This window comes from Gallinula chloropus, assembly GCF_964237585.1.
Source record: "Gallinula chloropus genome assembly, chromosome: 15".
NCBI lineage: Eukaryota > Metazoa > Chordata > Aves > Gruiformes > Rallidae > Gallinula > Gallinula chloropus.
The window spans coordinates 2052872-2124960 of record NC_140100.1 but is presented as its reverse complement, the minus strand read 5'-3'; the positions used below and the strand labels follow the sequence as shown (position 1 = coordinate 2124960).

At 41.3% G+C, this 72089-nt stretch overlaps 1 protein-coding gene and 1 long non-coding RNA gene across 2 annotated transcripts; one reads left to right on the top strand and one right to left on the bottom strand.

Annotated features, from left to right (window-relative positions):
• The first annotated feature begins 36963 nt into the window (after positions 1-36963).
• On the top strand, positions 36964-40148 carry LOC311197253. Its single transcript, XR_014617622.1, has 3 exons — positions 36964-37025; positions 38025-38138; positions 39915-40148. It is a non-coding gene; the product is annotated as an uncharacterized lncRNA (long non-coding RNA).
• A 22384-nt stretch (positions 40149-62532) lies between these two features.
• Positions 62533-64245, bottom strand: RMI2 (RecQ mediated genome instability 2; the record flags this gene model as incomplete). The annotated part of the gene is made up of 2 exons (XM_084270862.1): positions 62533-62809; positions 63975-64245. The coding sequence occupies 2 exons, from the start codon at positions 64243-64245 to the stop codon at positions 62661-62663; spliced, it is 420 nt and encodes a 139-aa protein (XP_084126988.1). The 3' UTR covers positions 62533-62660.
• Positions 64246-72089: the final 7844 nt, after the last annotated feature.

Sequence of the window (72089 nt, the reverse complement as noted above, 5' to 3'; positions counted from 1 at the left end):
TAATGTGAAGCATTTTTTCCCACATTCAGATGTACTCAAAACCTTTGAGTTGCTTCCGGTGTTAAGTCAGCAGAGATCATGGTTGACTTGCGGTCTTTGACCCGTTATGTGGATAGGTAGTCATTAGGTTTTTCAGACCTGTATTCTGACCATGTGCAAAGGCTCTCAGGAAGACCAGGCTGATTTCTTCACTTCTGTGGGAAATAAGCAAGAGAATACCAGTGTTGGAACTTAGAAATGAAAAAGCAAACAAAAAAAATGCATGTGGGAGTTTATCACTGAAACTCAACTGACATTTTTGTTTATGTCCAGGACTTGAATTGTTTTTTCATTATGCAAGTGATATCCACAGCAAGATGCCATGTCTTGCGTGGGCCTCAAATCCAGGTGGTTTCAAATACTCTGCATTTTCCTACAGTGAGCACATTATTTAATGGATTTTTTTTTTTTCCTGGAGTAATATTTCAGTAAAGACTTTTTGGACATTTCTCACAAACCCAAATACTAATTAGTGTTGCAGGTTGTTGCATTTGCATCTAGACCAACCTAAATCTAGTCACCTGCTGTGAGACTGGCAGTATTTTCAGTAACACCATATAATTTTTTGGCCCAGAATTATAACATTCTTAGTTATTTCAGTCACTATTGAAGACAGTGGGAGGTGGAGGAAATAGCATCTCCCACCCCTATGGACTTTGTATAACTGGAAAAACAAATCTATCCTTCTTACCCATTATCTAGCAAAGGCATGTTTTATGGGTTGGGGAATGAAAGTGGGGTTGTTGGTTGTATAGAAAAACATCTATTCTCTTCCTCCACTCATTGCATTTCTCAAATGCTCAAGTCTATTGCTATTCCTTTCTCAAAACTTAATCTGTACTGCTGAGTGACTTGGGGTTTGGTTTTGCTTTTTTGTTTGTTTGTTCTAGGGGATGACAGATTTGCAGACACTGAGTGGAGAGCAGAGATACATGACCCAACTGGAGGTAAAGCTGATAAAGCAAAGCAGTCCTATCATTCTGTCAGGAAACATCACTAAACAACTTGGCAAGAAGATAGCTTTTTCAGTGTCCCTGAATAATTTATTGAAGGATGCTGCGTTTCTTTCAGGTTAGAGGACAGTAAGTATTTGCCATATATCTGTAAGTTCTGGAGCCCTTGTATACTAGGGTTGCCTGCTTTTGGACATGCATTTCTAAAGTTTCTTTCAAATCAGTAAGACTGCTTTTAAAAATTATTATCTTTCATAAATTAGTACTAATATATATTTCAGAGTAGTAGGAATTAATAAAAAATTGGGGGCTACATCTGTTTTTAATCACTGTTGAAGAGGGCAGAGGAAATAAGGTGTAGGGAGTCACTTAAGGGGAAAAAAAAAGAAAACAGTAACAGCTCAGAATATTTTCTGGTTTTCACTTTTTTGCTTTTCAGAAAACAGTGCAGAGGCACTTACATGTAGCTCAAAGTCTCTTAAGACCTGTTCTAAAAATCTTGAAAATTTTTTTCTCAGAAACACACTAAGAGAAAAATAAGAGGAGATATCAGAAGGAGGGCTTTACTATTTGTGTATCATCAATTCGTTAAAAAGTAAATTAAGACAATGGAACAAATCAGTAATTTCATGCTCTCCTTTTTTCCTTAGGCTTTCTTACTGTAGTCTTCATGTGGCAAAGACATTGGAATGTCGTAGGACTATGGTTATTTTCAGATAAACCTAACATTTAAGGAATGCAGAATGCCAGTTTAGTTTTTGGGAGGTCATCTTTTGATGAAATCCTGATCCTTACCTTTCACATATATTGCCAGTGACTGCATTTAAAGATGTTTCTGGTCTGATTTCAAACCCTTACATCCTGACAACTAGGCTGCACCAGTGCTTCTGTTGCAAATCTACACCCTTGTTCCAACTTAAAGAAGTAGTAAATAATCTACGTGTTCCCATGTTAGGTTTTAATCGGTTAAAAGATCAGTCTGTTAGAATTTACTTCCTTTTAGAAGCAGTTTTGGCTGTATTCATTTCACTAAACTTCACACAGTATCTAAGAAATACAGTCTGCATACAGGCTGTACAGGGAGTTGGGGAAAGAGACCGAACATCCAGCTTTGTCTGTTTCCTACACAAGTAGTACATCATGGGGCTCCTCAGATGGGATGAGATTGAAAGCAGTTTTGTTTTTCCCACTGTAGAATTCATTTAAATAAAGTAACTTCATCTCCTACCACTTCATAATGATTTCTACTTTTTTTTTTCAGCATTTCTGGAGAAAAAGGTTGATGATAAGCTGAGCCAATACTCATTGGAAGGGGAGACTTACCTTCCAGGTGTTCTGGGAGTTCACGTCATCGGTCTTCTCCAGCAACGTGAGGGTTTAAGGTCCCATGTTTTGAGGATAAAATACGGGCTCCTAGGTACAGTGAAAAAGAGGGGAAGTAAAAATATTCTGTTTGTCTCATTTTTCTGCAAGTTATTTGCCTGTATGATTGGGACATTCTCTTAACAAGAAACGTTTCAGTTGATTTCTAAACTGTGATCTGAGACCTTGGGGTGAGTTTCTCTTTTCACTTGGATAAACTTTACTCTTTGAGACTGCCTGTCCAACATTTGATTAAAACTCACTTTTTCAGTGGGAATTGCTCCTAATTAGTTTGTGTTCTCAGGTGTATATACAAAATTAATGGCTGCATACCTACACTTAAAAGGACTGTTTCTAGGAAACAGTTGGCTGTGTTCTCCTCACTGCAGTGTATGACCTGTATGTTAATTTTTTTTTAAAAAAAGCAGGTGAACTTCAGTAAATTATATCAAAGTCCTGAATACTTGTAGTAGCTAATGATGATAACCTTTATAGGATGGTAGTATATGTAAAGGATGTTGTACATTCAGAGGGACTATGTAGCAATATGAATAGTAAAGCTATCTTAAACCTACATAGGTATGACCACATAATTTTTCTAAAAATGGGACCTGATCAGAATGTTTTATAGCCACAAACAAAAACATACCTGAACACTTATAACAGTATTAGAGGATGTCTTGCTATAGCTAGGTAATTATGTTATATACTTAGAGCTAAAGTCATATAAACCCAGTTTGGCAACTCTTCTGCCAGAAGGGGTCAGCAAGTGATTCCTTGTAGAAATCCTGGGTTTAAAAAAAAAAAAAAAAAAAAAAGTAGTCCTGGTCCTTGGAATCCTAGTCCTTGGCTGAAACTTCACGCTCATTATTTGAAACTTTTCCTCAGTGACCGCAAGGGCTAAAAGTCCCTTATTGTGTTTTAAATGTAATATCATGTACTGTCATGATGTTGGAAACTGAGTGGTAACAGAAACATGGTGATGCCACAAGAAAGCTGCAGAGGCTGATCGTGATTAGTTTGCAGTGTTTTTACTTCACCCACGTAAAATTCCGTTTTAATGAAGTTAGTGCATTTATTCATTTATTTATTGTTTCTGAAGGAAGAGTGGAAGACCATGGAGATATGATGAACATCTAAATTGAGCTTTTGCTTTTCATAAACAGAATTGGCCTTATTCCATTCTTAACACAAATCAGCTGTTTCAAATTTCCTGAACTTAGAAACATTTTAATGGAGTATAAAATAAACAAAAGCCCAAACTTTCACATGTAAAGTCTGTAACATGGCTGTTCCTAGGATTTTCATTTGTACTATAGTTTGTGGGAAAAACTCAAAAATTTTCATGCCTAATGCATTTTTTCCAAAGTTTTACAGTTAGTTTTACATAAACAGTATGTCTGTAGTAATTAAAGCTATTGATTGTTGTTAGGTTGGACGTATGTGTAGCAGGAAAATAATTCCATGTGTCAGAAACAGTGTTTTGACAACACTGTAGTCTGTAAAATGCATCTGGATCTTGAGCAGATAGTGAAGATAATTCTTGAGCTGAACTTCACAGTAATTCAGTTACACCAATATTGGTACCAATCTTCACAAACTTTGGTCAGTACCTTTAGACTGCAGAATGTACTGCCAGACCTTTTATATGAATTAAATATCTACTTGTCTTTTACCTTTTACTGTGCTAGTGTTCTCATTTTCGTTGATGTGTATCACTCAGCCAGCAAATGCAAACTCACTGTTGTAAAATGCAGGTTCATGGAGTGTGTCCTTTCCTTTGGGTTTTTAAGATAAATCAACAAGTGTATATCTGTAAAAATAGACAAATTTCCCTTTAATGTTTTTGAAAAGTAGAAAACCTTGAAGCCAGCACTAGATTTATACGATTAACATTTTGAAAGCTTAATTCTGATCTATTTGAATAGGTAACTTTGTGATTTAACTTGAACAGGAGAGGCGAAAAGTCTCCGTCATGAATGCAGCGTACGGCAGAAGATTAAAGTGCAGACAGGTGCACAGGGCCTGTACAGCCTTGACATGGGACATGAATTTCACTGTGTGCAGACTCCCACCTATAATCACAAGGTAGAGAAACTGACCAAAGCACTTGTGTGCTGAGTGCCCTTGTGTCGCTCACATACTGAGGGGCTGCTGAGTGCCCTTGTGTCGCTCACATACTGAGGGGCTTAAACAGAGCAACGCCCAAGCTGTCATTTTTGAATCAGTCTTTTTCTTCTCACCTTATTTCTGTTTGCTTTCTGACAAAGATATCTAGTCAAGTTTCTAATTTGTGCAGTCTGTTATAACTGATGTCACTTCAATGTTTATTTCACATAACTTCTGCAGAACACTTGTGAAAAACACCAGTATTTGTAAATTAACAATTTATCTTGTTCAATCCTCCTTGTAACTAAAAGCTGGGAAATCTGCTTATTCATCAGAAGCTGCATGTCTGGAAAATAAGGCATTTTACAGTGTTTTGTATTTATTTTTTTGGTTGAGATTCATAAGCTTTCTTAGACATTCCAGTGAGTGTGACCCTTTCACCCAGAAAAGCAGATCTGTTTAAAAAAATCTTCCTTTGCATACAGCACAAGGACAAAGGTTAATTTAAAGGCAAATCACCATTAATACTGGCTATTTGCTACAGAACAGTGAGCTGGATGAAAAATAAGCTTCTGAAGTAAAGATAAATTTTGTATTCTTTCAGATTTACTTTTGGTGTAGGTCAGACCGAGACGTGTTATGATTTCCCATGAAATAAGGTCTTGCCAGGCTTTGCAGATGCACAGTGAATCCATGTGAGGCAGTCAGGAGTACCTGTATCCAGTTTCCTTAGCTTTTGAGAAAAGCAATTTGACTGACAGTGCATAGACTAAAAGTTTTGGCCTTTGTACACTGAATTTGTATCTTCTAATGGAACATGTTTCACCAGAAGGGTTGTCAGTCATTACAACAGGCTGCCCAAGGAAGTGGTGGAGTCACCATCACTGGAGGTATTTATTTAAGAGATGTGTGGTTGTGGTGCTTAGAGACATGGTTAGTGGTTTGGGGGTGGACTTGGCAGTGTTATATTAACAGTTGGACTCAATGATCTTAAAGGCTTTTTCCAAACTACATGATTTTGTGATTCTGTGTTTTTTCCTTTGGAAAATTTGCAACCCTTTCTGCTTAAGTCTTGCTTGTTATGTGAGCATATTTCTGTGTGTATTTCACAAAAGCAAATGAAGAGAAAGTGTGGTTTACAGGAAAAAGGTATTTTTTGCATTCTTCAGGTTCACCTGAAACATGAATCGAGTGCATCTTGGCTTTCATCCCAGTTGGAAGTGAACTATGGAAAACACTGGGATGAAATAAACAACAAGAAGAAACTGCTGATCAGCCAAGCATATAAGAACAGTTCCAGTTCATCTCTAGTCAGCTATTTCATGGAGGTAATAATGATTGTTGACCTTCACTTCAAATATTTAACAAACCAACTAAGAAAAATCTGGGATTAATTTATTTAAGACCTTTTTTCCCTGTGTTATGTATTAATAATATAAGTTAGATATCCAGACCTAATAAATTTGAGTTAGGTAAGGTCTTAACCCTTGAACATAGAGATCACTGACATTTAAAATGAATGGGGGAGGCCACTAAATGGATTTTTCAAAGGCTAAAGAAGTTTGCGTGCAATGTGGTCTGAGTTTTTTCCAGAGTTTGTGCATATAAAATGATTGCAGACATTTATGAAGCTACAGAAACTATTCCTGTAATGTTTTGTGTTATTTCTTAGCAGTTACAGATCTTCTCTGTACCTGTAAGCACAAAATTTATCTGTGATTTATCCCAGCATAGAGACCTAGAATTAGTCTTCTTTCTATTTTTTCTCCAACAATGTAAGTGGTCTAAAAATTAGTGAAAATTTTCCTTTTTGAATTTCCAGTAGATAGGAGAAATGCATATTGAAAAAATCCCAAACTGTAACTGGTCAGCATGCATAAAAAGCTACGAAGTGAATGGCAAATGTGCAGAGCAAAGGCACTACCTATGACCTTCCCACTACTCTGTGTGTGTGCGCGTGTGTTAGCTTAGACAGCCCTTAAGATGGGATCCTCTTTGTATTAAAATTTGCTTTGCTTCTTTTCCAGTTTACCATGCAAGTCCTGGAAAAGCAGGTGAATTACAGAACCCAGCTGCAGCACTCCCACAACACTCAGGTTTATTTGCAGAGCAGCACCAACTTTGAGGTGCAGTATAACGACCACGTGCCATTTGTGGCCGGGCTGCAGTGGAAAGATGCATCCAGAAACGGCCTGAAGAAGTGGGAAGGTAAAGTACCACAAACCATTTCCAGCCTGTGATTAGGAAAGCAGGCATCCAAAGTTGCTGCCAGGATTTGTGAGGTAGTTTTGCTTGGGTGTAACAGGATCATAGAAATGTTGGTTGGAAGAGACAGACCCTGGAGGTTTTCTAGACAACCATTCAGCTTGAATCAGGACTGTTCCCAGTGTAGATCTGTGGCTTTGTCTAGCTGAATTTTTGAAATCTCTTAACTTTTCAAGGTGTAGCTGCCTACCCTCTGCTAACAGTTTCTTAGCTTCTCGAAGTGTGATTTGTGGCCATTGTCACTTACATTGTCTGCTTCTTTTGAAGTGTTTGTGTTTATCATCTCTGTAATTTACTTTGAAGTTAGCTGTAGGTAGCTACTAGGTTCCCCTATTCCTGTGCCAAATTAAGTAAGCACAGCTCCTCTCTTCGTCTCACAGGTCTCGTTATAAAGATCCTTTATCATCATTGCAGCTCTCTGCTCCAAAATCAGATCCATCACATAAGCTCTCCTGTGCTGTGCAAATTGGGCTGACTTTGTCTGATGGCAACACTCTCAATGTAGACAAGTAATGCCCTGTTAGCTTTTGGCTGAGGTAACTGACTAGGAAGTGAACCATGTTTTTAAGAAAATCTTTAGAAAGTGAACAAGGTTTTTTTAAGAACGTTAGAAAAGGAGACATTCATTTCATCATACACCATCCAGAGATCTTGGCAGTTACCACAGGTCCTTTTAGCCTTATTCTAAAAACCCTGCATCTTACTAGCTTTCCTGTGGAGTTAGAATCCAGGCAGCTTGAAATCTCACTTTTCTTACAGCTTTAATGTATGTTCCTTCCAGGTGGATTGAATATGGATACCCCATGGCTTTATCTGTATGCAGATCTCAAACTTCATGAGCCTCAGCGTTCTGCGTATTTATTGACTACGGAGCTGACAACTGGAAAAGCTCTCTCCATTAGGAATCTCATAGTGGAACTATTCTATGAAGATCAAGGCAATGAGAAGGAAGGGAAAATTCATATCTACACGCCAGCTGCCACATACCTGCAGGTTAGTAACATTATGCTTCCTGTAGAGTATGGATTGGATGATAGAGCCCCGGTAGAACTGCCATAATACTGAAATAACACCTGTTCAGCATGCTTGTTGCAGAAACTGATGCTCCGTTGTGCCAGCTTGAAAGAGAGGCTCTTGAAATGCCTCCATTCAGCTGTTTTCTGTGCTTGAATGATGAGCTAGTCTTCCTGCTGGGCCACCAAATCAGCACAGCCAAGGTCTCTTTATTACTTTGAACAAAACGGTAGGATACCAGTGGGTGTAATCAGGGTGCCCCCATCTGACGATTGACTCTAAGCTTCCTCCTAGTAATTTATTTTGAACTGTGCTATGGAATAGAGGTTTAAAATTGATTTCATCACTGTTGCTGTGTATTAAGCAATATGATAAACCTCTATCACTTTCCATGCTGTACCTTAACTTTTTATTTGCCTCTATAGTTAAAATGAGAGCCAGAAATTTTTGTCTTCTCTTTTTAGTATCCACTGCAATTATTTAAATCTTGAATTTAGGTTTTTGTTTTAGGATGCTCCTTTATTCTGAACTGCAGTTTAGCCTTGTTAGATTACTGCTGTTTCAGTCACAGTGTGAAGGATTGTGAGAAACACTCTTGAATGAATTTTTTTAAATATTCATCAGCTAATTTCTTTTCAAGTACTTAGTTTTTTCTCTCTCCCTTCATTGGAGAGGATAAAATTTGAGATCTTTATGGAAATACGGAATATTTTGATAATAGATAAACTGGCACATTATTTCTAACAGTTCTTGTAATGATGGACTCCGAGAAAACACATACTTTTCACCTCTGTCCTGTGCTGCTGGCACAATAGGATTATCTCTGTGGTAACTCAGCCTGACTAATGTGTTCACCTTTGTTTTTCAGGCATCCACATTTAATTACGTTGGGAGGAATGTTCTGCATAGCTATAGTGAAATGCGCTCTCTGTGGAATCAGCTTGTGAAGAATGAGATTCATTTGGAGAATAATGAACGAGCCAAATTTCTCTGCTTTAAGATAAAGAGTACAAAACAGGAATTCAACTTCACAGCCAGCTATCAGAGTCTGCCAGTGGTAAGAAATGCAAATGTGATTTCTTTGACTCAGCACTGTGTTTTTCAGGTCTGGCACCTTCCTGAGAGATGTTATTGTTAGTGTTGAAACGTAAACACTTCTAGTGTTGCTTCTATTTCTGTTTGTTTTGACAGCCTGCAATATAAAACTAGGTTCAAAACGAAAACAAATGAAAACTTGTGTGGTGTAGTTTTGAGTACTTCTCACCTATTTAGGAGGCCAACAACAGACATAAAGTCGGGGCTGGAGAGGACAAAGAGACTACATGGCTAGAAAGAGAGCTGCAGATGTGTTTACATTTTGATGCATATGTATGTCAAGTGTGGAAGATTCTACTGTCTTGGGGAATCAAAATACCTTGCCTGCTAGTGACAATAGTAGGAGTCTTGGATTTTATGCTACTTTAGCCCCTACATCACTTCCAATCTTAAAATCATTTTTGCATTGCTCTGTATCTGCAGCACAAGAAGGGTTATCAGTAGTTTGTCCTCCAAAGAGATACTTTGATTAGTTACTTTGGTCAGTTTCTTGCAGGACATCTTAAAACAAAAAGCCTTTTTCTAATCATAGCATTCCATGCTTTGAAAATCCAATCGGGTTTTGTATCTAAATGTACTGGTAACAGAGCTAAAGCTTGCTCGAGCTCTAGATAGATTGTACTCAAGTGATGTATTATAGGGCATTTATCTTCTGTTTAAGTCTATTTTCTACTAATATCACTTTTAATCCTATGTAAACAGATCAGGAACTGAACTGAAACAGAAAGGGGTTGATTTGTGAAATGTTGATTTGTGACAGTCTTGCTGCAGCCTGTAAACAATGTAGTTTGTATATTGACATTCCTGAATATGGATGCAGTAAATCTGATGCAGTTGTCCTTTCCTCTTCTGGTCTCATGATTTGAGTTCAGCCTAGGAAGACAAACTTTTCTATGAAGACTGTGTGGAGAGATTACAGAAATCTGCCTGTCATGCTGCAGATTGAAGCTCAGATAGAAGAGCTGAAGAAGGAGAAGATGCTCTATCAAAAACATGGAACCCTCCATTTCAGGTTCAATAGTCTTATTTCTATCTCTGAAGAATGCTTTGGCCTAAATTTAATGTGTTGGAATGTGTTTCCAATTCCTGATGAGAATGAGTGTCCTGCTTCTAGATATTGGCTCTCTCTGAAATTTCTCTCTTCATTACCCTTTACCAAAAACGCAGCTGGAAGACCTTGGTAAAAATGTATGCTCAGAATTGAGACATCTGAATTGTCCCTGGGGAGATCTCAGCTTTCTTAAGGCATGGCAGGGTCAACAGGAGTGCACAAGCTCCCATAGGAGCCACTGCACATCTTGGAGATAGCTAAAAAAACTGCAAGATGCCTTTTCAGTAATTGAAAAAATATGTACATGAAGATCAAAGAGCTGTACCAGATATTGTATTGTGTATACAGGCAGTCCAGTGTCATTTTTTCCAAGATACCCAGCCAAGTAAATATGCAGAAATATTTAATAAAGTCCATTAAAAAATTACACTGAAGTAGTAAACTACTCTGAGAATTGAACATCTGTTGTATTAGATTCTTGGAGTGAGATACTGTTTCCACAGAAAACATAAAATGTGGTTGATAGGTGAGATTTTCAAAGCTGCCATAAGCTTTTGGACACTGTCCCTTTTTGAAATGAAGTCTTGGCCTTGAAGGTTTATAAAGGTATGTACTGGTTGTCAGAATTTTAGAGCATCACCCTCTCCCATGCTCTTCTAAGCCTTTGTTGAATCCAGGATGGAAAGTCTTTATCAGAAATTCTGGTAAATGTGTGTAGTTTGTATGAAGTTGCAGTTATGCTCTAGTAATTTCTTACAGGTCCTGGTCCTATGTGTTTTGCTTATATAGAAATACCTTGATGGCGTTTGCAGATGAAATTTTGGAGTTCAGGTTGATCTTTTACACTTATTCCTAATTTTGTTTTCTTCCAGGCATCCTTTTAAAGGGCTCATTCTGCAGAGCTTTCTTCTGGAGGAGACATTTACTGTTGACAAAAAGCAAAAGCATTATTCCTTGGAATCAAAAATGTTGATAAATGATGTGGATGAAACAGTTCATACTCTTACACTTGGTTACCAACATGAAAAGCCCTCTGTGAGTTGCACAAGAATTTCCTTTAATCTGGTATACCAAAAAAAGCCAGCAAATGAGTGATTTACTGTGTATTATCTTACGTTCCTTGCATTTCTTTTAAAATGTTTTTTAGATTTGTGCTGGCTTAACTCATCCTTACAACTACAGCTGGTTCCCCAAAGATGTTGAAGTATGTGTTTTAACTCAGAGTCACCAAAATGTGAGTAAATTTCCCATTAAATTCAGTTAGGAGGAGAGATTAATTACCTGTTTATTTGCAGTTTATTGCCTTTTCAGACCTACCTTGCAAGAGGCCTTTAGTTTCTCACCATATAAATGCTGCAACCAAAAAGTTCAGAGGCAATGATATGGTTGGTACCTCCCTAATACAATATTTTGTATAATAATATGTTCTGTAGCAATATATTATAATAGTAAGGAACATACTGGTTTGAAATACTGTTATATATGAATATTACTACTAGTAAGTACTGGGAAGGAATGGATTCAGGGTTCTCATACTTACCTAGGTGTAGCCATTTTTTTTTCCAAATGCAGCTGTGTTTTCCTGCTTTGCTCATTTTTCATGCTGAGCCACAGCTCTCTGGTTTTTAATAACATGTAGGGATGATTTATCTTTCATAACATGAAGAGTTAATAGGTGATGCAATTTGCTTATTAACATTCTTAACGCACAGGTGAAGCATGAGCTGGAGACTACCTTGAAGGTCAATAAGGAAGATGTGCTCAGCTTTCTAGGAAGACACCAGGACAAATCCAGTGAAGCAGATTTTAGACATCTTTTACATATGGATGTCACACATTCATTCCAGGTATTGGTGGTTTTCATTTATGGCATATTATGTTTTGTTGGCTGTTTTACTGCATTGTCTTTACAATTATAGTTGGTTTATGCTTGTAAACTTTCTAGTTCAACAATGTCTTTGCCCTGAAAAAGACCCTAGTTATCTCAGCAGATCAAATCATAATCTGTATCAATAATGTCTTGTAAGAAACTCACCAACCTTTTGGTTTCATGCTTTTTTTTTTTAACTGCATTTGTTTTATTTTCAGTGTCTTTGTATAAAATTGTATACACACATTTGCTTGTGCCCATCCTCTACTTCAAATCACATGAGGCAGTAGATGGGAATGCAGTGTTGATGTTTACATTTTACTTTCTCAAATAGCTGGAGTTTCCACAAGCAGTGGGCCTACATGGGGAGCTGCTTTCCAGGCAGACTACACTGGAACACTTTGACTACAGTGCGATTGTAAAAGCCATCATCAACAAGAACATGTCTTCACAGGTCAGTTCCTTGATTGTTACAACCTTGTTGCTTGAACTTCTTGTGGTTTTTTCAATTCAAACACTCAAACCTGTGTTGAGTGTCTTACTTTTCACATGTGTTTGGAATATCTGTCAACCTGGGAGCTGTTCAACTTTATGTTCTAAGCTGCTTTGCAGGTGCTTTCAGGCATGGGAACACAATGCATGTGTACACTGTGAAGTTGGACAACTCATGGAATTCAACATAGTGGAGAGGTGTAAATTGTTAGGGAAGCCATTCACTTTTTGTGGTTATTTTGGCTAAATGTCTACATGCAATTGGAATAGTTTGCTTGTGTTTTTGGCCAAAATTCAAAAAACTGAAAGTCAAGTTAAATTGTACTTAAAAGTCAGCATAATTGTCTTTGTTGTTGAAAGCTGTAGCATGGTGACAGGCTTATATGCAAAAATGAGGCGTCATCTGTAGCTTTTATTACTAATTCAGAAGGTTCCTTCTCTGGGATTAACTTCATCCTGTGAGGTGGGTTGAGATAAAGGCAAGGAAGATCACTTACCCATTACCTTCGTGGACAAAACAGACTCAACTTGGGCAGATCTAATTTATTACCAAATAAAAGTAGAGTTAGATGGTTAGAAACAGAGGTGAAAACTAAAACAACCTTTCCCCGTCTGCTCCCCTCCCCTTTTTCTCATGCCCAATTTGTTGCCTGCTGTCTTATTCTGATGTTTTGATATTCTGTGCTATGATTTGAGATCCTTAATGTCCTGTTCATAATCTTCTCTATGTGTAGGCCCAGGCAGCGCTAAAGAGTTACGGTGAGAACAATGTCAATGGCTCTCTCTACCTTCATTCCAATGGAAGGGACATGATGATGCTGGAGGTTGATATGAACAATGGAAAAAGGAAGAATACCAGGGTTGTTGAATTGAGGACTTCCCTCCATCAGACAGTCCTGTCAGTCCCAGAGTCAATACAGTTCCAGCTCACGGGCAGAATTTTTCCGTCAAGGTCAGAATTGGTTAACAGAGGAGCTGATGAGTGTTCTGTGATACATATTTACATGTAATTACTTTCAGACAGATGCAGCAGAAGCCATTTCATGCAGCAAATGCCATTTCATGTGTTATCCTTGTTATGGTAACACCTTTGCTCTTTATGTTTCTTAAATTGTTACAATAAATCACGTTAATGTGTTCGAGTTGCTTTCCTAGGACACTGTGTAGTGATAACTTGAATGAACAGTTGGTACTGTTGTATTGTATTTAGATCAGCAGTTGTTCCCCACCCCCATTGTTCATCCTCTCAGAAGTAAGGAATTAATATTTACAAGTTATGCCAGTAGAAGAGGACACTTCTCAGTCTTTATTATAAAGTTTTATCAAGTATTGTGGAAAGCTCTGAAGAGGCAGAGGTGGAAATAGAAATTGGGCCTCCCAGGTTTCAGCTGTCTTCCAGCTGATTTTTCTAACTGCACAAATACAGAAGCCTGCAGTGAAGAAGTTGATGTTTTTGTAGCAGTCCCTGTGTTCAGCAGTTTAGGAGTTCAGTGGGATCAGGAGTGTGAGGGAGCACAGATAAAGAAATCAGAAGTTATTACAAGTCACTTGAAGGTCATTAGAATTATTAGTAAAAGAAAAAACAATGTTAAAGATTGAAGAAAGATATTTCACATGTTTCTGCAGCTTACTTGTAGTTCTGAGCTTCCAGTAGAACATTCATTTGTTTAAATACCAGGGTAGGCTGTAAGTGAGCAATTTATTGCAGCTTACTTCACAGGAAGTAAAATAGAATACAGAGTTTCTGGAATTGCAATTGATTTGGGATTTATTTTACAGGGAGGAAAGAAAAATTTAAAAATTAATATTTCAGGGGAATAGCTAAAAAGATGCAGTCTGTACAGACTTCAGTCACTGACAGATGAAATGAATCTTACTTCCCTGAATTATGTAGATCAGGTCTTCCCATCAAGTGAATTTTGACTGAGGCTTTATTCATTATTAGTCTTTCAAGAGGGTTCCAGTTTCTAGGAGGGATATCTGGCAATATATAAATATAATTTCCATCACTTCTAAGTGCTTTGTGTGGTATACCTGAATCTAGAAAGTCAGACATTTCAGTGGACAGTTTGTTGAAGGCAGTGTGAAATTGTGTCTCAGGATTGCACTAGAAACACTGAAAATTGAGTTCCTTATTTTTCCATCAGGTTTCCCTGAAAAGCCACACTGCATTTCTCTGACAATGTTCCACTTGGGGCCAAGATACATTTGTTGGTTCTTTTACCAAACTCAAAATGTGGTTGCATTTAAAATTATCCTTTAATTCTGCTTTTGAATCAACACCAAAGAAATTTCATACTGTGACAGAGAGGATTTAGTTTCCATGACCAACTCTGTCCAGCTCTCTCTCTTTCTTTTATTAGATATCATAACACAAACATCTAAGAAATTTGAAGAAAAATCAGCCTGACAGTCTGTGAGGCTTTACTGGGTAGTTTTGCTGAGTAGTTCTACAAATATCTGGAGAATAGTATGTGCTTATTTCAAGGCATCTGATTCTCAGATTTGGACTGAACAAGTGCCCAGAATGTCTGTGGAGTCTCCATACTTGGAAATATTGGGAACCTGATGAAACGCAGTCCTGAGCACCCTGCTCTCATTGATCCTGCTTTAAGTGAGAGTGGGGTTGTCTTGACAATCATGACTTGAGCATCATAATAATATCTTACTGTCTATTTTGTCTTTTTAGACTTTTGATATCTTCTGAGATGAAGCTAAATGAAAACAGGTTTCACATGGATTTCATGGGGGCCAGGGAGCAGAAAGCTGGTTTTGCTTTGTCCCTACATGGAAAAGTCCAACACACATTTGCTGCATTAAAGGCCATACCTCATCTTCTTTCTCTGAATGGCTTGCTGAAGTGCAGAAACAACATTCATGATGGTACTTTCTTTGTGTTCTGTTGCTAAGCCTGCAGCTATCTAAGGAAGCATCTTAATTTTAATGTATTCCTTACTGAACTGCATATAATGCTGAAGGGAGTAGTTAGCATGCAAAAGGAACCATTGGTCATTGGGTGAAACTATTTTTTTTGTGAACTACCATAGTTTGATAATTTTCAACTTTTCATTGATTGAAGGAAATGGTGTGTGGCTCCTTTCCTGTGCTGTGGTGTGGGGGGTGTCTGACTTGGGACTCCTACTCTTCTGAATGTCTCCATGGCTGGAGCAGGTCACTGCACAGCTCCAGATGGACTCTTCAGAGTGCAGATACAGAAGTAATAGGTCATAGTCCCTCTGTAAACTTTCCTCTAGAAGGCAGTGCAGTGTAGTCCATGGCCTAGAGGCACAAGCAGCTTGGTGAATAACAAGAAACAGCTGCCAGAAATACTATTATGTCATTTGTTTTAAACGCTGGCACTGAAACTCTCTCTAAACACTAAACTGATGCATTCTCTAGATTAGGCTAAATTATCTGTTATAGTATAAGGAAATTGATTTTAAAGTAATGGCTGATATTAAAGTAATAGCTAATTTATGTTTTGCTCATAAAGTTCTGGTTACTTTGTCACAAAGGATTCTCCTCACAGTAGTAATTTCTGCCTGTTACAGGTAACATCAAGGTGATGGTCAACAAAGCGCTGTATGGACTTCACCTCAGGAGCAGGAATGTGTTTGGGAATGCCACTGTACACAATTTCAAATTTGCCATATTTCAGAATGGCAGCCAGGCAATCCCACTGGAGGCAAAACTGACAGGGCACCTGGAGCTGAGTAAAGAGATGAAAAGTGGGCTAGCTAGCTTCCAGGTGGATGAGAAAGCCCTTTCTGTAGATTTTTCCAGTATCATGAGTCATGGACACAGCAAAGTCAGTGGGACTTTCACACATAATATCAGCTTTTTAAAAAATGCAGGTATGAAGAAAACTCATGACTGGATGGGGTGGTGTAGCAGGATGTCAAGGTGAATTTATCTAAATGAGTATAGATGAGTGCAAATAGATGAGTTGCATTTGCTCATGAATAACAAAATGTTATCTGGTCTTAGCAACACTCTTCTAAATGTTGTGGAGAAAATGAATGCAAAACTATTTAAAAACTCTTTGAATTACTTCAGACTAAATTATTTCTCTCTTGTACAAGTGTATTCCTGCATGCTGATCCATTCCTTTAAACATATTTTTGTGCCTCTTTTGATTTAGTCCAGAATTGAAACAAAGTCATTGAATAAATCACATTGAAGACTAAAATATGCCAAGTGTTGTTTCCTAAGGAAAACCTAGGGTCTTCATGAGCTGAAGTTATCAATTATTTTGAATGGGTAAATGACCTTTGTCCCTTTGAACTGAAGAAATCTGGTTTGAAACTTTTTAACAGCTGGCTACTGGAGTTTGACACAAGTGTCCCTTTATTAAGAAAAATACTTGACCTCCAGAGTGAATGCCACGTTTTAATTTAACAATCCTTTTCTAAATGATTTTCATGTGGTAGGTAATGTTCTTTAAGATAAATATCAGTAAGTACTGCCTATCCAGCTAACTGGATGGTTGCACTTAAAAAGAAGGTCTGTCTTAAGAAAAGCTGCAGAGTGCTTCTCTTAATCTGCAGCACATCTTCTCTGTATTTTACAGTGAAGTCCTGTGTTAATTTTGCTTCCTTCCCTGTCCATAGGATTGCCCTTGGATGGCATTCTTACTGCCACGTGTGACCACGGCACAAGAAATCACACCGTTACTGTAGCCCTACAGAGTGGCAGTGAAAGTATTACCGCTGTGTTTGGAGGTCACAGACTGTCTGCAGAGCTTCCTAAATCCCAGCTCTCTGTGAGTTTAAAGCACAACATCTCAAAGATAAAGGAACATGGGATCCCTTTTATTGTGGAAGCTGTTGGCTATTTCAAGGTAAGAAGAGTTCTGCCTGTGATTGTTTGATTGCCGACAGAACAATAAGAACTGCAGGTTATTCCTGAGCACTTTATTCAAAAGGCATCTGCACTTTTGGGATGTACTAAATTACTATGGGAAAGAAATGTGTTTTCTGGCATCTTGTCACTCTGTGTACCTGTCATCTGAAGTCTTGGCACTGAATCCAGGCTAAGTGAGATGCTACATTCAGTTCTCTTGCATGTAGTGCTTTGCTACATAGGAACAAGGAGTCTTGTCTAACTTGAATTTTCCCCTATAAAAGGGAAGTGGACAGGCAAGCCTGTAGCCATCAGATAAGTGTCAGACTATGGACTGCACTGCAACTGGGACTAGATTTAACTAGTCCTGATGTCATCCTTTGGATGTCTGCTACAGAGCAGAAGGGTGTTCGGCATGGCTTTCCATTTGGAAATCTCTACCCACAGAACTGTCCTGTTTATTGACACAGTGTTGCTTGCCCACCCTTGTCTCTGTATTTCTGCTATAGATCTATGAACAACATGCAACTCTTTGGCATCTCAAATTGTCCTTCCATAAAAGAAGGGTTCAAATATTTAGGTTGTTCTAACATACGCTAGAAGGCTCAAGTCACTAACATACTAATACTTGTGGTGGGTTCAGCCACTGCAGTACAGTAAGACAGAGAGTTAGAACTCTGTACAGTTCCCCTTGCCCAGCTTACTAGTAGTTTCACTGGTTTAATGGTGTATACTGTAGGACTGAAATCCTCCAGGGTACTGAAAGCTCTCAACAGGTTTTGGAGCCATTAGGAATATTGGTACAGCATTCAGGAGGTCTACAATAACAGGAAAATCTCACTTTGAAATGAAGCCCCCTTGGTGAATTTGCACTTTTACCTGAGCTGCTGCCCTGACACAGGCTGTGATGTTTAATCATGGTGAAATGGATTCTGCCTTTGCCAGTTGTTGCTGAGATGTTGCTTTTTGTTTCTTTCCTTGACTTTGTGTCTTTTGTACATAGAATTTCACCAGAGAGACTGCTGCAGGGATAACCACCACAGTGGAGATGGAACAGCTCAGAATTGAAATAGAGAAGAAAACCACTGGCAGTGCTATGGAAATTTCTCTTTCACTTCACCATGATGCAGAAGGACTAGTTGGCATTGTTCCATGTGTACTAGAGGTTAGCAGAAATCCTACTCTGTGGTGTATTTGCTGTAGCTTTCTGCTGTGCATTATCAACTGTTTAAATTTTCCTCTTAAGACCAAGCTAGCAGGTCAGAAGAGAGATTTTTGGCAAACAAGACCAGTACAGAAAGCCTAAAATTGTTGTCTTAGCAATAAGGAGCAGATTTTGAAGATGTGCAGGGTAACCAAACGTGTGCCATGAAACTGGACTGGATTCTTGCCCAGGCACATTAACATGCAATCCCAGATTTTCCATCTTGCTAAAGCAGGGTTTGCAGGTGGATCACATGGCTGTGGTGCAGTGATATTAACAGCAGAGTGAATAATAACAGCAGTGATTTTTATACAGCCAACAGCACTCCCCAGGGACTTCACTTTCTGCAACCAAGGACACAGCTGATGGCATTTGAAATACTAAATGTCTATTTGTGACTGTGGTATTTTCTATGCTGAACATAAGTAATACCACTATCTTCTGTTGAAATCAAAATCCAGCTTATCAAAAATAGTTGTCTAGTCAGTAATGGCTTCCTACTCTTTGAAGATATTCTTCTGCCTTTATCTATGCTGATAATATTTTGGCATGGTAATGCAAGATTAGAGAGATAATTTAGCCTCAGATCCACTAAACTTTATCTTTTTGAAACAGATCTTTAACCTTTAATCTTAAAGCTATGATTTAGTATCTTCATGCTTTTTATCCTGAAAGCAGCCTTTTAGCTTGCTGCTTTTTGTATTTTAGTCCTCTCTGCTTTTCTTCATGCTCTGAATGTGCATTGTTGATAATGCCAACAGGTCACTTGCAGTGGACAATCTTCTAACAAACAACTTTCTGGCCTTTGCAATGGAGCAGTTACATTTCATCATTTTGAGGTACTGACTTAATTTATAAACTCTCTTAACTGCCTCTAAGGGAATCCAAGTGCTGGAAGTTTTCAGAGATGTAGAAATATATTTGAGTTAGCTGAAAGTTTTGCACACACTTTCGGGTACTTTTGTTCCTTAATATTCACAGATTCAGACAGATTGGGTTACTTTTCCATCAAAAACCGTACAAATCCATGGGGAGGGTTGCACTCAGTTTCACCATCATACACTGGATTGGTTATTGTGAATCAGAGTTGTCAACAAACTTGAATGCAAGTGATATAAATGTACACCATTAGTGCACAGCTGTGCACTGAGTGCAGAATATAAAGTAGAGGTAAAGGATGTTTAAGGGCCCCACAGATGCAATTTTCAAGGCAATATTCCTGACTCCTACAGCAAACAGTCAAGTTGTGCTGCTTCAGAGTTCAGTGCAAGAGCTTGCACCTCACAGAAAAGTCATATTGTGAGAGAAGAGGTGTGCACCAGGCAAGAGGCAAGAGTCACATGTATGTTTCTGGCTGACAGCTCTGAACAGGATCTGCTGCCATTGAGAACTGAACTCTCAGTGTAAAGGTTCTTGGTTTAGTGTTGAGCAGCCGACGTGATAGGAACTGGACAGGAGAACATAGGAGGCACCAGCAGAGAATTTCATGGTTTATTCTATTTTCTGCTGTTTCTAGCTAACCATTTGTTTGTGAAAGTCCCTGTGGCTCTTGAACTGTTCGACAAAGATTTACCTTATAATCTGACATATTACTCAGGGTGTATGAAAAGCGTCTCCCCTGAATGACATTACAGAAGATTTGTCTCCAGAAAGAGAGTAATCACTGTGAGACTGATGCCCATGAATGTTCTAATGCCTGAAATACCAAATACATTTCAGTTCCTTCCTTGTTTAATGTGGGTTCAGTCTTCACAGCACTGGTCACTCCTGCTGAGGTCTGAGGGCAATGGAACTCATTCTTACATTACAGGAGCTCTGTTTACTTACAGTTAAACCAGAAGTGAGGATAGAACAAGCACTACCAGTTGATTTTTCTGGTATTCTTAATAGTTTTAATAGAGTTGTGGAGCTGTTTGTTTTTTTTTTTTACCTATTATTTTTATTATGGAACTCCAAAATACAGATTTTAGGCTATCTCTCTGTTTGTTTAGGCATTTATAAATATGTAGAATGAATACAAAGTGGTGTCAGGGAAAAAGTTCTCTTTTAGTAACATGAGCATTTAAAAACAGTATATGGCCTGACAGGAAAGCAAACTTGACAACAGTTTTTCCTGTGATTTTTTCCAGACTCCAGCAAGAGTTTCACTGAATGGGTCAATATTTACCAGCAATTTTACTGTCATCTTCTTTGGACATGCTTCTTTTCATGACGTGTTTGCTGGCCTGCAACTCCATGCCACCACTAGTGACCAGCCTCATTTGGAAATTGACTTCCAGCATTCTTGGCCCTTGCTGCAGTCTCTGGGAATTGCCAGAGAGAACCAAGTGACAGTGTCTGCCATGAGAAGTGACAAATATAAGGGCACGCTTGGTATTGTCCTTGGGCCTTGCAGTTTAAAAGCTGATGGGGAAGTGAGGCTGGCAAGCAATGAAACAGATACAGAGTGGGTACTCACCTTCAGAAACAAGTGTGGCATTCTAGAGGTAAGCCTAGATTGTTTTCTGTATGGCATTACAGTCCATGTATTTCAGATCATTATAAGTCAGAACTATCTGCTGACACTATTAGTTATGGAAATAACAGGTTTGGTCAGTAAAGTTGTTCTGGTAGAGCAGTGGGTCAGAGCACTTGCAGAGGGAGTGTGTTTGAAGATGAGAATTTGGAGTAATACAATGGTAGATGATACTAGTGTTGCCATAAGAGTTGCTTAAAAATATTAATTCAAATCAAATTAGGAGGACAGTTGCTTTACTTTATGTGCTTTAAATACTATAATCTTTTCTGTTGCAGAAGATGGGATTGCCTCATGCTGTAGCCTTTGGGGGCTCATTTCATTGGAGCATCTGCAACATTGACTTGTTAGTGAACCTCCACTCTGATGGCAGAACAGTTGATGTGCAGATACACACCTCCTGTGAACACGAATATTCGCTCCAAGGGACGCTCAGACATTCAGTTCACTGGCTGAGTCAGCTTGGGCTGCCTTTTGAAAACTCTGTCCTACTGTCAGCAGCCACCGACTCCACCACTGAGGGTGTTTTGTTGCTGCAGGCTGGCAAATGCAAACTGAAGGCTAGAGGAGATCTCCATGTTCAGAATAAAGCTGAATGGACACTGGAAACAGAAACAGAATGTCAGCTTCTGCAGGTAGCTCTGGGAGGCTTTTGAAGAGAATTGGGATCAAATGCCAGACAGGGGTTTTGCTAAAGGAACAATGCTTGAGTGTTGGAAAATCACTCTATAGACACATCTGACTTACAGCCTTATGCATAGAAAGCTTCTAATGTATCTGTTCATAGGTGTTCTCTGTAGACTGAGATTAGTTTAGTCTTTGCTGCTCGTTGTTTTTGCATGCTGAGGCTGTCCTCTAAGGCTGAAAAGCTGGTTTAGTTTGAATTGTTTGTCAAAAAATACATTTTCTGGTATGTCTCTTTGATAAAAGGAGAAGTTGTGAAATGTTCCTGTTTTTTTTCATCTAGACTCACTGACTACATTTAGAAAGACAGATTAGGGATTTTTCCCAGATGTTCCTAGGTATTTATGTTTTGCTTTTAACTACTGCATTTTAACTCCTTCAACTACAAAGCAGCAATATAAAACCAAAAGCGCCAGGAAAGTGTGTGTCATCAATAACAGAGGGAATGAAAGCCACTTAAAATGTTAAACGTGTAGAATTGTCATTAATTTTACAAATACTTGGAAAGAATGAGCAGAAACATTTGTCGTTGCACAAGACAAGCTTGAATAGTTTGGTTTTAAAAAAACCCTAACAAACTATTAAAACCAGATAAAGAATGTTTGTTAGGCCTGATATTTTTTTGTGGTTTAATTTGTTTGAAAATTGAGATTGGTCTTGTCTGACAAAGCAGGGGATGGTCAGTAAACTTTGCCACTCTGAAGTAATAGATGGTTTGTTTTTTTGTAAGTGTAAAACTTCAAACAGATACAGAAGTTGTAAAGTCAGCAGGGGCATCCTAAAATCTTCCCTCAGACCTTAGTGAGGCAAAAGTGCCACTTTAACCCACTGTGGGGGGTAGGAATGCAGTGCAGAGAGTGTATATTTTGTCTCTGGTATTGTAGCATAACATGTCCCTGTCTGCTAAAGGGAAAAGAAAAAAGACTCAACACTGACTTGTGCTGAGGTATATGTGTAATCCAAAAGATTTTTTTTCTCTCTATCTATAGGATCTCAATATTCCAACTCAGTCACGGCTCACAGGATCTGTTCAGAAAGACAAGTGCCAAGCAGAACTTCTCTGTGTCCTTGAAACAGAAGGCAAGACTGCTCATCTTGAGGTGACAGCAGAGTGCAAGCCAAAGATCACACTGGAAATTCAACTGAGGCATGACTTCCCTCAACTGAAGGAAATCCCATGGGAAAATAAGCTGTCCATCACTGCACAAAACCAGTTAAAATATCATATTGGAATAGGAATGAAATCAGGTGCTTGTGAGATTCAGATGAATGGGGACTTCGAGCCTGAAAGGAAGCTTCAGTGGCAAATATTTATAGAAAACAAATGCCAAACAATTCAGGTATTGGGAAGAATTTTCTTTGAGGTACTCTCAAATTTATACATATAAACTGGGATCTTTGCACCAGCTAAAGTCAAAAAAAGACTCTGAAAGAGTACACAGTGTTGTTGCCTGGGAGGAAGTGTCTGAGCTGGGGAGCCAGGCAGCTTTCAGAGTTTTCCAAGAAAAGCAAAGGACTGTGCTGTGACCTCTCTCAGCTAGTTGGCGTGACGTGCTGAGCTCCTCTTGCCTTTTGATGTAGGACTGAGAAACAGGCACTTTTCCCCTCAATTATTGCCCAGTATTTTGCTTTCCCAGGCCAGACTGTTGCTGGGAGGTGGAGGGGCAGGAATTTTGCAGCAAATTTAGCTGGATTGCACAGACTTTTTGTACTGAAAATTTGTATTGCTCCTGGAAATCCTGGTGGTGTGGTGCTTGGCCTCTCACAGGTCCCACCAGTCAGGGCTGTGTAGACAGGAACAGAAAGGACAGAAGTGTAATCACAGCACAATCTGTTGCTTCAATATGCAAGTCAGGGTAAATATACAAAGACAAGATTCACCTGCCCCCTACCAAAACCAGAGCTGCCATAATAAACCCATGTTTGCTGTCTGGTTTAACCGGATTTATGGATGCATTGGGCTACTGGAGCAATGCCAAGCATAGAAAATTAATTGAATTTAGCTGAGGCAGGAAGAGCTGCCACTTTGTCCTGTGTTCTGTTTATGCTGGCTTACTCCTCAAAAATGTCAGACATCTTCAAAATAAAGACAAAGTGTATGTAGTGTAATAAAAAGTTGTCAGGATTTCTGAAACATCCTATGGATAGATATGCTGCCTGACATACTGGATTTATAGCTAGATGCTATTAAAGCTACATATTAGAAATAAAAAGTTTCAGGTGTATAGTGTATCTGCAGGTAAGTGTAAAAGTGGTGACATTGTAATATTTTTTTTTCCTGTACAGGATCTTGGAGCACCAGTAAAAATTGATGGTTCAGGCTATGTTTTACTAGATAAAATGAGCCTTGATTCACAGACATTGATCACTGTCGATGAAAGTACATTACAAGGACTCCTTTTACTACAAATCACTAATGTAAGTGTCCTGCAGATTGTTCGACTGTGTGTGCAAAGTACTGGGTGACATACCCTATAAACCCTTTTATTTGGAATAAATACTTGAGCTTTAGTCATAAATGCCAAAATAAAACTAAGATCTTTCAAGACCCAGCACCTGTAAGGTGCAGTAAAATAGAGGTGATCTCACTCCAGAGGTGTAACAGGTGCTCTGATGTACCACTTCACTCATCACTGAGGTATACAGCAGTGCATGAGAAGAAAAGAGATTGTGATTTGTGGAGACATTTACATAGCAAAATAACAGGCAGCTGTTAATGAGACACTGCTGTGTGTTTCCTCAGTGAGACAGCACCATAGAAGGGCTGGGAATCTCTTGCTTTCCTGTTGCCCGTTACAAGTTTGGCTTCTCTTGTTGTCAATGCAGAACTATCATCTTCCTTTTGATCAGTCACTTTCTTGCCATAACTGGTAATTTCTGTGCATTTCTGTGCTGTAGAGAAGCAGATAGTTAGTGGGAGTTTTTTGCCACCAGAGAGAAACCTTCACATTTTTCCCGTCATAGCTGAAATAGGGTTTTTATCCTGTTAGGCTTGATGTTTTTTTCCCCATTTTTTCCTAGCATAACTTCTCTAAGATCAATGCAATTGGTTTTTATTAGTATTAAATGTAGGACAGACAGATTTGCTATATTTCTGTTTTGACCTGTGTATGGTGGCAAGCTTTGCATTCTATATGCTTTGCTCTGTGTGCTGTGAAATATTAACAGGAAAGACAAGATTTGGATGTGGTGCTCACCCATAACATTGAAGAAGCTGCTGGCATTGGCATTCCTATGAGGATCTTGGTTGATGTGGTATCAGAAAAAAGCAGCAACTTCTATAAAAGGTTTATGCACTTTTGTGTGAACAGCAAGCACGTAAGTGTCTCCTCCATATTAGTGAGATGTGAGATAGAGGTTGAAGTGAGCTAATTGTTTTTCCATTTGAAATACCTGTGTATGAGGCCCTTATGGTAATACTCTGCAGGGACTGGTTTGGTTTTAAAGGCCTTAATTAAAGGATGGCATTATCTTTCAACTGCTCCTGTGCAGTCCCTCCTGGAAGAAAATTTGACATCAGCAGTGATCCATGAGTCCCATTTGGAAACCATCAGACCTTTCTTATCAAGTATATTCACTTGGTGTAGCATATTCCCCATTAGAGCATAAAATTGAGACTTCAATACTTCACCATAATTTTTTATTTTTTTTTAGTTTTCAAAATTTTGGTCTGATATGTAATTAGTACAGTAATACTAACACTCCTATCAGAGTAGTCTCAGCATCAGAGATGTGACACAGTTAACTTGTGATATTTTATTTGGACTGAACAGATTAGAGAAGAACTGAGCTTTGTCCAGAAGTTGGATGTCATGTCTTTCAGCTACAAACTTACTCATAACATAGAGGCACTGAAGACTTTGCAAATAGAAGACAGGATGGAGTTACAGGTGAGTTGTTAGGCATTGACAGAGGAGACATGAATCCAGCTTGGGATGAACTCCATGATGGAAGTGGTAGCTATAGAAGTCAGATGACAAAGAACAGAGGGTGTAGGTGTGACTTTGTACGTTTGCTGTTTAGGTGACATTTTCATCTTGCTGTCAAGGAGAGTGGAATTTTACTCACCAAGTTGTTAACTTTGTCATCTTTATCATCTTACCTATTCTGTTATGTCATCTTGCATAAGATCATAGCACATGTTTCACAGATGCTTCATAATGCAATAATAATGCTTCACTTAAAAGTCAGGATTTATACAGGAGGAAAAGTTTATTGCTACAAAAGGCAGCTCATATGCTTTGTCTGTCTGATAGATCTGCAGTGTAGATCTTGTATAGACTAGGCAGAGGTGAGTACTGAAATGATTTTGCGGTTTGCATCCCAAATGGTATTCTCCTCCCAGGCTGATTTCCTGGCAAATTTTTTATCTGAAATACACAAGCCTACAGCACAACAACTACTCTTTATAAATCATACCATTGCTTGAATAGGGTCAAGGCATGGCAATACTGGAGAATGTGTATTAGAATGTTGTACTTAAAAGGGACATCTGTAACTATGTTGTGTTAGAAATTATACAAGATTAAATTTTTGGACGCATTTTTGAGATGAACTGAAGAAAGAACCCTGACTAAAAGGAGCTTTACCTTTTACAAAACTGCTTTTTCATAATTTGCATTTGTTGCCCACAGACTATGTTAAACCTGGCAGTGATCAAGAGCTTGAGTATGAAAGTGGATTATGGTGGTCACCTAATGGTTCTCGAAGGACAAATCCAGGAGTTTGACACAAGTACCAACATAACTGGGAATTTCCATCATACTTGGCCATGGCTGCTACAAGTCAGAGTCCCATCATCTTTACAGGTAGTTTCTTTTGTTCTGGTTTGGTTTTATCCTTAAATTATTGTTCTTTATTGTAATGTTCTTTACATTACAATACAATTACAATAATGTTCTGTATTATAATGTAATTGTAATGTTCATGGTTTGAACAAAAAGTCCTGTTTTGTAATACACAGGATGGAAGCCGAGATTTTCTGACATTGAGAAATGATGGATGGTTAAAACCTGAACTACTGAATTAGAAAATTCTGTTTTGAATGCTTTCTGGACCAGTTTATTCTATTCTGATCAGAGTTAGTACCTTGTGTATTGTTGATGTTGTAACTCTACAGGAGGAGAGTTTCATTGCATTGCACTGGGAATTAAAATATTGCTCCCATGTTCTTTAAGAGGAATTTTATACTTGAAGAAGTACTTCTTTAGGTGCTATTTTCAGGGAAGTATTAGAACACCTACTATCTAGTAAATAGTGAATAAATACTGGCAGTATGCATGGATCAAGAAACCTTTGTATAAAGGTTATTATGGTTTTCTGGGATAAAAGAGAGTCTAATGAGAATTTGACATAAATCATTGAGGCTATTGTGGTTTGAAATTCATGGACTTTGTACTTAAAAGTATTAGGTGATTAATGAAAGGCTAAGATCTTTTTTTTGTTAATGGATAGATTTTCGACTTAAGTATAGACTAGAGAGAACTTTCATTTCCATTTGCCTTCTGTTTTAAAAATAAATAGCATTTTAGTGTTTTTTCAAGAACTTAGATCTACATGCTTGTTTGGATGTTTTTTAGATAGATGTGGTTTTCCAAGGGAAAAACACCACTCAAGAAAGATACATGCACATTGCAGCTGGAAAAACCTCAATCACATACATAATAAATTCCTACTATGTTGATCACCAACTGGATATCTTTTGCCAAAGTGTACATAGTAGCAAGGCACTAGAGGCATCTGGCTACCCTAAGACAATCAACCTGATTCTCAGTTTACAGAAATCAGGTAAGTACCTGTCATTCCTTGCAGCCTTAATATACTTGCTTTATGAGGGTGTTTCAACTATTCCTTCAACAGCTAAAAACTAAGATGTGCTGGTGGTATCTAAAAAGGAGCTTTCTCTTGTATGAAAGTAAAACTGCCACTCTTAAAATGCATCTGTTGTCCCTAGAGGTCAAAACAACTCAGAGCAATTCTCTAGAAGAGGTGGCTGCTACCTGCCAAGTGCTGCAGGTGGCTATATAAACTAGTCAGCTCTAGCTGGAAAAACACATTACCATTGGGAACTGACTTGTCCCTTAACACTTGTATGTGGGTACACAAGCTCTGTTAATTCAAGACTTTGTATGTTTAAGGACACCCAAAAATCTCTGCATTCCTCCAGCCACAGGTTGAAGCTCTTGTCATCCTGTGTGGGTGACTTGGTCATGTTGAATGTCTTCATCCATGCTGGCTGGATTCATTTTTTGCAGGCAGGACTGAAATTTCTTGAAAATGAGCCCTCAAAATGTCACTATTTTGATCTTATTTAGACAGCAAAGCCAAGACTATATGTGAAATCCAGTATGATGACAAAGATATAACTGTGACTATGGATGTTGGTGCAGACTTTCAACTTTATGGTATATTTGAATTCATAGCAGAGGTGAAGCATTCAATATCACTTCTCCATCATCTGGGACTTCCCTTCTTTCTTAAGGTAATAAACCATGGATCATTTGTCGTGCTTTGATTAGAGCTGTCACTAGAATGAATCCAGAGCAGTTCCAGTGGCCTCAGTGAGATTACTCCAGGTTTATACAGGGGCAGATGAGAGATGACTTGGCCCAGTTTATCTGAATCCTTGTTTAACTTACAATACACAACTAATGGTCTGTTTCCAAGGAAACTCAGCAGGTACCTGCAATCCCCAATTTCAGGATTAATCATTTCAGGAAGGCACTCATTCATTGTTACATCCTAGCTGAAACAGCTTACTAAAGTAGAAAGGACTTAGGGTAGAAAACAGCTGTCCTTCATACCTAGAGAGTTCCTTGGCTTGGTTAAGGCATTTGTAGCATAGATACCTAAAGCATATCAGTGTTGAATAAACAGAAATAGATTTGTATTCCAAACTACTTGACAGGGTCAGCAAAGGCTGTACCTGTTCATCCCTTGGGAGAAAGAAGTAATCATTGAAATGTCCACTCCCCTTTTGGAGGGTAAGACACAGAATAGCACATCTGGGTCACCCCCCATCTTCAAAGAAGAAGATAAGTAGCAGTGACAAAAACTCAACTGCATGGTTCAAACAAACAATGTATTTGAACAACACTTGTGGATTCAGTATGACACTATTGCAGATTTTATGGATACAGTGGAGAAATGCAGTGTTGCAGTTTAACAGTGAGACTACAGTGTCACAACCACAAGAGATTCACAACATGCATTATTATAACCAGTGATTATAATAACCATTATTGTAACAGTGATTCACAAAATTCACTGTTACTGCCTGAAGGCAATTAATAACATTGACTGTTACAACACACAGCTGATTCATGGAAAACACTATAACTCACAAGTGCACTAAGTACTACATGTGTGTTTAGTGAACCACCTTCAACTACAGATGTAAAGCATACCAAATATTCACTTACCCCTTCAGGTAAGGGCTCTCAATACAGTTACCTTGGCCAGCCAACATCCTGACCTGCCAGCTGCATAGTTTTAGAAGCACCACCCAGTTCTCAGCCTGAGTATTGGGATTTTTAGTCCCTGATCTACGTGACAGCAGGCAGGAATATGCGGGAAAGCAGCCTGAGTGGATAATACCATCTGGGGTGTTTGTCTTTAGCAGTGTTCCCTCTTATCTTTATTTATTCATGGGTGAGGTTCACTTCTGAATGCTCTATCTTTTGCATATCTTTGTATTGTTTAGGTCTGTTGACACCAAATGGAAAACCTCCAGCTTCACTTTATCTTACTTTTGGGCAACTGAATAGTGGTTTGATTGGGAGTGGGGGCATATTATTTGTTGAGTGAGAGATTGACTCAGGTTTTGAGGCTTTGAATTATGCAACACTGCCCTGTTTAGTCTTGGGTTTACGGGACAACTTGGGTTTGAGCTATCTACATGGCTCCCTCTGGGTCATCTCTGCTGAGATGGTCCCTCAAGGCAATCCAAGTCACTTTTACAACCTGCATGAGTTGCCTGGTGCACTAGACATGATGGAAACCTGTTTACAAGCTATGAGCCAGACAATCCTTAAAAGTACCCAGAATACAGGATTAAAGGTAGACTTTTCTGAAAATAAATATTAGATCAATATTAAACTTTCATGTTCAAGTGAATATTTAATGCCAGCATTTTTTTCAAAGGTATGAGATATATACCCTGCTCCTTTCACTTTAATCTTTAGTGAAATGTCTTTTGTCCTTTAAATGTTTGAGTGGAAAAAAGAATGTCAGAGATGCTAATTCTTTAGGTGCCTTATTCATGTGTAAGGTTGTGCTGTAGTCATAAGACTTCAAAAATGATTGTTCCCACAGAATTTGGCAAAAACAACATGTGTTCATATGTCAGTGTGGGAGCATACCAGAGGTATTCTTTAGCAGTTTCAGGATAAAGCTGTAGAGGAGCCAGCAGCTGTGGAAGAAAATACCCTGAGGTAAAAGATACATGGAGCTCCATCAAAAAAAGAAGGAATGGCAGTTTCTTTACAGTGCATGAAAAGGAAGAGCAGAGAAGACATCAGTAAGGACCAGTAGCTATAGACTTAAATCAGATAAGGGTACAGGTTAATATTTGTCAAGTGAGTAGCTATGGAGACATACAGGGAAAAAAGACATGTGTTGATGCTTTTGGTTTAGGTCTAGAAAGCATCTAGAAGGCGTCTGAAAGATGAACTTCAGTCAGGATGATGGGTTTTAGTCAAGAGGTTGTGCTCAGTTTAGGTGAAATGCTGGGTAGAAGCTATGGTGTATAATTTGTTTGGGTTTTTTTTCTTCTCACAGATGACAGTTCAAGAAGTCTTGACTGAAAATGAAATGGAAGGAGCTCTGAGGCTGACCTATGAACAAAACACAAACTTCTCCTTTACCATCAGTAGGAAAAAAGACCAGCAAGGGTAAAAGGGTCATTCTGAGCACTGTAAAAAGGTCATTAGGCCACTGTGATTCCATTTAAAAAGCAGCTACTTGTTTAGTCACCAAAGCACTGGTAAAATGGATAACAACCCTTTGATAAAGTGCATAGGTCACACCAAACAGTCTGAATTCCTCAAGAAGTTTAGGAAGGGCTGCAGAGAGATTCCCCTCCTCACAGCTTGGGGCACGCTTGTCCTTTTGCCTTCCCCACAGCATTTAGGTAGCATACAGTGAAATAATCCACAAAACTCTAGGTGTGAGTTAGACAAGTACTTTAAAGTATATGTTGATTTGACATAACTGTTTAAATTAAATTGTTCTGTCACAGTTGAACCTTGTAAAATTATGGAGACTCACTTGGTTTTATGAGTTGGTATCAGTATAGCTGTGTCTGCTGTGTTAATTTATCTTTTTCTGTCTTCTAAAAATTTTCAAAGTTCTTTAAAGAAATGAAGAATGAATATAATCATTTTCTACTTCAAAAGGGTTACCTGGTATAGCATATAAACAAACTGTAGTCTTGTGAGGGTGTTTAAGAGGTGTAATATTTTCAGCCTTGGAGTATTTCAGATAATTGTTATGTTTCTACCAAAAGAAATTTCCACTGAAATGCCCTGTAAATTCTGTTAAACTCTCTAATAATCATAAAATCTAAGCCAGGAAACCCTGCTGATGCTTGCAAAGTCACATTCCAAAATATCTTTCTCTTTTTAAAAAAACTGATGCATTTACTATGACTAGTAAATTACCAACCAAAGTAAGTTCTGTTCCAGTGGGCCACCTTCTGTCACTGGGATGCATATGCAGATTTTTCACTGAGGGCAGAGGTGGCACTGCTGACTGGTCTCCTTTGCCTTTGTATGGATGTGAGCTGGGTGAGCATTCAGTGGAAGGTTCTGCTGTTTGTGACTCTGGAAGCTGAGGCAGACTCAGAGTACTCAGTGCACCTGGTGCTGTCAGTGAGAGTGGGCTTTCTGAAATACTGCTGAACAAAAGTACATTTCTTCCCTTTAGTGAAGAGTTGAATATAAAAGCACTCCAGACTCATCCCTCCTTTCTACAGTACTTTCCCAGTGCAGCAGAACTGTCTTCTAAGGTAACTGTCTGCAACTTTTCTGTCACCTGTATCACTACAAGTTACACTTGTCTAATATTTTAGGAGTCAAGCTGCATTCTTTACACTACTAGTATCCCTGACCTTTTTGTTGTTGAAGATGTTTATGTTTTCAAAAATCCCAACCTACCAGAAAGGATTTATTCTGTTTGACTCTACATCTGTGCATCTGCGTTTGGGGGGTTGGACCCGAGGATCTCTCGAGGTCCCTTCCAACCCCTATGGTTCTATGACTTCTAGTAGACTCCTCTCAGGAACGTTTTTACTTATTCTGGCTACTAAGAAAAGGGAGATTGGGCAGAACTTCTGAATATTGGCAATTTCAGTGCAGAAATACATGACAGCGAGGATAAGCAAGGAAGAGGAGAGGGGTCAGTTGTCAGCACAATTACTCTTGCTCACATAAAACCTGATTTCTTAGGTGTGTTTTATGCTGTTTAGTAGCTGTGCCTTCTATGATACAAACATAAGGGAAACAGATCTCTCTTAGGTCCTGAGGAACATGATATAAAATACTGTGTGAAGAATGTGAATGTGATATTTAAGCTTATTTTGTCTTTCTCTCTCTTTTTTCTTTTTTATTTTAATTTAATGGGAACATGAAAAGGTAAATTATGATATGAGTGAAGCAAAAGGCAAACTTTACCTTGGGATGGAGAAAGGGGATTTCAATGCTACAGCTAAGCTAACCTTCACTGGAACCAGCTACACTCATGTCGTTGAAATAATACAGACTGTGTCCCAGGTTAGTATCATCTTGTCACATGGTAAAAGGCAAGCTGTGACTGCCCTGTCTCTAGAGTATGGTGTTCAGGGTGCTGGCTGCCCAACAGGGAAGGTCAAACACAGCTCCAGCTGCTATGAGGTGCTTTGCCCTTGATTTCTGCAGTAGCATGAGCAGATGTTCAACTATAGGTTAGTTGGGTGTCCAGTGGTATAAACTGTTGTTTGATTTTATATGTGTTTGTTGCTACAGACTGAGTACAACCATTGTAGTGGTTCAGCCCCAGCTGGCCCCTAAGCACCATGCAGCCACTCACCCACCCCTGTCCCCTGCACCAAGGGGATGGAGAGGATGGAAGAAACCCTCCTGGGTTGAGATAAAGCTAGTTTAATAGGGTAACAAAGGAAGAGAAAAACAGTAACAGTGATACATAATTGCAATTATTCACCACATGCAGAAGAAAAATAAAATAATCTGATGGCCAGTCTGTTTCTAAGCAGTGATCCTGCCTCCTGGCTGCTTCCCCAGGCTTATCTGGAGCATGGCGTTCTGTGGCAGGGAATATCCCTTTGTCCAGGCTGTCCCGGCTGTGCTCTCCAGCTTCTTGTGCACTTGGCAGGTTCTGGGAAGCTGAAAAAACCCTTGATTTAGTGTAGACAGAGCAACTACTTAGCAACAACTAAAAACATCAGTGTGTTATCAGTCTTATTCTTGTACTAAATCCAAAACACAGCACAATACCAGCTACTGGAAAGAAAATTATCTCGGTCAAAGCCAGGACAATAGGATATATTGGAAATGGAATAAGGTAAATAATATATTACAAAGCAACCAATTTTTATTATGCAGGTACAACACATATTTCTTTTTCTAAATAACAAAGAAAAGATGTCTCAGCTATTACTGATCATGCTATCTGTTGGATTCATTCTGTAATAGTGGGGCTCTTGATGATGCACTAATTACTCAGTGAGATAAAAGATAAATAAATCAAAATAGATGATAAGCAAAGACTGTGGTAAAAGGGGATACTTAGTTTCTTGTGTAAGTTCCATTATGTGAGAAGGTGACTCACTGTAGAAATTAAGTCAAGTAGAAATGGATGGCTGCTTTTAAAAAGTAGCAGGCTGTAGGGTATCGTTGTACTAGACCTTTTATAAACACATTTCTAAAGCTAGATTCCACAGGACTTTAGAGTATCAAAATTACACATGTAGGTTTTTAACTTTTAACTTGGGATTTAATATGTTCCTCCTCTTCTATTTTTAGTTAAAAATTCTGCCAAGGCAGCTTATGTTGATGACAGTTTACCAGAAGGGCAACAGAACACGGATGCTGAGGCACATAGCTGTGTGGGATGGCAAAGAGATAAAAGCAACTGGCACTTACACTGGACCCTTCCCAAAGCTGCTTGGAGGCCATGACGTTCAGGGTAGGTTTCTCATGTCTTCTGCCAATGTTGATAGCACACTATAAAATAAACTAAACCACATAAATCTGAATTCAAAATGCACATTCAAGTAGCTTCAATACAGGCATTTTAAGGTCCTGTTTGCTTCAAATTCATGGCAAGTCTGGCTACCAGAAACATTCACTTCAAAATACTATATCTGCTTTGTGGATGTGGAATGTAAAATATAAATAAACTTCAGTAGTGCCAGGGAAAATTTTTTTGCCAATTTCTGGCCAATTTTTTCCCTGGCCAGAGTGAAAAGCCATCAGCAAGTTAAAATGTTTACTGTTATTTTACAACAGGTTTCAGAAGTGTTCCAGATTAAATGAAATCTCTGGGTTTATTTTTATATTTGCTTTTGAATATTTTAAATATTTAATGACAAGGAAATCTAGAAACTGCTTTTGGACTAGATACCATTTGTAGACAGAGACAAGAGCTAACTATTGTAGTTACTTTCTTTCTAGCCAGGGCACAAGGATACTTAACTGGGAGGTGGTTGACTGGAGTTCACATCTGCATTTGGTTTCATTCAGAGCAGAGATTTGAATGAGAAATTCCAGTGTGGGGAGCTCTCTGATTTCATTTTGGATGTAGTTCCATAGTTCTCTGCCAGTGAATGTTTCATATTTTTCATAAACAACTTTGTGAGAGGGGGGAGAACATGTATGAGCAGTAGTGCACTCTGCAATGCAGATGAGGCTGTGTAATTTTCTGACTTAAAGATACAGTTGGAAAGTCCTGGAAAAGAAACATGTTTCCTTTCAGGATGAGTCAGGGGACCTAGGAGGAGGTTTATAGGAGCTGTAATCTTACCATGCTGCGGGGTTTCCATGTGTGTGAGGTGTACACCTCGACTTGCCAGCCAGAAGTACTCCCTGCTCCACAAGTGCACATGTGGTTTGAGGAAGATTCAGCCTCAAATACCCAGTAATCTAATTTCAGGGTCACTTACTAGGAAGTAGGTACCAAAATCCAAATCTCTCACAGCTGAGAGAAGGAAAGGGTTTTGAGGTGACTCACATCTCAGATTTGTCCTTCAGTTGCTGCACTGGAGGTATAAAGTGATGCATCCCACAGGTACCATTTTTCTGAATGTTGCCCAAATATCCCTTTGAATTTGCAGAGTAAAAGCATTTCATTTTGAGTTAATTTTTATTTATTTTTCTGTTTGCTCCTTTCTTTGTATGTGTTTGTCCCTCATGGATGGATGGATGGATGGATGGATGGATGGATGGATGGATGGAATGTTTGATTTTTGTGGTCACACATTTCTGAGGTTTTTTCAGAAATTGTAGTAAATTCTGTCCCTCTACTGCACCTCATGAGTGCTGCAGGTAGGAACTTGTCATGCTGGCCACTGCCTTGGGGTGTCAAAGTCATATGCTGAGGCTATAATATCTGTTATTTAAGAGTTGGAACCTGTTCCTCTTCCAGTATCAGGCCATCTAAGCTTCATATGGTTAACTTTCCAGGCTATTCTCACTGCAAGTTTTTTGGGTATAGGCATCTGTCTATTGATTACTGCAGGTAATTAATGTTTTGCTGGTAAACAGAGGCCTCCTGTTTGCCCTGACATTTCTTCACATTCAGCAGAGATCAGCACACTGAAGTCATTGTGTCTCTTAGGTAGGGGCACATGTGTATGTAAACAAGACCATGTTTTCTGTTGCCCTGCTACCCATGGGACATTATGTCCTGTGCCTTTTTCTTTATCAGAAGATGAACAGTTATCATTTGTGACGGGGAAAACTTGATTTTTCTTCCTTGTAGTGGAAATTTTCCATCCTCTCTCCATCCCTTTCCCGTGGCACGCCAGGGTCAACTTGTACGTGAAGCATTCGGCGCGCAGTCACCGGGATGATCTTGCTGCCATTTGGAATAAGAAGGACCAGGTACAGCAGCCCAGAGCAATCCAATACTGGGAGAATTACAAGAATATCAAAGTGGGGTTTTTTTAATTATTATTAAATAGCAAAAAGGAATTAATAAAGCCAGCCATTCAGGTAGGAGGCAATGGCTGTGAAAGATGGGCAGGTGATACTCTTGCTGGAAGCGTTTTCCAGGCCATAGTATTCTTTTGTTTGCAGTAACCCCGCAGGTTGTTGCATAACCAGAGGCAATGAAATGCAAATGGTTCAAAGCACTGTATGAAGGCCATTCCCCATGCTCTCAAAGGCTCTAGGTCAGAAAGGGCAGCTCTAGATGGAAAGAATAGCACAAACATCATGGTTAAAGAAATGTAGGGAGGAAGAAATAAAATCTAAAACAAATGAGTACATGTGAGCATTAGTATGAGGTTGAAAAGGATGAAGAACCTATCTGTTACATAGATATATGCTATGTTTACCCACATATAAACATGACACATAGTTGTGCTTTGCATTTTCAGCATTACTGATTCAATTGAAGCTCTTTTGTATTTTGTTCAGCATTATTTCTTTAAAATAGAAATCGTAAAACTGACAGAACTCCACAACTTCAGTTAATTTCCACAAGTGATTAAATGGGGAAGCTTACAGACTTGCACCTGACCTTGCCATCTCTATGTGTGTCTGCCTTGCCTGAGTATTACATTATTGTCCAAATAAAGGAAATATAAAAACCAGTGTTAAAAATAGGTTACCACCCAGAAACATAAATGTGTCTGCAAAAACCCCTTGAAATTCTAGTTTAGAAGTGCTAAAATCCCCCAATTTACTTTAGATTTATAGGATGGATTTTTGTACTGCTACTTAAATTACTACAGCTATTTAAGTGTTACCACTACTCAGATTGTTACAGATGTATTTTGAAGGGGTATGTGATAGCTCCCCAGCAGTATTGCAGAATTTAGTTCCTGATTCTGCACATGGGTTTCTTTATGCTTCAACTTTGCAAGCTGCCTCTAAGCATTCTGTGGCAGTGGAGTCCTGCCTAAAGATGAGACCAGACTTGAGCCTCATCTCTGTTTTTCATGTAAAATACAGAGAATGTTTTTACTTTTATCTCCACCATATAGGAAATGCAGGTAGGAGAATGTCCTCATTTGAATGTTAATTTTCCTCACTACTTTAAAGTAGACTTTATTATGCACATATTTCATCTGAGAGAAAGGTAGAGGGAAATCTTACTGGGTCAGTGTTTGAGGTCATACATGAGAGGTGTTTTAGGTCACAAGTTCCTTTTTGTCCACTGTTACGGATCAGGTATCACTGTCATCTTCTCTGAAGTTTGGAAAAGACAGAATGTACTACAAAGCCATGGTTGCCCACCCATTTAATTACACTCTGAAGCAACTGGAGGTCCATTCCCTGTCAGAAAGAAGAGGCAGAAAGTACAACCAGCAGGTGAGATCATGAGAAAGGGCTGCAAAGCTCAAAGCTGTAATACTGTATTTACTGTTAGTGTACCTTTCATCTCAATTTCAGAACCAGGTATGATCCTGAAAAATGTAAAGATCACGACATGCTATAATTTCCTTGTGTCCAAAGAACCAGCACTGTTTGCTTTTTCCAGGTGTAACTGTTGCTAGCTGACAGCACCTGTCTTTCACTTTTAGCTTTGACCAGTTTTGAATGGTAAGAAGCTGTAAGTGGACAGAAGCCAGTCCAGCAGTGAAAACAAGGCACATTTTGTCCACAAAGTGATGAACAAACTTGTATTAAAAAAAAACCCAACAAAACAAACAAGAACAAACAAACAAAACAAAACTAAAACCCCAAGCCAGTGCAGACTAAGAAAGGCTTTAAAATAGAATTGTGAGGTGCACTTTTGGGGAAAAAGAGGAAGAACTCCACAAATCATCCTTCAGAGTAAAAGGTGACTGAGTATTTTCTATCTGAAAATGCATTGCATGGGCCAGGCCCCTCCAGTTGCTGAAGCTGAAGAATTTCTCCTCAGTGATAAGCTGCACAAGCTGTTCAACGTTCTGTTTATTCATCTGGAGTCTTTGGCACTGCCAGGTGTACCACAGAGTGCTCTCAGGTGGTTTTCACTTTGTGAATAGGTATGTCTCAAGTGTTGTATGCAGAGGACTAGTTCTCTTAGTAGTGTCATTATTCCACTGGTGTCATTAATGTCTATGCATGGTACACCCAGTGCAGCTTCCAGAGAAGAGAATTAACTTCTGTTGCCTCAGTTGTACAAGTGCAGTTTCCTGGTGTGTTTGTCTAAGGCCCTGAGCTTCCAGGCCACATGGATTTAGTAATGTCTAACGTTGTTCTGGGGCATTTTTAATTGTGCTTCTCTTTTTGTCCACTGGGTGGAGATCATTCTGCTAGATCACCCTGCATGTTCTGCTAGTTCTGGTCTTACTTCACTGGACAAATCCTCTCTTCTGGTTTCAGCTGCAGCTCACAGGGAATGGTGGACAGCCTGCTGTCATCCAACTGACCCTGGAGGATAAATCAAAGTTGAACATCACTTCCTGGGATGGCTGTATGACACTCTCTTCAGGTCAGGTATGAGACTTTGAGTCTAAAAAGGGATGGGTGTAGCTAAATTGAGTCTCACAGAATTACTTTCTTCTGCAGTTGTTATCATATAGAATCACAGAATCTCATGAGTTGAGAGGGACCCATAAGGATAATCAAGTCCAACTCCTGGCTCCACACAGGGCCAGCCAAGTCAGAGCATGGGACTGAGCACATCATTCAGATGCTTCTTGAACTCAGTCAAGCTCAGTAGTGCTGTAGCCACTTCTCTGGGTAGTCTGTTCCAGTGCCCAACCACCCTCTCAGTAAAGAGCCTCCTCCTAGCATCCAGCCTGAAGCTCCCCTGTCGCAGCTTCACGCCACTCCCTCAGGTTCTATCCCTGGTCACCCAAGAGGAGAGATCGGCGCCGCCCCTTCGCTCCCCCCATCAGGAAACAACAAATTGCAATGTACAAACCCAGAGACTTCAGCCTCTCCTCATCAGACTTTCCATCTAGACCCTTCACCATCCTCGTTGCCCTCCTCTGGACACTCTCCAGTATTTTTATGTCCCTCTTGTACTATGACGCCCAAATTAGTACTCAAGGTGAGGCCGCACCAGTGCAGTGTAGAGTGGGACAGTCAGCTCCCTGGACCCACTGGCCGTGCCAGGCTTGATGCACCCCAGGGTACAGTTGGCTGTGCTGTGTGCCTGGGCACACTGCTGGCTCATGGTTAACTTGCTGTGAATCAAGATCCCCAAATCCCTCTCAGCATCCGATCCCCCAGTCTGGATGTGCAGCCAGGGTTGCCCCTTCCCAGGTGCAGAATCTGCCTCTTGCCCTCGTTAAACTTCACACTGTTGGTGATTGCCCAGCTCTGATCTGTCCAGGTCTCTCTGTAAGGCTTCTCCACCCTCAACAGAGTCAACAGCTCCTCCCAATTTGGAGTCATATGCAAATTTACTTAAGACACCCTCTAGTCCTGTGTCCAGGTTGTTTATGAAAATATTTAAAAGAACTGGGCCTAAAATGGAACCCTGGGGAACCCCACAAGTGACTGGCCACCAGTCAGATGTAACCTTATTCACCAACACCCTCTGGGTCCTGACCCTTCAGCCAGTTGCTCACCCAACACATTATAGCTTTGTCTAGTTGGACGTTTTGTCCAGTGAGATGCTGTGAGAGGTGGTATCGGAGGCTGGACTGAAATCCAGACCAGTAACATCAGCTGGTTTCCCTTGGTCAACCAGCTGGGTGGCTTTGTCCTAAAAGGAGATCAGATTGGATAGACAGGATCTTCCTCTTCTGCACCTGTGTTGGCTGTGACCAAGGACTGTGGTGTCCTTTAGGTGTTTTTCAATAACTCCCAGTATGATTTTCTCCATAATTTTACCAGGCACTGTGGTGAGACTGACAGGCCTGTAGTTACCAGGGTCTCCTTTCTTGCCCCTCTTGAAAACTGGGACATTTGCTAACTTCCAGTCGACTGGGACCTCTCCAGGTTCCCAAGACTGTTGAAAAATAATGTGAAGACCTTTAACTTGAAGTCAAGCTTTTTCTTCTTTTTTCTTTTTATGTGTAAGATGAGTTGAAAAAGAATTCTGTTTCATGTTCTCAGATACGTTTGAGATGCAGTGTTCCCTCAGGACAGAATCATCAACCCCTTAGGTTTCTTTTTGAAGCAGCCTGGTCTGGATGTAGACCGTTCAGGGGTTCACACAGGGCTGTCCTTCTGCCCAGGAGGGGACTGCTCTAGTATATACTGAACATGTTTTTTAGAAGATTGCTAATATGTATGGGCTGGTTTTTTTCCTTCTTCCAGCTTCAGAGGGTACTGAGTGTGGAGCACCTGCAAGCATGTGGGTCTCTAGCACGACGATCAACATCCTTTAATGAATATCTAGACCTGAATTGGGATGACAAAAAATTCAAACACAATTTGACTTATGAGGTAAGAGAAGGCAGTTTTATCTGCTAACTCACCATTTTTATGGAAGCTGTTCTTAATATATGTGAATTTATTTAGGTTTTATGTGAAATCTGGAGTGGAGTGTAAGCAGGCTTTGGTGGAATATCACTTCCTGGAATACCACTATGTTTACCTTTTACATTTTTCTCTCCATAGGAAGAAAGTTAAATGTAGCATAATTAAGAAAATAAGAGTTGTTACAAACTAGAGTCCTTACTAGTGCCCTAAATTTGCAATCCTTTTGAGTTAATTCTGTAGGATGGGGACCAATAACTGTGCTGATAGGCCAAAACACTGTCAAGTGGAAATGTTACACTAAAACCCTGAAGCTACTAGAATAACGAAAGCCAGCATGGGGACAGGATGAGCTCGAGAGCTGGGGTGAGTGGAGGAGTGTCAGAGATTCTGTTGTCATGTTTTAACTTTGCTTTCTTGGGTCCTTGCAGAGAAATCAGTTCTTGTATCCTGATAAATTTCAGTTAGAAGCTGTTCTGGAAAATATTTTCCTGACCTCGTGCACCAAACAGAAGATTCTGGGTAAAGTAGAAACAAACTACTCATCTTGCCTTGACTACTACGTGGGCCTTGAGTTCTGTGACCTTCCAAATGTAAGTCTTACGCAAACATATTGAACCTACTTCACTGTAATTACTGGTTTGGAGACACAGATTTCCTCAGCTGCAACTTTTCCTGAGAACTGCCATACTTCTGTAACCTTAGACTGTCCACAAATACTGTCTTTCGATGGGTTGAGGCAGAAAGGTGATGTTTACCACTGCAGCATATTCCATAGGTCCTATCATGGTTGCAAACGTTCCCACTTCCTCCATGTTCTTTCTTTCCTGTTCCTTTCTTAAAGGTCTTTTAATTTCATGTCTCTGGAGAATATTAAAACAGGCTCTTGAGTGATCGAAATGGAAACTAGAGAGGAATAAAAGTGCTTTTCTTCCTCTATAGATAAAAGCTTACTGGTTTTTATGGTGGCTCTGCTGGTAGTCGTGGATTTTTGAACCTTAGTGAACTTGCTGTTGTAATTTATTCTTATATAATAATACACAAACCAAATACCCATCCACGATCTTCCTGAGGTGCAACCTCAGGAAGGACCCCAGAGTTGCCTATAGATATTCACAACTTCAAATTTGTAACAAATAGGGTCTCTCTCCAGTTCCCAGTGGCTAGAACATGTTGGTTTCCTCATGTACTGTCAGAGCAGGTCACTCCCAGGCAGTGATGAGAAACAGCAGCCACGTTCTGATGCCTGTGAAAACGTTTTTTAAAGACATGTTAGTACCTGTTCATAATGCAAGAAATGTATATGCAATTACTTCAAAATCAGGTGCCTCTGTGTTCTTTTGGATCAAAATGCCTAGCTAGAGTAGTTGAGAAGTGTAAGACCAAGAAAAAAGTGACTTGTTTTAATAACATATAGTTACATTCCAGCTGTTCCTCGTATCTTAACCTGCAATCACTGAACATGCTTTGTTATAACACAGAAACTGGGGATGTAGTGAAGTAAGGCAGTGCTGGTTTCTGAGAGGACAAGTTTTGTTCATGCTTCATTGTGTAATTTCGTGAGAACACTAACATTTTACAGCCTCTTACTTCTCTAGACAGAGCCCCTTCTGTGGAAGAATTAGGTTTTAACACCTTTTTTGTTCAAACATTCACAGGGTATTGTTTTCTCTGGAAAACACCAACTTAACAAAGATGACATCATTTTGCAATCAGAGGGTAGATTCCACCTTGCTGATCATGGGAGAGATGAGGGGTTGATTGGAGTATCCTTAAAAAATCAGAGTACAGCTGATGTGAAGAACTATTCTTTGGAAATTGAAGTGAGTTATTATTTTATGTTAGTGGCACGGGGCTTTGGGATTTGTTTTTTAAAGGCCTACTGCCATCTATCTTCCAAACTGTTGGGGTGCAGCCTTGGCAAGCAGCAGGCAACATCAAATACTCCTGATTTCCTTAGTTCTGTTTTTAAAGGAGCAGTTACACAAGGTACAGGTAGTATGATCAGAGAGAAAGGTAGGCACCGACATCAGTTATCATCTGCAGTGACAGGCACAGTGTGTTCAGCTGGAGGGTACAAAAGTTTTAAGAGGGTGTGTGTTATGATAGCTCACCTTCTTCAGCATGACTGGTTTTTTGCACCACAACAAAAAGAATAAAAAGGAAAAAGAAGGAAACAAAATGTGAGGCTCACACAAAGCATCGTTTACCAGAAAACACCCTGACCTTAAGAAAAACACGGAACAGCTAACATGATGCTCATCTTGTGCAAATCTCTTCCTTTTTCTCTCCCCTCCTGTTTTGCACTTGCTGTTAATTTCCTGTGAAGTTGATAAGGTGGAGAAGCTGATGGTGACAACAGAGTGAGGCAGAAAAGTAATGTGATCAGTATCATCCACACTCTTCACTAGAAGGAATGTGGAGAGTCAGCCAGAATTAGCAAGACAATAGGCTGCCCCTTAGCAAAATGAAGATGATTTAATCAGTAACAGGCTAAGACAAATGCTAAGTCCCTCTCTCTTCAGAGCTCAGGGAATGAAACATTTATCACTGGCTCTTCCTGGGATTTCTCTAGTCTTTGTTTTGGACTAAATGGCACAAATCAGCAGCCTCAGGGGGAATTGTCTGTTAGAATGTTTCTTTCATTGCTCCCATGAAAACTGTGTCCACAAGCCTGTGCTATCCAGTCATTTCATTCTTGAGCCACTCATCCTAATGCTCGTGCCTTTCTTAAGAGTCCAACTCCTGTGTGGAGCACAACATTGGAAATCACTGCCCTCTCTACTTACCCTTCTGTGGGAAGCGCTGGTATTTGAGCATTGTCTCTGAAAATTCATTAATTCTGTGTGGCTTTGAATAAACGTTTTTCCTTTATGGCTGCAGTTAAAAGCCTTTGAAGATATTTGGCTAGGCCTGACAGGAACTGCTACTTCCTCATCTGCTCAGAGCCAAATCCTGGTGGAGGGGAATATTGATCAGAGAGAGAAAGTAAAACTAGCTGCTTCTAAAGGAAAGGAGTGCTTTCAGTACTACATGGGGTATTTGAAAGGTACGTACCTTCACAGATCCTGGTCTTAGTCATACATTGTAGTTTTAGGTAGTCCTGCAAGGAGCAGGAAGTTGGACTTGATTGTCCTTGTGGGGCCTTTCCAACTCGAGATACTCTGTGATTCCAGGATTCACCGAGGTTGGTATGAAGAAGCAGGAAGAAAGGCTCTGTCTGGTGCCAAGCCAGCTCAGTTTCCTGGCAATTCCAGGGAGTTTCCTGGCAATTCCAGGGATAGCCTTTTGGATAATGAGAAGCTGAGCCTTAGAACTTGTTACACAAAGCTCAGGTTGGGAGGCATTTGTATGATGGTGATCGTTCCACTTTGTCTTGATTCAGCCATCTTAGAGTTGTTGCCTCGTTTAAGAGAACCGTTACATTTCAGTTCCAGTGAAGGGGAGGAGAAGGGCACCTCCAGGGGCTGGCTCCACTCCATGCTGAAACAGATGTATGAAATGGGACATTGAAACCTCCCTGTGCAGGTGACCCTGACTGCAGGGAGAGAACAGGGCTGTTAGCTCAGGCTGTGCCTGACTTTAGTCACCTAAAGTTAAGGTGGAATAAGACCTGCTGCAAATGCTTTCTGTTGTGACTCACCCACCTTTCAATTTAGATTTGTGTGCAAACCAGCTACATTTGGTGCTAGGGCAGCTGTCTCACACTCCTGTTGCTGACAATCCTGGTTTGTTATGGCTTTGCCATTCCCTGCCTCTGCAGTGGAGCTTCTCTCGGGTTCATGGCCTGACTTGCAAGTGCTGTGATGTATTTGAGATTAAGACTGTTAGTTTGTGAATTACTGACATCATAAGTTTGTAGAAATGAGTCAACTCAACTCTCTTAAGCCAGTTTCTGCAGGCATTTCACTGATCATTTCTGCTTGTGCTCATCATTTATGGTCTAAGGACTTTTGAAACATCATCAGCAAGGGGTGGTGGAAGATTTAAGTAGAAAAGTCTGTAAACCACTGTGACTGAGAGAATTGTTTAGACTTAGATACTAATTCAGGGCTTTCTTTGGAGTAGCAAATCTCTATTTGTAAATCGTTCACAAGCCACAGGGAAAAATCAAACACTGACACTGATCTAATTTCCTCCTGTTTATCTCCTCTTGTTTTTCTTCTCCCCAAACACCTAGCTCACTCAGACACTGATTGATCACCTAAGTAATTACAAAGCTGGCTTTGAAACAATGTCAGTGCTGTTCCTGTAAATGAAGCTCTCTCTTTTTATTCTCTAAGGGGATTTGGAAGAAGGAATGGAAGTCAGTGCTTGTACTGATGGGCAACAGATGGCTACAGTTAATACCTATCTCAACATGAATGGTGAAAGGCGAGAAAACATGGGCCAAATGTCTGTAACAGCTGTTAATGGAACCTTGAGTTTTCTGGCTCATGGATGTGGGGATCCAATTCTTAAGGCTGAGGTGAGACCCTTCAGTGGCAGTTAAATGTAGTGTGATTCTTCCAGAATATTCTTTAATCTTGTCAGCTTGATGGAGGTCTCCCAGGTAGGCTTCAGTTGAGTAGCCAGGCAGACAGGGCAATCATGCTGTTTTAAAACTCATAGTAGTGCTATATTTCACTTTGGTGTGAATAGATACCATGATGGGAATTGAAAAGTTCAGCCCTATCTAGAAAGCACAGAAAATAGGGGTGTGTTCTCTGAAAGGGTAAGTAAATCAAGTGAGAGCAGCAGTAATGTGCCAGGGCTGCTCAGCACGTTGGTTACAAAACTAAGATTAGAGTTACTGGATGTGCTTTGACTTCCAATACTCTGCTTGGAGGAGCCTTTCAGTTTTTTCATCCTTAGACATTTCTGTTTCTACTTCCAACCACTGAATAACACAGAAGTAATTTCCCCTGAGAAATGGGAGGCCCCTGTGGATCTTTGGTGTTTAAGCTCGTACAGACTTTGAGTGGTTTGGACCCATGACAATTCTAAATCATAAATTCAAGGGTTTTATTCATCTTCTCACAGTACAAATTTAATGAAATTGGGAGCATTCTGAAAACCAAACTGATGGAGAAGATAAAGAAGTTTGATGGATATATGTGGAGATTCAGGAGATCAGTAAGTGAAAATACTATGAAACTGTTCATAGGGTGTTAATTAAAAATCATCATGTTGCACATAGTTGTTTTGTTTCACTTAGACATTTATCTGGTTAATCCTGTGCTCACCTGCAATTCCTACACAGACAAAAAACCTGTTTCATGGTAATGATCCTGTATCCCTGCACTGACTGAGGAGTTGAGAACTGCCTCGGGATAGTCACAGCTTTGCTTGTGATCACTGTGTATTTCCATATTTCTTCTTCTTTTGGGAATCGCTGTAGGTGCAGCAAGTTGATTTTCTGTCTGAAGCAGCTGGCTGGCCTTCAGTAGCCTTGCAGAAGGTGTCAGGATTCCTCCACAGTGTGGGTAGAGCTGTCACCCAGGTGTGGAAGCAAACTGGAATCAGGCAGATGCTGAGAAGCAAGCTCCCACTCTACCTGCATAAAATTCAAGGCGTTGTCCAGCAGATGCAGAGTGAATTGCAAAGTAAGCAAAGCCCTGCAGAGCAGGGAGAATAAGGACAATGTTGGTACAGGGAAAAACAAACCAAGTGTAAAAGATGCTGAATGGCATAAATGTTTCTATTTTGAGCTAGCAAAAAGTGCTGACCTTGGCTCTTGGTTTGCAGAGTGGGAGCCTTGATGCAATAAGCTCTAAGTAACCTCCCTGTGATCACCTTTCTAATGAAATCATTGAAGAGGAGTCTTCTTGGGCACAAGAAGAGTCTGGGCTCAATCGAATGAGAGCAGAGCCCTAATTCCAAAGCTGAAGCATTTCTGCTAACAGTTCCCTGGCAAGCATTTCCTCCTGCAGAGCTGTCCATGTCCATCCCTGAGTTGTGAATGCTTGCACTAATCGTATTTCACTTGATCTGTTTTTCCAAGTCTGTCCAATAGCCACTAATTGGCTGTTCAGCTGGACTGTGGCCCATATTGAAACCACTGAGAGAGGTGGTCAGCTGTAATGAGCTGAGAGAACCTTTGGTTCTCCCAAGATTTAAACCTTGCTTTGGGCCACTTACCTTGAGACTCTTCCCACTCAAAAGTGGTGGCATATTGCAAAGCATTCCTTACACTGATGCTCTCCAAAATAAATGTATTTACAGCATAAGGCACGTGAGTAGATCATAATTACAGTTAAATGCCTGAGTTTTTCATAACACCGTGTCTGCTCACACGATGGTGAAATGTGGCCTGAAAACACAGCTGCCTCTTGCTGCTTTCTGTGTCCCTCCTTCACTTAACACTGGAAGCTGTGGGGAAAACAACCAACAGCCACTTCATACCATGCTAGCTAAGGTTTGGTTCATGTTCTGTGTTTGCTTCAGGGCCCTTAGCGACTTTGAAGGATGCCTACTACGATGTCACCTTGAAGCCACTGGATGAAGTTTGGCAAGAGAAGACAGAAGAGTACATGCAGAAAATCCAGGCTTTTTTGCCCAGGGTTGTAAAGGATGTGTGGCTAATGGAACCAATCCAGGTGGCATTACAGTTTGTGAAAGCAGGCTTTGATATGGTTGGTATAACTCAGTTCTCCATCTTTAATGGTTTGAAAGACAAGGCCTACAAGTTTAAATCTCAACTTTGACCTGTGATACACAAAACCAGTTGTTATTTTTTAAAAAAATGGAGATAGTGCTGTTATCTTTCTACATAACAAGCTTGTGCACAGCTTTGCTGTTCTTGAAATATTTGACCTGCTTTGAAAGCAGTACTGTCCCCACTAGAAGAGAGGCTGGTTTACTAGTTTTGGTGGAAATCATAGCAGCAGTGATTGCCCATTCATGTACCTGTTTCTTTCCTTCCATAGAGAGGAGGAATTGCTATTCCAACAAATAATGTACATGTAGGTTTGGGCTCTTCTAATTGAAAGGAAGAACATAAAGGAGTTACCCTGATACCAGTTCCTGTTAACCAAGTTAGCAATTCTTTGCAAGCTAGTGAAGCCTACTAGCTCAGTGAAGTATGTGTGTACTTCAAGTGATGCTATTTTAGGAAGGATGGATTTCTGTCCATTGTTTGTTGCTGTAGTGACTAGTGCCTGTCCTCTGGCTATTAACCTCTGAATGACACGGTGCTGCCAGGCGAGTGACAAATGCAAGAGAGCTGCTCTTTCACTGAGTGTTGCTTTAAAACTCATTATCAAGTACTGACTCTGCCCTGAAGCCATACTGAAGTCCCTTGGTTATCTCCTTTTCTGTCTCTCCAACAGACCACACAGCAGGTGCTGAGGTGGGCAGAGGCCGTGTTTGCTAGAGCTGTGAGCAAGATCCGGAAGCCCTTGCTCAACCTTTACAGTTTTTCACCCAGGTAATTGGTGGGTTTTTTGCAGGACCCCTGCTGCCAGGCAGTGTTCTAAAGGGATGTGTGCGTTGTCACATCAGCTTGTGTGCTGAGGGTTGCAGAGAGCCACCCACAGTGCTTTGCTCTGGGCACACAGCATCGACACCATCATGTGCAGCACAAAACCCAAACATGATGGTGTTAGTTTGCTACCAGGACAGGCTGCATTTCAAAAGAAGCTGCTTGGGAGCAAACAGAATAACAATAACTAGGAGAACTGGCCTTATATGGCTTGGTGCATTGCAGGCCTTAGCCATTGTATATCTTTGTTTTGCCCTTCTAACCAGACTGCAGTTCTTACGAATATTTCACTTCCACATTTCTAATAATAAAGCAACTGGTTTTCATCAGCTTAGTGGATAATGGCACTTGGTGTTTTGTTTGTATTCTACAGGAACTGTGCAGTGGCAGTAAAGCTGCCAGTACTTCCTAAAGCAGGTCGCTCCCTGGATCTGGCAAATATTACTCGTTATCTCATTGAAGAAAAGCTGATGAGGCCTCTCCAAGATCTCTACAATACCAACATAGTTGCAGAGTATTACAGATTCAAACGGAGGATGATGGAGAGTCCTTTTGAACGTAAGCCCTTTCAGAGTGCTGCTTGGTTTGTAACTGGCTCTATTTCCATTTAGTTCTAAACTTTACAAATAATATTTGGAACAGCAGTTTCCATAGAGATGATCACTAACTAATAATGTTCCTATAGATCTGATATATAGAGTGGCTTGAAAACTAGTTACATGTATACTATCAACACTTTGGGTAAAGCTGACATGCAATAAATAAATACCTCTGTACTTCATATTCCTGCAAACTCTGCAGCTCTGTACACCTCCTGTTGTTGAGCCTGGAAATCAGCAGGTGGCATCTGTCTTAATCCTTGTGCTCTTGTGAGCTGGTGCCGTGGCTCAGGTCCAGTCATGCCTGTGGCCCTGGGTGCTGCCACAGGGCCTTTGGCCATACTTTGAAACTGGTGACATCGCTTCTGCTGACTCTAGGATGAAAAATCTCAGAAACAGCATTACCTGAAGGAGCCCTGCTAAATGCTAACAGACAGCATTAGCACACCCAACTGTCCCTTTCCAGAAAGAGCCATTTTTAAGGGCTTCCTTCCAGTAGTCAGACACAGTGGAGGCGACTGAAAGTAGGTCCTAGTGGCTAAATAGCCTGAGGGATCAGACATCAGCAGGATTTCCTGGACTCTGAGCTCTGGTTTGGCAGGGTGTTTTTTGAGACAGTTAATGTTCCTGCTGGTTTCTGCACAGGAATGTAGAATGTATATATGGGGGAGCTTACAAATACAACTGTCAGGTCGCATGACTTAAGTCAAGAGGAGCTTTGTCTCCTGAATCATGTTTCTTGACTCAGGTGGATCTCTAAGAAAAAATAAATTATTAGATTAATTCCTTTCTGGAGAAATTTTTGTTGCAGAGGAACTTGTAACTATTTATTTCAAATGTAATGATAGCTGGAGAAATTATTTTAAGCATATGCCAGCCAGCAGCTGTGTTTGTATTGCTGTCTGCAAGTGGTAGCACAGCACTTGCAGCTCTGTGGAGACTTGCTGATGATTCTTCTGAAATACCTTTCTCTAGATCATGCTATGTTAATGGGGACCAAGCATCTGATGACTTTTGATGGAAAGATTTACGATTTGGCATCGAAGTGCAGTGTACTTCTTGCCAAGGATTTTGTTCACAACACCTTTACTGTAATACTAAACGAGGAAACGAGCAACTCCAGATCACTGTATGTGGAGATGAACCAGACTGTGATCAGTATCCACCCAAGACTGAAGGTAGGAAGGAAAAGTCAAACATTCTTCTTTTCCAGACCAGAAATTATCCTCAAACAAAAAGAATAAAACCCAAAAGCCCCAAATAAGAAACCAGTCTTCAAACTATTAATGCTCAAACCATAGATCAGAACAGCTCTCAGAGGTAAGTGCTGGAAAATAACCCCTTTTTAATCAGGAAGTAACTGCAAGCCAAAAAGTGTTATTGAGGGCTGCCTCTTTGCTCTCTGGGTACTTAAAATTCAAGAGTGGCTCAATGAACTTTCCAGCTTCAGCTTTCTTCTGACATGGGCTAAGAGAATGGCAGTTGGAGAGATCTGGAGAACAAACTGGGCCCACAGACTCAGGGTGCCTGGGAGGCTCTGTGCTCCCCTGCTCTTTGAGCAGTTTAACTCAACCCACGACTTACTCCCCAATGCTGGGCCAAGCAAAGTTGACCCCATCCCACTCTACAAACCCAGAGAGCTTGTCTGTCATTGAACTTCCAATGGGATAGATTTGAAATTGTATTTTAATTTTTAAACAGATATTCAGGATGTATAACTTGTCCTTTATGGAAGAGAACTGCCAAGGACTGGATCCATCCCTTGAGATTAATACCACTAATTCAGGGAGAGACACCACCAAGATAGAAGTGTCTAATCAGAAAGGAGTGTCTGTCTCTTGTGACTTTCAGTATGAGCTCTGCACTCTCACTCTGGCTGGCTGGCACCATGGTGAGTAGCATCCTAGGGCTTTTGTCAGCTGTCAGTCATTTCTTCTGTAGCTCTGAACTACCATCACCTGTAGTACAGCATGTGTGCTGTCTTCCTCTTGCTTTTCCCCTCTTCATTCACAGTCCCATCAGTAGCCCTGGGCATTTCCAGTTATGGCCAGTAAAGCAGGGCCGGTAGAACTGCGGGTGTTTACCAAGGTTACGATTGTTCCAGTGCCCTAAAGCACATGGAAATGCAATTCCAACCCCAGCCCAACCCCAAACCCTGGCTGAGAATCACTGCTCTGCAGCAGGTGTACCTTGTCAGACCTTCAGGAGCATGGTGGGGGCGGGGGGGTGAGGCCTAAGAGCTACCACACTAACTCTCAGAGCCCTGAGATTGGCAGCGAATGGTTGTGATGCCTTCAGCTGGCCAGGAGAAGCAAATTAACAGCTAACAGGATGGCAACCAGTCTGAGACAAATCCATGATGGATGCCTGGCCATATTCCCTCTTCTGCATTACAGCTGAGCTGTATGGAATAACCAGAGCCCAGAGAGGGCTTCTAAACCTTTCCTGTGCTGCCTCATGACAACTTCTATTTTAATGTCACCCCAGGTATTTCAGCTGGGCTGTTTGGTACCAATGACAATGAAGCTGGAAACGAATGGATCCTTCCTAACCGGTCCTTCAGTGGCAGCCTGCAGGAGTTCACACAGAGCTGGCAGGTAATGATCTGAAGGGCTTCTTCCTATGCAGGTTAAGTGGTGCTGGAGCACAAAGGGGAACTGCTGACATACTGAGTTAGACAGTGAAACCAGCAGCCTACGTTGTGTGTAACCTGGGAAAGGTTGTGGGTATTTGCTGGTAGTGACAGAAGAATTTGCTGTAGTGATAGGTGCTGAGCATTTCTGGCCTAAGAGGTAAGGTACAACATAGAGACTGCTTCTGTTACTGGAAGAAACTGATGTTGGAACCAAGTATCTTTTGATGCTTCCATACTTAGAACAGCTCTTTCTGGGATGCAGAGCCAGCTGGTGTTTGGTTGGGGACAAATCCACATGTTCAGACTAGTGAGTGCTGTGAATGGTTTGGGGGTTTTTTTTGAGATATAGCTGCTGCTGACTCACCATTAACTTGGATAAAAAGACTTCCTGTAACTACCTTAAATGAATGTTGTAACTTTTTTTACACTATACCTCTTCACTTCAGAGAGATTTAACCTTAATTTATCAGTTTATCTTCAGCTGAAAAGAATCCAAATATGAAAACATGCAGGTGTACATGTAGCCATTTGTGAATGCAGCTGACAGAAAAAAGCAGCCTTACTGTGCTCTGAAGCCCTGTTGATGAGATCCTCTAAAACCAACATCTTTTTATTTCATGACTCCTCCCTTTGCCTTCTCTCACTAGAAGATGTCTGGGTTCTGAGCACAGAGATGCAGCTTTATTTCAGTGTTATAGGAGGATTGCTTCAAGAACCTTGTACTTTTCTGTCAGGAGATACATCTAACGAGTTTGCAGCCTACGTTTCTATTAATAATGGGATGGGATCATAATGGGACTGACTGTAGGTACAAATTTCTTAATTGCAACAAACACTAATGTCTAATATAGTCATAAAAACACAATAATGTAATGCAATAGTACCCAGAGAAGTTGAAATAAAAATGATAGCTAATTAAAAGCAATACATAAGAAACAACTGTCATAAACAAGCTGGGAAGTCATGGATGTCCTCTGTTGAGTGGCTGATGGCATAATGATTGTGCTTGCACTATTGGTTGCTATGATTATTTGTAGGCCATGGCACCTTTGCAGTGCAATATACTGCCAAGGAAAAAAAGATAGATGAGTGCAGGTGAACTCTGGGCTGTTTGCAGTTGTATCCCATTCAGAAAAGAAGTGATAAAAAGACTGTGGTGCTGTTGTCAGCTGTCACTACAGCATGGGCCAGATGTGCCACATCAGGAGTTCATGCAGTCTTAGGAACTCCTCTGCAGTGGTCAGAAGGGACAATGGGGTGGAAGTGTCCAGTTGGCAGAGGTGGTGTATCGAGCTGTGCTGTGACCAGAGCTCACACCAGTCCTTCCCTACCAGAAGTTTCAGCACAACTGTACGCAACAAAGGAAGCGAAAACAGCCAGATCGGATCTGGCCAGGTATCCAAGGCCAGAATCAAAGCAGTCAGACACTCTGCTCTGCTGGCGTCACCTCACAGCCAGCTATAAACTCAGACTCTAGTCTGAGCTGTGTCACAAGCCTTTGTCAGGCACTGACCTAGCAGATAACGTCAGCGGAGTGCTACGCGCCCAGCTGCTGCACAGCACGAGGGTTATGATGACACTGCAGCTGCCTGACTCCTGCAGGGTGAGGGCTGACAAATTAAACAGGCAGTTAATTTTTCTTAGTAATTAAGATAACTTGAGTTTACACTTGCTTAAAGAACTTAGCTGATTCGCCAGGAAATTACTCATTAAAATTTTTTTTAAATAAAATTGCGATTTGCTGATGTGCTGCAGAGTCCTGAGCCCAGTGTCTGGGCAAACCAGATCCTAAGAGATGTCTGTAAATGCTGCTCATTGCTCATTCTGTTCTTATTTGGTACCATCAGCTTTTGACTGCTGGGCTAAGGAGCCTTACCCAAACCACGTACAACAGAAATCCATCGGCGTTTTATTGTCCAAAAAGGCTTGTAATCCTAGGCACTTCCAGCTGGGGTTTTTCACAAGCCTCCTGCTGTTTATTACCCAGGAATAACCCAGCAGGGATATTTTTTTTTAATCCAACAAAAAGATCTAGTACAAGCACAGATCAGATCTGTCCTATAAAGTGAAAGTTAAGACAACTAGCCAACTACTTGCTGTGTCAGCAGCCACCCCCCTCCCGTGAATAACAGAATCATTGGGAAAAGGAAACAGTGTCTGTAAGCTGTAGTATTTGTGAGACTTTTATGAAGAGTATAAGGTGTAATTGTGGGTTTCCCAATCCACCAATTAATTCAGTTACAAATTTATTTTATTAGTTTAGCAGGTGGCAATAGGCAGAGCAGCGCTGGGCAGCCGGAGAGTCTCAGCTCTACCAGCGGCGCGCGGTCCCTGCCCCAGTTAAGGTTTTTATAGTCTTTCAGTTCCAGGTCCTGGTTGTTCCACTGAGATGTCCATTTAGCTTCCTGCACGTGTGTCAGTCGTTGTTAGGGGGTCGTCTTCTACCTCCTGGTAGTCGATGGGATGAAGTCGCTTGTCTTCCTCACTTGGCCCTTAGTTGACCCCTCTCCCATATTTGGTCATCTTTAACAGCAAGCTCATTCATTGGCTACGTGATTTCTATGCTTTCTACTTCTAAGTGACCTATAACTCAGTTCTGTGCTTCGTTAGCAACTAACAATATAGGTTACACAATCGTTCTTACAAAACCAGAATGTTAGGGCCTGTTTCAAGGTACATGTGGTTTACTGACCGAAGGCTCATCTATCACAATCCCCCTTTATCAGGACTTTGTCACCCGGTTGTATCTTGTGTATCGCCATATCCAGGGGTGGGTGTTGTGCCAATGTTCCTTTTCTTATTAATTGCTTTCTTCTTGCCATTAGCTGTGTTGTGTAAGTCTCTACTAGGGAATCCTCCAATCACAGATGATTCCCTGGTTACTCATGTCATGGCATCCCATATAACATTTCCAAGGGAGAAACACCCACATCAGTTCTCGGCTGTGTTCAGATATTTAATAGCACCAACGTTAAACACCTAATCCAAGACATCCCTGTTTCCAATGTTAATTTTGTTAATTGTTTTTTAATTTCTCCATTTTTCCAGAACTTTGTGGGTGCCATGGTGTGTGGTGTTGCCACTCAATTCCAAGAGCCAGGGCTGTCCTGGATCACTTTGGAAGTAAAATGTGGTCCTTTGTCCAAATCTACAGTTTCAGCAATCCTGTATCAGGGAATAATTTCTTCTAATAATACTTTAACCACCACCTGGGCCATGGTTGTAGGAAATGCTTCTACAAAATGTGTGAGGTGGTCTGTAATAACTAGTAAAGTCAATTTGTATATTGGAAAAGGGTCTGGGGGCCAGGATCCTTCCTCCCGCTATTCTTTTTCTTAAACATTGTCTGTCTATTGCCCCTTGGACACGTTACACATCCCCTTAAAATTTGCTTGGCCAGATCATATAAGCCAATACACATGTACTTATTTGCAAATTGGTCTACTAAGGCTTGAGTGCCCCAGTGTGTACCACTGTGTATTCTTTGTAACATTTTGAGGCCCATTGCTTTAGGAAGGACCTCTCTGCCGTCAGGTAATTCCCAGGTTCCTGAGCTATTTTTTTGTATTCCCATCTTTATTAGTTTTTCTTGTTCCTGTGGTGTGAATTTCAGTACCTGTGGATTTAGTTCTTTCGGCCCCTTATCCGATATATCTGTGTCTCTGGTCTCCAGAAATAGTAAAGCAGCTCTTTTAGCTTCTTGGTCAGTCAAATTATTTGTTCTTATAACTGGGGTTATAGTCCTTTCTGGTGTCCCCTTAAATGTACCACTGCAGTGTTCTTAGGGTCCCTTACAGCTTGTAAGATTTGGGTTATAAGCTCTTGATGGACCAGTCTTTTTCCTTGTGAATTTGTTAACCCTCTCTCTTCCCAAATTTTTCCAAATGTATGAACTTCTGCTTCCTGCCCATTCCTGGGCCAATACCCCATATGTGACACCTCCCTCTGTATTAATGGATAAGAAAAAGGGTCTCCACAAGTCAGGTAAACTGAGCAGGGGGCATTTGTCAATTCCCTCTTAAGTGTTTCCAATTTTTCTCCATCCTCTGGAGTCCACTTTAGTGACCCATCGTGAGCTAAAGTTGAAGTTAAAAAAAAACCCTCCACCAAAACAAAAAAACCCAGTTTGATAAATTCTCTTTTCCCAGGTGAATGAGTGCAGTCTCGTACAGAAGCAAGCGAAGCCCTGTCCAGTTACAGCCAAGCAAAAAGTCTGTGAAGTGTTTTTTGAGGAATCACAGTCACTTCTCAGGAACTGCTTCAAAGTTGTAAGTGTAACTGCAGCCCCCAGTGTAACAAGCCACATGCCCTGCTGCTTTCAAAGGAATCCCCACAGTTGTTGCAAGGACAGAGAAGTTTAGTTGTGGAAAACACCAGGAGTCAGAACCACGATCCAGATGGGGGGAAAAGAAGTTGCTACAGCACCATAAATATGGATTAAGGTCCTTAACAACACCAAAGCAGTGGCAGTGACTTTGCACCCCTCTGGCCTACTGGTCTAGAAGTTGGTGATACAAAGAAGCCCCTCCATAGTAGGAGGGGACTAAAGATCTGTGAGTGCTCCTGCTGAGGGTGGGAGACACAAATCTTTTCAGCTTGCCTGCGTATGCAGCACCAGGCTGCTGGCTGCAGAAGAGGTGCCTGTTTGCACCCCACTCCTCTAAGCAATCCCCTTCGCATTGCAGGTGGACCCTGAACCATTCTACAACATGTGTGTGTCCGACACCTGTGAATCCCAGGAGCTGAAGGCTGCCTGCAGCTTAGCAGCAGCTTTTGTTCATTTGTGCAACCATAATTTTGTCCCTGTGGAAATTCCTCCTCAGTGGTAAGTGTTGTTTCTTTTCACCCTGAATGTTCCAGGGTGTCTGACAGTCAGGAGCACCTGAGAAGATAAAGCAAGTGAATCCAACTACAGGCACGAGCAACAGTGCTCCTATTCCTGGCATCATTCTTCCCTCTGCTTGTCTGACCGCCCCTCTCTGCAGTTCCCTGAGCAGCACAGCACCCCCCATCCACACTCCCTGGCAGAGGCAGCAGAATGGGGTGCGAATGTCCCTGGGAATTCCGCTTCTCAGGTTCTAATCTTGGTTTAGGTGGGTTTGGTGTGAATAATGCATTCATGCCAACAGTAGTACGTGTGGCACAGACACACCAGAGATACTCAGTGACCTAATTTTGGTCTTTGTAAGTCACTTCTAATTACATCTTCTGTATGCTTAACCTAGAATTTCAAGATTATCACTATTTGTATTCTAATGCAGCTGCCACCCAGGAAGCTGCCTGCTGGGCATCTGTTTCAGAATACAAAGCCAAAAAGAGCTGCAGCTGCCTGGAGGCTTTGGCAAAGCCTGGAGGCTTTGGGTGTTACAGTCCTTCCCCTCTCTCTTGTGCAAATGAGTTATGGATCCTCAGGTTGGCTGGTGAGGGTGCACACACCGCTGCACTGCAGCAGCTGCATTAGGACTCTCAAGCAGCTTTAGGCCTAAGTGGTTTTAATTGGGACTCTTCAAAAGAGACTGGATCTCTGTTACTGGGGAAATGCAGAATTTTACAGAAAGAATTCCTTGTGCAAAGACCTGTCTAAGTCTCACAGCCCCCAAATACTTGTTAGAAATAAAGTACCTGTTAGTAATAAAATGTAGCCCTCATTTTCTTCAGTGCCACTGCATTACTGTAGCCAGTTACTGCCCTGAGTGCACAGCTGCCATTTCCAGCCTGCGTGGCTGTACTCCCTCCACCTTGGCTGTTGTTCAGTGCAGGTACCTAAGGAACAGGCAGCAGCTGCCTGTGCTGGAGGAACAGCGGTCGTCTCCAGTCTCCAACACCTCACCACTGCTGGAAGACAGCAGCTGTGTACTTTAGCATTTTCTGTACTATGTATATTCACTAATTTGCACTATACAGGTTTAACTGCTGTTCTGTGTACAGTACCTCTTTCAGCAATGTTATTTATTTACTACAAGTGACAATAAATAAACAATAACTTGTACCACTCAATATTCACCTACTGAGAAATTACCAGGAACATCCCTAAACCTTACTTCATGAGAACGTTAAAGGCAACACACGAGTTATTGCCATGCTAATAACTGCTGATACACTTGTCCAAATAATTAGCAATACAACTGTGTTTGTGTTACAAGACTGCAATGAAAATATTTACACCTCACTACCCCCTCCAGAGTGATCCGGTGCCCACAAACATAGTTGTGGTGTATTTAAATATTTACACCTATTTGCTGAACGCTCACCCACTCAGGGAGTGACTGAATTACAGAACTACCTGAGTGGATCTCATACATTCACTGACAGTGCCAGTGTCATTACCTGCAGGTCAGTGTACAGTGTATTCAGCTCTCACAGTGAGCTGTAGATGCCCATGAAATTTCTGGGTAGTATCTTGTAGACAGTAAGTGGATTTCATTCTAATAGTTTACATAAAGTCTTCAACAGATAAATATGAAGCACAGGCAAATTTTCCTAAATCAGAGCCTGAGCTGAAAACAATTCTATAACGGTGCAGAAGCCAGAGGAGTGAAGTCAGCCAGTGCTGCTCGTTTACATTGCCCATTTCTGAGGAAAGGGATTGGAATTACAATTGCATCACGAGCTCAGTTAACAGCAACAAGCCACTAAAGCCTGCTATTAAAAAAGCAGAGTCTACTGGGCATGTACACACAAATAAACACATTATGTTCACCTTATGGTATCCAAAATCAGATACACAAAATGTTTTAGTCAGGTTGTGAACCAGTTGAGAAAAGCCCAGAGATCTCTTAGGGAATTGAAGGGATGAGAAAAGGCTGGGTAAAGTCTTCAAATAAACACTCTGGAGAGAAGGAAGTGTAACAGACCAAACTGCAGTGTGGGAGAATTAGGTTTAGCATTGTGAAAGAGCCTGCAATGGTCAGGCTAGTCATGCATCGTGACTGACAGCCATCTGAGGTCATGGGAATAACAAAGTTTGGTAGTGACAGCTACAGCTGCACTAGAAATTCATTGTCAGGCATCTGCCACAGGATAGTCAATCTAGCCAGGGCCCATAAGGAGTAATAATAAAAATGTTCTTTTCCTCCTAAATGTGAATTTACCATCAGACATGAAGGAAGACCCTCACACCTGCGTCCTGTATCTAAGCTAACGCTGTATCTAAAATGCTAGAACACTTTTGCCCATGGCTTTTCCCTAATGTCAAAAATACATTTGATGCTATTTTTCCCCCTCATAGATTTCTTGTAATTGAGCTTAGTGCAGCTTTCTTACATGTCATTTGTTCCTTTCTATCCTTTGAGTACTTACTAACCCCTTACCTGGACTTCCTCATTTCAGCTTGCACCAGTTCTGAATGGCAGCTACCAGCCCTGAAGATGGAAGAACCCTTTTGGCACCCAAAATAACAGCTGGTTTAGGTAGACAAGCTAGAACCAATAAAGGGGAGACCAGTAAAATCATGAATGAGTTAATGTTAGGACTAGGAATATTTAGTATAAAAGGAAAGCTTTTCACCCAGAAACGCCTGAGGGCAAGGGAATGGTTTCAAGTCCAGTGACAAGAAACTACAATCAAGCAGAAGAAATTGGACACAAAAAACCCCTCTCCAGAGTTGCCAGCCCACAACACAAATACATTTCAAAGATGACAAAAGGTCTTTTCCAGCTCAGACTGGTACAACTGGGCAACTGTGTGAAAGCAGCCTCTCAACCTTGAACCTGTGCAGAGATGCTGACTCCTTTCTTCTCCAGAACTGAAACTCAGCTGTTCAGTAAATTCTGCAGAAAGTGACCTTTTTCCAGGGAAGTGCCCCAACACGCAAGAGGGTGGAGATAGCGTAAGATGGTTAAATAACTGAAAGCATTTAAGAATTCTCCTTTTTAAGCTAGTTGATTTTTCCCTTGTGAATGTGATAGTGAGAAACAGCTTTCCCAGGCTCTGTTCACCAGTGTCACCTTCTCCTTTTGTGCTTGTAGAAGCCCACTGGCAGGATCGGTTCACAGGCTGGGAAGAGATGACCAGCACCTATCCCATCCATAAAGTAGGCTTCAGGTGGCAGGGATACTGTTGTGTCAGTGTCTCAGCTGTCACAGTACTTTCTAGAGTGCACTGCTGGTTGAACAAACATGTTGCATTCCCCCAGGAAGGCAGTTAGTTACTCCTTAGTTAAAGGTAACATCGCAAAATCCTTCAGCTGTCTTTGCATAACATGCAAACATTAAAATAATGGTGTTCTGAACTATGAAATAGTGTCAATAAACATTTGACTGCCTTGTTTTTATGCTGGAGGAGACTTTTACACATTACTCATAAGAATAAAGTTGCAATGATGTACAGAGTTGAAGCTTGTTGCATTTAAACAGCTCGTTACTCATGGAAACAACAGCAGCGGGCCTATTATTTGTGTATGCTGCTTCAGCCTGTGCTCACTTTCTCAACACTTGCACTGCATTTACACAACTTCTAAGTAAAATACAAATCACAGCAGTGATTTGTACACATTACAGCTCTCTCCACTGCCTGGACAGCATCCTCCCTGCCTGCTGCAAGCTGACACACTTGCAGGGAGCATGCCAAGGTGGGGTGACAACTCAAAGCACCCTCAGGCCAACTACAGTATGTTTGTGGTCCCTCACAGATGCCAGCCTCCCATCCTCCAGGAAGGAGCCAGCTGGCAAGATCTGACCACACAGTTTCTCAGCTCAGTCCTTCAGTTACAGTATTTCAAAACTGGTATTTTTCTCTGCACTACCTCTGGCTTTATCAGGACTGAACATTAGTCTACTGCTGCTGGTGACACTGCACACCACAAAACACCCTTACTGAAGCAGTCTGAAATGGTTATGCTTCAGATGAAGGGCATGCAGCACACAAGCTACGTTGTCTTATGAGAAACACTAAAAAAAATTCATAAATATCCTATGAAATAAAAATCCTAACACTAATGGCTCTGATCTTGCCTCCCAGCTTGCTGAAGACCAGGAACTTCAGCAGATCAGAGCACTTTTAACACACACCCAGCTGGCCCTGCAGCACTAGAGAACACTTCAGTCCTCCTTTCAAGGGTCAGTATCTTTTAGTGCATCTAATTCACCTTTACTATGTTCTTTATATAGATCATATACAGGAACTCCATGTCTATGCAGTTCACTGACATTTACACACACCACACACACTCTTGTGCCCCAAAACTTAGCAAAGTTGAGGTTTTGTGGATCTCTCATAGGCTGTTTGAGCCAGACAGACCCTCCCATTTCTGCCAGTTGAGTTCCCCAGACACTGGTATGTGCTCTGAGATAAATCCAAATTTGCTCCAGTTATTAGAGCTGACACAGAAGCTTCCTACAATTTACAACCATTCTCCTGATCTTGGCGTCTTCAAGGTCCAAATGAAAAGTACTCTTAAAACAAAGCCCCGGCTCTGACCTCCCCCTTCACAAGTCAGCCAGAAGAGCCCCCACAGCCTGTAACTTCTCAGTCACAACAAATCACAAACCCATATTCCACTGTAGAACTGAGACATCAGAGAGAATTCCCACTACTCCATAGAGCCTTACAGTGCCAAACTCCTGGCAGAGCTGCCCTGCACTGCTGCAGGAGTGACCCCGTCTCTCTCTTCTGGGAAACCCAGAGACAAAGCACTTCAGCCCAACCCTTCAACCTAGGTGGTACAGAAGCCACCAACTGCCACAACCAGCATCAGCCAGTCATTAGGCAAAGGCACAACTAAGCTGCAAGTCAAAGCAACCCACTAAGTGCCATTTGTTTAGAAGTTTAACATTCAACTTTGCTAAGGGTATCTTTTGCTTCAAGTTCCTAGGAAAGCACTTGTAATGTGAACTGTCACAAAAGCATCCAGTCTTGGCTTTGAAACCCTTAAAAACAGGCCTTTCTGAGGCACTTCAGTTCAGCAGCAGCTCTTCTTCCAGTCAACTGCCAAGCAATATTTATAGCTTGTACTGATCAAGTATATGAAACTTGCTAGGGGGTTGGACCCAGAATTTACGTCTGTGTAGAAAGATCAAGACAAATACTGAAACACCCTAAATCAAGCAATGAAGAGATCTAGAACTTATTGTGCTTAGAATTGACTGATAACAAATGAGCAAAGAAACCCCAATGACTCATGAGCCTCTGGATAGAAGATGGTGGCAAAAGAGGCCAAGAACTCCTCCACAAATCCAACCCAGCCTGGCAAATACAACACAGTTCAATCCCATGTAAATACAACTTTTCAAATGCATTCAATGAATATGGATCCCTTCCAGATGGATCAAAGTTAGTTTCACTCCTCACAGTCACTCCATTGTGCACCCACCATCTATACATGAGGGGGACTAAAAGCCCTATTTTGTTCTGCTGTAAATTTACTGACACTAGTGAGGATGTAGCAGACCTTTCAGCTCTTTACTTCCAGTGGCTTACTGCCTGCTTCGCATGGCAAGGTGAACTTAAGTGGCATGAGCTTCAGGTTTGTGGCATTCAGATGAAAACTGTTGCCAGCCAACGACCGTGTGGATCGTTTCTGGATGACTGCAGCATTCCCTGAGTGGATTTTCTTCTCAGCATTATAAACAGCAAGTAAACTCAAACTGCCAGAATTCTGTACCTATGGGTGTGTTCTGGTGCTTTGCCAGCAGGGTCTCAGAGCACAGGACTGACATTATACAACTGCCTCTGATGTGCTCTGGGATGGAATGCCAAATTCAAGGCTGGAACTGCACTCAGCAATCCAGACCTTCATGGGTAAAGATCCCACTTAAAGTTCTACTTAAAAGACAGCTTTAATTTCCATAGGCTTTGAAAACATAATCCCACAATTGAAAAGTTGTTACCACTATTTGATTCTTAAATTGTGCAGAGTACAATCAGACAGTATCTTCCTTCACTGTACACGTAACTACTGCTGGACAATGTGGTCTCAAACTACAAGGCCACACCACATATACAGTGCAATGCTTTCTTTAGGACTCAAATTCTCTTTAGACAGGGAAATAACCTTTTTTTGAAGTGCTGGTGTCTTGGGTTTTTTTAAATTTTGCAGTTTGGGTTTGTTTGGGTTTTTTTTCCAGAGGAGGATGAAAGATAAAAAGAAAATACATGCAAGAATGACTTAACTAAAAATAGCATACATTGGAACAAGACAGGAAACCTTCAAAGAGAAAAATGCACTTAGACACAGCAAGCTTGTTTCATGAGGTGGTAAAAGTATTTACAACTTGAACCTGGAGAACCTATTCCAAGGAATCCTGCATCACATCTTTTCAGTTAATTTCACTTCACTGGAACACATGGCTTATTACTGTACCACTTTCAGTAATTCAGAAACACTGAAACCAGATCAGTATTTAAGTACAAGACTGTGCTTACAATTAGAAAGTGACATCTGTCTCACAAGTAGATTTTACTGACATGGTTATTACTGAAAGAGAAAACACAGGTGAAGATGTTATTTCCAACCACAGTCTGTGTGGAGTGAAACACATTTTCCCTTCCTTCCACACATCGACTGGTAACCCTGGAAACACCAGTTCTGTGCAGCTCTTTGCTGCCAAGAATACACCACTATAGGAATGACCTAAACATGTTCCTAGAAACAGCAACTAATACATGCAGAAACGTAGTGTTCTTGATAACACAGACATGCTACTCAGAAAGCATCAAGTGTTTCTCAAATCTGCTGGTATCAAAAGAGACTGTGAAAGACATGAACATGGTGATTATCATCAGGTACCCACAGCTCCCTCCACTCGACTCTGAGCCCAACTCCTCTTTGGCTTACTTCAAGAGTAACTGGTGGTTGGAGCCACAAATACACAGAAGGGCCCAGTGTTCTGCACTAAACAAACAAAAAGCAGCTCTGCATTTCCAGTTATTTTAGGCAGAAGAAAAAGTATCTAGGGGATGACTCTGTGCAAATCCTCCACTTCAAGGCTCCACATACTCTTATGCACAGGGTTTTCAGAAAGATCTGTCATCTTTATTGCTCGAAGAACAGGCTCAGGACTGCAGGACCGCACCACACCCATCACCATTACATACTTCCCTTAAAAAAAGAGAAAAAGAAGACAAGCATGAACTTCAATTAACCTTTGTATTTTCATTTTAGCTTCAGAAAGCATTTAAAATGTTTGGGTTTTTTTTTTAATTAAAGCTGCAAATGCTTGCAAGGAAACTTGCTTAGCACTAAATTTCAGGATAAAAGCTTAGTTATCCACACAACGATTTTTACAGTACGTTTCACTAGATTTTTCATATACTGTGAGAGTCAAGACCCACAAACTAATCCTCCTTCTGTGATGCAAGTGAAGAAAGGGCAACTCAGAAGACTGAAAATGAAGCAATATGGCTATTTTCTACCACAACTCCTGGGATGCTGTAGCCCAGTACTTCTCCAGTTGAATTAACAGTACTGGCAAAGTAAGGAAGAGGAAGAAGGAAAATCTTCATCCCTGTTTCTAGACTTACAGGTGTCCCTGCAGGTGATTGGACTACATGACCTTCAAGGGTCCCTTTCAACTTGACATATTCCATGACTTGCAGCTCTTCTCCGCGCCACCCCACTTTGATCAAACATTTCCTGTAACCGGAGAGCTGAGATCAGCCCCTGTCCTTACTGGAACTCACACGGGAAGACAGCATAAGTCTTCCTATTGACAGCCACAACCACACTGCCCTTCTGCAGCTCAGGCCGCTTCTCCAGCGGCCGCTACCGCCGCACGTCTCTTTCAGGCTGCCTCTTTGATGAGTGATGGTGTAGGGGGAAGCATATCCCCTCCGCTGCTGCACCAGCCCAGCACGTCCCACAGACACACGCCTGGCACGCAGGCCAGAGCCACGAACACCCTTTGGGCGTGCGGGCCTGCAACTGCCTCCTGCCTTCAGACCCCGGCGCAGCGGAAGCGCCGCGGCAGCGGCGGGCCTGAGGCACCTCGGGTACACGCGTCCCGAAGAGCCGCGTGTGACGGCCCCGGTGCGAGCGAGACCCCCGCCAGCCGCCCGCGCCCGGCTGTGCGCGGGAAGGTTGCGCTGCGCCTGCCAGCCCCAGGCTCGGCCGCAGGGCCGTGGGCCCCACCCCGCGCACCTGCCCCGCCGGGGACTCGACACCTGCCACAGGCTCCTGCGGCCTGAGGCGAGGGGATCTGCTGACTGACTTTACAATGAGTACGGGGGCTGCTCGGTGCCCGCCCCGCCGCCCCCCCGGCCGGTACCTGCGCTGAGGCAGGGCCGCCCCTTGGGCACCCCCTCCACCCCCTGCACGGTGAAGGGGCCGCTGCCGTCCTGCAGCCGGGCCCAGCCGCCCCGCGCGCCGCCGCGCTCCACCTCCAGCACGGTGCCCTGCATCCAGACCGCCCGCAGGCGCAGCGGCGCCCGGCCCGCCTCCGCCCGGCCCAGCTGCCACGTCCCGCCGGCGCCTCGTACCGCCTCCCGCAGCTGGGCGGCCAGCACCTTTACCGGCGGCCCCACCGCGTCCTCGGCCATGCCGCCGCCGAGGCGGGAGAGTGGACGGCTGGTGCCCGCGGCGCCTCAGCCAGTGGGGAAGAAGGGCGGGAAACGGCGCGCGGGCCGCCCCGCCCCAGACGTGCTTGGCGGGCCCGGCGCCAGCACCTGGGGTAGCGCTGAGGGGCTGCCGCCGGCGGGAGGCGGGGACCGGACCCAGAGCCCCGCGGCGGGCACCGTCACTAGTGTAGCCATGCCCCGGGCCGCTGCGTTTTACCTTCACGTAAAGCGATGGTGCCGTCAGCCGCGGGGCCCGAACCACACACCTGACGGTGCGGAGGGCGCGCGAGCCCTCAGAAACCAGGCGGCCTCGCACAACCCCCACGCCTGGCGCCGAGCCTTCCGCTGAAAATCCCCAACGCAACCCCTTTCCTGGATGCCCGAGCCCGCGGCGCAGGCACGCGGTGTTTGGAGGCCATTGCGCGCAAGGGCAGTTGCTCCCAGGGAGTTTATCTGCTCCGAACAACCCCCGCCCCGCGCACCTGGCAGCGCCTGGCCAGCGACCCTCCCCCCGGTGGGGGCATTCAGAGCCCTCCAGCTGCTTCTCATTTCACCTGAATTCAAATCAGGATTGACTCTCCCTGAGACAACAGCTCCTTTGCGTGCCAAAACTTGTGTAAAATCTGATTTCAGTGGTTGAGTTGGAGCAAAAAATGCTTCTTGCTGTTGCCTCAGCCGAGTAACGTCACCCTGCGGCCTGGACTCTGTTCTCTACCCGGGCCCCAAGGTTACACTACATGCAAGTGTGACACTCGCCCACACCTCCCAGGCCGCCACCCCAGATAGTTTTCCAAGGTATTGCTTCACTGCTTAGCAAGAAATGCTCGTTTAGTGTTTACTGTTTAGCTGATGAAGATCCTCTGGTTTTGTGAGAATGAAAACACCTGTGCTGATTTTCCCAGGGTTGTTTTCAAGATACCTTTTTGTTTTAGGCTGGAGCGCTGAAAGCACAGGCAGCTTTAAGCTGGGAGACTTAGTGATTCCAAAGCCTGTAAGAATTTATTTGCTGTCTGTTTATATTGCAGCGAGGCTAATTCCCCTTGCCGCAATCTGAAGTCTTTGAAATGTTGTGGCTTCGTTTGGGTGGGTGAGTTGACATTTCATTTAGAAAATAAGCCAAGAAATATGCTAATGGAAAATCATGAGAATGCAACAAAGAAGAAGAATCAGGAGAACCAAAGGGATGGATTCCTCAATTTCACAAGTTCTGTGTTGCCTACAAAAGCACAAAACGGATAAAGTTACATAGAGAACTGACTCCCCTGCAATCATTCTTCTTTAAAGAAGATTTTGTTCTCCATTAAATAGAGTTACTCTATTTAAAAACTCAGTTTTGTTTTGAGTCACAAAATACATCAAAAGACCTTTTTTCTACTCACCCATCATAGCATTAATTATTCAGCGTATCTTTTTTCCAGAGATATTTTCTGTTTAGAGACATTCTGTAAATGGGACTTTATTCCTTTCACAGTGTAAGGAAGCAGTTAACTTTGTTACCATTTACAGTAAGAATAAAATATAATATTGGTAATAACAATAAAAACACTGACATCTAAGCACAATACAAAATCATGTAATCTAGCAATGAAATCATATGGCTTACAGGAATGGAAAGACATTAGGTGGTTACTGTATATGAACGCAAAATCTGAGCGAGGCTCACAGGAGAGTATTTGTAATTTATGCCCCTAAGATGCAGTCACTTGACAACATCAATATTTAGTTTCACATAAAAAAAAATAATTGTGCCAAATATTGATAAAAGTATTGTATTCCTATTCGTTATTGTATAATAGTAGGGTCTAATGCTTATTAGGCCATTAAACCTACAGATGAAGGCAAGACCCCTAGAAGAGTACCGTCTGCAGGAGAGACTGAAAGGTTGCTTTTAAAAGATTTTCCTTGAAGAAACTGTGTTAGGAGAAGGGCAGAAGCACTGTCAATCTGCACCAATAAATGGATTTGTTTTCCTGGACCAGAAAATCCTTCTCTTTCAGTAAAAAGCAAAGTTACACTGAACTATCTGCAAAGGTCTTGTTCCAAAACTGGCTCAGCTCAGCCATGGAGACACGTTCTGCAGCTGCAGGAAAAATGTCTAATGCCTCAGCAGACTGTTTTCTGGGACTGATCCCACAATGATCATTCTCTGATTTAAAGGTAGCAGAGGAAGCTCAGCACACAGTTGGAAAAGGCAATGAGTCGGTGGCTGACAGGCTGTAAATTACACAGGATTAAACTTGAGCACATTTTCTGAGCGTGTTGGGTGGGACAGTTTTGGGTTGCATGGATTAAAAAGAAGGAATGGCTCTTCTGCCAGCTACTATAATACATGCCTCTCTTCAAAGCATTCTTCAAGGATGTTATTGCTCATTCAGACATGCACATAAGATGCTGTCAGAGTACAGGTAAAAAAAGGTCAAACTACACATAGGCAAGATAGTCCTGAACACAGCAGGAACCAGTTCTCCCTCGATTGCTCTGGCACTGTTTTGTTGGTAGTTGCAGAGAATTTAGAAAATAATTTTACCCCAGATTTCCATGAAGAGAGATTTCCAAAGAACCACCAACTTAAAATTTTATGTCCAGCTTATACCTTTTTATACTGTCACTGACAGTACCACCTAAAATAGAAACAATTCTCTGCTCCTGGCTAGTATTACACAATCAGAAAAATCCTTCTTCACCTTCACCAGAAATTCTGCTATTTTATAGTCTTTCTTCCTACCCAAGAGTTTTGAAAAAGATCTCTGTCCCAGGCCGTTAGGTAACATGTATGGAAAAATTTCTTCAGTTTTATGTCTGCCTTTTTCCCAGTACTGGGAAGTCACTAACTAGACTTCCAAAAAAGGTTGTATTTTTTTTTTTTAAATTTGGAATCCAAGTAATCAAGAATATTTTTTGTAATACATATTTTAGTCCCTTTTAAATGTTTATTTTCAAAACAGGGCTACCAGGAAGCTTCACAGATGAATGGAAGAAAAATTCACGAAGCGTGGAGCTGATGAACACACAGATCATAATGGTACTAACAGAATGGTCCACGGATGTCTATAAAACAGATAGGACAGAAAAACAGGTCTGCAGGAGCTCAGAGGACTTGAGTATCTGAGTGTTATGGGGATAGGCCCACGGCAGCCCTCCACCTGCTCCGTTCTGCAGCCTGCTGGCAGGTGCTGCTCTGTGTCAGTATCTCTTACAGATACTGGCTGCCCACAATCACAGAGCAAACTGCAAAGTGGTATGTGTCTTCTGTATCCTCCTCCGGTAAAAGGAAGCAGTATACAGGAACTAGGCAGGACAGGAGCAAAGATGAGTACAATACAGTGTAAAAATGCATTACCTGGTAAGTGAGAAGGGGGATCTGAGGAGGTCTTCTTTTCCCCGGTGTTCATATGGAACTCCACTGAAGGAAAGCTTTTAGCACGGACAAGAACTGTTGAGTTTCACCTCTAAGACATCCATCCTGGTTCATGCTCAGTTTCTATACTGCACAGAGAAATATATGAGAGAATCACAAGAAGATAAAATTCAGTTGTTTGGTTTTGTACTGCATAAAAGGTGTCAGGCAGACATGCTGCGTGACGTCTAGAAAAACATCATCATCCTTCAGGGCTATTTTTTTGGGTTACCTCATCATCACTGAATTTAATTACTTATTTGCAATTAATAGCTAGATGGGTTGGAATTAGTGGGTTGGAAATTAGTCATATTTGCATTTTTAATTTGAACTACTGCTGCCTGTAATTTGCGCTTTGGGACTGATCAGTCTGGCATATGGATGCTGAGTTATGTTCAACCAGCAGTTTCAGAAGACCTGGAGCCAGGTAAGTCATCTGCTGAAAAAGGAAAACTCCAGGTCTAACTTGCCAGAGTTCTCATTAGCAGCAGCTCTGAGTAAGTGGCATTTTAGAAGTGACTTGGCAGGTAAATGTGACAGACATCATAATACCACTACTACCACCACCACCAAAAGTCTGGTCTCTCACATAGTGTTAACAAAGATAAGATTAACTAGTTTTGTGGCAAATACTATAAAATAAAGCATTAGCATAGGCAACTTCTCATGCTCTTTTTGTCTTGAGAGCCTAGTGCAGGTGCTGTGCCTTGCATGTTAGCATGGAATCAGTGCAGTGTTATGGCAAGAGGAGTCCTGCAGCTGCCAGAAGCTGACAGCTGCACCCAGTGCGCTGCAGAGGAAAAACAACATCAGGCTCAGGCACCTCCTCAGAGAGGGTGGAAACCTTAGCTTGTACAGCCAGCCTTAACATGAGAAGTTATTTCATTGCTCCCACCGTCACGCAAATTTAACCAGTTCCTGTCACACACCACAGTTCCCCCCTGATGGTAGCCTACAGCTTATGAAAACTGTGTGATGCTCTCCAGCTTAGCTGACTCATTTCATTTACAAAGAATACTTAGAGGAAATGCTTAGAGAGCTCCAGTCACATTCTGCAGAAGTGGGTGTCACATGTTTATTCCTTTCCATGCTATAAATATGCTGGTATGTAACTGAAATAAATCAGCATTCTATGGAATAGGACTGTGACATGATGAAATTAAAAAAAAAAAAAGCCCAATAAGTAATCCCAGTCTTTACCAGTATTTCTTGTTGCTCTGGAGATAGTTTGTAAAGCTGGCTTCCAGATGAGCTTATTCAAACACATGCACCAAGAAAAAAAGAGCTCTTCTTAGACAGGAAATATGAATGGCATCCAAAACATTAGATCGTCATCCTTACTGAAGTGAAGCCAATAGCTTGGAGACTTCAGTCGTTCAGCCTTTCTGACTTCATAAAAGAATTGGATGTTTAGGAGAAGCCTCACAGGACTGGAGAGGCCCTATAACCACTGTAGGGGAATATAGACCATGGTGTCCTGCCTTGACAGCGCTGGCTTTGCATAAATATGCTCTGATTGGCATCGTCAGCATCCAGTTCACCCAGTGGAGTGAGAGCACAATGATTTTCCTAAGGAAAAGTAAACAGAAGAGTGGCATTTTTATTTTCTAAAACTTAAAACCCGAGATGTCAAATAGTAGCAATATACACAGAGACCAGTAAGGTTGAGAAGTTTCAAAAGTGCTTGTGAGCAAGTGGTCTCCTGACTCAGCTGGTGCTGGCAGAGTGATACTGAGATGAGGAGCAGAAATGGCCTGCAACAGGAAGAATGCTGACAGACGCTGAGCGGGAAGGCACTGGTATTGGTACTTCAGAAAGCAAAAGCTAAAGTCATAGCTGAAGGAACAGCTGTGCCTTGTGCCTCTGCAGAGGGAAGCAGAGCAAGAATTCAGAACAAACAGCTGAATGACTGAAAAAACAAAAAACATTATAAAGAGGAAATCAACAGCAGTGAAATTTTTGTGTGAAGTCAATAATAGCACTTACATGTTTTTATCTATTTTGATGGATTGGAGCCTAAGTAAGCTTGATTTTTCTGTTTCTTACATTGTGGTATGCATTTTGTAAAGCAAGGCTCCTAAATGGAAGTCGTTACAAGCCCAGGCTTAGAATGCATTCATTGCCATACAAACAGCAGCTCACTCCCCCAACTCCTGGCATGAATGGATGAATGCTGGTATGTACAGTAGAGTTGATTTCTGATGAAAGCCACAGGAGCACAGGGGCTGTACAAGGCCTATTTATCCCTTGATAGGTCTAAGAGAAGATATAAAGTGGTAAGTAAAATCACAGAATTCTTCCTAAATCAGGACATTCTATGTATAATTGCTGAAATATGTTTTCACATTGTTAGGCTTTTCTATTAGAAAATCACAAGATTGCATGAGCCACTGGGGGACATCTCATCAGATCAGCTTAGAAAGACCTCTACAACTCATTTGGAAATGTCACATTTTAAAATATAATTTGACATTAAAATGTCACAAACTGCCTCCACCTCTTGATTTAAGTGATTGTAATCACAGGTTCTAGTCTGTGGTCTGCACAATACCATAAAACACTAGACTGAAACTCTCTAATTAAGACCCATTGCTTTCCACTAAGCCCAGAAAATTCAGGGTCAAATATGAATTTGATGAAGGTCAGACTTTTATTGCTGACATTTGAAGTCTTGAACAACCATCACCAACAACTGATCCATTAGTATGTCATGGGATTCAGTTTCTGTAAATGTATCTACTGGTGCTAAAAGATTTTCATCAGCTCATTCCAGTTATGAACTAAACAGGAAAACAAAATGAACCAGAGGAACATATGAAGAAATTGTGAAAAGGACACACTTCTAGGTAAAGTATTAAAATCACTTCTTATGTATGGGTAATCTGACCTTTCTACTGAACTAATAGCTGTGTTGATGACTGAATAATTATAATAACTTATCTGAATAATTTAATTATTAATGTGTTATATTGAAATATATTTATTTGACTTTTTGTAGATGGCTAAAATGTACATAGTTGTGCATGACAATTGTTGTTTGTAAGTGTAGCTCTGTTTAGAGCAGCCCTCCAAAGTAAACAATAAAACCTGGACCTGAAATTTCAATACAACCAAAAAGCACATCTTCAGGGATTTAAAACTATCAAACCCGAATCTTAGCAAGCTTTCAGCTTGTCGTGAAAACTGCCCATCAATGATCACTGCAGAACCAGTGCGCCTTATTTTCAAACCCTAAGCAGCCCACAAAACCCAGACCTGCACTCTACTGCAAAAGCCAACAGTGCTTATTTATTCAAAATTGAAACTGTCAGTATGTTAAGGGCCAACTAGGAGACATCAGCTCAGCGTAGATGGTGTCCAGGATTCACGCAGATGTCACACAGCACAGGGTGGCTGTGCAGAGCAGGGTGACAACGTGTGCACATTTCTGCTTACGCCTGCGGAGCGCTGGTATTGCAAACACCAAGCACTTGAATAATTTCAAGTTCTGTATAGGAGCATTTGAAGATCTGTAGCCCTGCTAGAGTTTGAAGAGATACGAATTTCAAGGAACAGAAGGTTCAGAATGGAAAAGGCCAGCACACAACCTCAGATCATCAGAGTACTGGGCTCGGTTGCCGGTTGCCGGTTACCGCTTCATTTACGAGAAACTGCACAAGATGAAAGTGAAAGGCAGAAACTGGTTTCTTTTTCTTATCTACAGATCTCCCTAGTCTGACTATACATAATCTAGACTCTTTTAAAAGATGATACTGTGATTACCACCAAACAATCCTAACAGATGCGGGCTAGGTATTTTCATTTTCATTGTTTTTAAGATAGAGGGAGAACTGAACACTTGAACCTACTGTTTGACAGACACCACTAATTTATTTGCATTCTGGTACTTCTGGCTCTTCCTCTTCTGGGAACTCAGATAGTCCATTTCAGACCACAAGAGCCTCCAGTACTCACCAGTGGAGCTAAAGGAGGCTGAAACAGAGTGAATATTCTGTTCACGCTGTCATTTGATACAATCCATTTTACACTCTTTTCTGCCACATCAGATACTTGGGTGAACATCTGGGGCAATGGCAACAATATTCTCCAGGCCCCTGTTTTAAAAGCCTCCATGCAGGTTGGTTCACAATGGTTAACCATGCTGGGGGGCAGACATTTTTCTAATGCGACTGGGCTACCCTAAACCACACTCTAGTTCCACTGCTCCATACTACCTGGTAAAATTAAGCATTCAGGTATACAGGGAAGATCCATAATATACAACATGGGCAGAGTTCATCAAATACTTTGGTTGGCCCGGTTTAATTACTAAATTCACAGTTAAATTCCTGGTTAAATTTCTAGAATTCACAGTTACAGGACTGTTCATTTGAACAGTGCCACATTTTCCTGAAAGCTGGCAGTATTCATTGAACATCTCTTGCACGAG